At 42.3% G+C, this 71,674-nt stretch overlaps 1 protein-coding gene across 3 annotated transcripts; it reads right to left on the minus strand.

Moving 5' to 3' along the window:
* Positions 1–28,911: 28,911 nt before the first annotated feature.
* On the minus strand, positions 28,912–35,444 carry LOC102458217 (uncharacterized). Of its 3 annotated transcripts, XM_025187742.2 has the most exons (3): positions 35,314–35,332; positions 33,997–34,038; positions 28,912–29,945 (listed from the first exon to the last, which is right to left on the minus strand). In XM_025187742.2, exon 3 carries the CDS (start codon positions 29,829–29,831, stop codon positions 29,169–29,171), a length of 663 nt encoding a protein of 220 aa, XP_025043527.1. In that variant the 5' UTR covers positions 29,832–29,945; positions 33,997–34,038; positions 35,314–35,332; the 3' UTR covers positions 28,912–29,168. The 3 variants fall into 3 exon arrangements, with proteins under 3 accessions (XP_025043527.1, XP_025043528.1, XP_025043526.1); XM_025187743.2 differs by lacking the exon at positions 33,997–34,038 and having other exon boundaries at positions 35,314–35,444; XM_025187741.2 differs by lacking the exons at positions 33,997–34,038; positions 35,314–35,332 and adding an exon at positions 30,827–30,989.
* Between the last annotated feature and the right edge of the window lie 36,230 nt (positions 35,445–71,674).

Raw genomic sequence — 71,674 nt, forward strand, 5'->3', positions numbered from 1 at the left:
TCATGGGCTGTGATGCTGCGGGTTTTCCAGGAGCAGCTTGCTGTGCTTCACCGCCAGGCATGGGGCAGTGTGCCGTTCTGTGTGCTGCACCCTTGCAGAGGTGCAAGCTCTGGCCTGAGCCCCTGGGGCCCTGGCTGGTTCCAGCTGGCATCCACCCTTCCCCCCAGTCCCGCCAGATGTGTGTGAGCAGCATGGTCACAGGTGTGCCCTGGAGCTGCCTGCTGCGGCCACATGGTTGCACGTGCTGCACACTGCCTAATGCTACACAGCCCGTGCAGCTCACATGGCCTGAGTGATGTGCTCTTCCCCTTCCCCCTCTGGGCGCCTGGCTCCCTCCCCCTCCCCACACCATTTTGAGTGCAAAGTGCAACACTCACTGATGGATCCTTCCCTGGCCTCTGAGGACGCATGGGAAACATTGGGGCTGACAGAGGGGGCCTGCAAGGTGGCGGTGCTGGCCTTGTCCTCCGACCCGCTGCTGGTGTCTCCTTCCCCCACCTCGGTGGTCCTGGTGATGGGGGGGCACATGCAGGTGTCCATGCGGACGTCCGGTCCCTGCGGTGCTGGCTGGCCCAGGATGGCATGGAGCCGTCGGTAGTGGGGGCAAGTGTCATCTCCTGCCCCCTAGGCCTCGCAGGTCCGGTTGTAGCCCAGGCACAGCTCTTTTACTTTAGCCCGGACTTGCTCCAGGATGGCCCTCGTGGGCGAGCATCTGGGCCATGCGGGCAAAAATGTCCGCATTCCAGCACCGGGAGCGGGTCTCGTGCAGGGCCTCCTCCTCCTTCCAGAGGTCCAGGAGCGCTTCGAGCTCCCTCGACGACCAGGACGGGGCCCTTCTTTTTCTGGCCCTGGGGGCCTCCTGTGCTGGGGGTGCGGGTGGCTGATCCCCCCTGGAGCTGCCATCATGGTCTGGGGTGGCATTGGGGACAGCAGGGGCCACGTGGCAGACCTCTGGCCAGAGGTCCGAGAAGGGCTCCTGCCTCGTTACCTCAGTAGCCTGCGTCTGCTTTAAGGAGGCTCGGGTTACCAGGAAGTCCAGGAGCTGACTGTGGCTACAGAGTCTCCAAACGGCCACTAGGGGTTTTTTTCCGTTTAGCCTGCTTTTCCGCAAAACGTCTTAGCTGCCTGTCTACACTGGCTGTCTTGCACAAAATCATTTCTGCAAGAGGGTTTTTTTCTGAACGGGAGCTTCAAAGCATTTGCGCAAGAAGCACTGATTTCGGACAGTAGAACGTCAGTGCTCTTGTGCAAAATCAATCGGCCAGTGTAGACAGCTGGCAAGTTTTTGCGCAAAAGCAGCTGCTTTTGTGCAAAATCTTGCCAGTCTAGATGCACCCATTGTGTCAAGCTGGCTCTGCATATGCTTACTAATGCGTTAAATTCTTACAAAAATTTAGGTGAAAAAACTGGCACGTATGTGCAGTAAAGCTTTCTAATTTCCTGTCTGAAAACCTATTACCGACTAATAGCTTGCCAAATTTCATTTTAAACCATGATGTACATGGAAGTTATTGGAATTCCAAAAAGCATCTTGTGGCCTGATTTGCTCTTTACTCTATTTAGGTATTAGATTGGTGTAGCTCTATTGACTTCAGTGGAATTTCTCCTGATTTATACCATTCTACATTTTCCCAGACTCTGTGTTTTCTTTGTCCTGCACTTTTTGTAGTCATCTGCACCAGTTCAAAGGTTGCATAAAGAGCTATCAAATGCAGCAAATTGGCACTGCTCAACTACCATGCGATGTGAAGCAATTTGGAATCAAAGCCCTTTATTTTTAAAAATCTCTAATTCAGAAAGGCCAAAGAATGTCTTACTCTGATTTGTATTTTCAGGCTGTTCATTTTAGCAGTAGCAGTAGTTGCATACTGACATTTGGTACTTCAATAGTATACTAAGAATAGAGGAGATTTGTACATGCAACATACTTTAGAACTTTTAAGCCATTTTGCAAGCAAGCACTGACATCTGGTGGATAGCTATAAAAGCAACCATACTGACATCTAAGGATAAGCGACATGCTTTATTTACCTATAGCTAGATCCTGCTGTCTGGAGAGGAAGACAATTAGGGTAGGTTTCCTTACACAGGTTTTTTGTTGTGTTGGGGGTCCAGAATCAGGGGTTTTGGAGCTCCAGACCTGAGATCTTCTCAATTGTGGAATCAATTTGATGCTGTTGCTGGCTGCTGCCCCTGAAGAGCTCCTTTGAATGTGCAGAATAAGGAGACCCTTAATGGAGTTCTAATGCCACCATTTTCATTTTAATTATTCCCATCAGCCTCATTTTTTCTCTTGTTCCATTTCATTTTGTTTCTCTCATTTTCATGTTTGAATCTGTAATTTTCTTTTTATTTAAAAAATGGGGAGTACGGGGTCTTTCAAAATGGGGCATTTCTATTGAAAATGTCCCATCTAAACTGCCATTTTTTTCAAAAAAAAACCTTTTCGAAAAAAAGCGGTGGCCATCATTATGCAAATGAAGTACGAGATAGTGAAATCCCCACTTCATTTTCACTTTCAATATATCTAATTTACATCCTTCTGCTGACAGAGAGGAGTTGTTTAGACGTACCGTCAGTGTGGATATTATCTTTCGAAAAAGCAGATTGCTTTTTCGATGCGCTTTGGAAGTGTGGACGCACTCTTTTGGAAGAAGTTTTTTTCAGAAGATCTTTTCCAGAAAAGCTTATTCCAAAAGAAACCTGCAGTCTAGCTGTAGCCTGGCTTATCCAGTTTTGCATGTGTTTAACCTTCTATATATTGTATGGACTGTGTTGTATTCCAGGCAAGAAAGGTAGGCAATGGATGGAAAAAGTCACCACTGGTTTCTATTTCTCAGCTCAGTGAAATCAAAGGTTGGCATCAGTTGCTGTTTGTTTTATCTAAACTTTACATCATTTGGAAGAAACACAGTAGATATTAAAAATAATTGCTTATTGAATACTTTGTAGAAAATAGCTTGTTAGCACAATGTGGAAGGAAATGTATGCTAAGATGGTGTAGGAAATTTTTCGATATAGTATAAGCATCTGTGACGTAGTGTGGGTACCTGGCTGGTTTCTATGCTGCTGGCTCTGGGGTAACCCCCACTGGCTGCCGTGGGTACCACGACCCAGCGAAACAGGATGAGTCACTATGCAAACCAGTATGGCCAGATACCCCCCATGGAGAAGAACAAAGGAAGGTGGAATGCTGCCCTGGCTGGGGGGCAGGGCGGGAAGAAGGTTGGTTGCTTGCTGTCTGAGAGCATGGAGGAGACAGCCTAGGGAAAGGGGCTGGAGTTTAGGGGCCCAGTTTCCCCCAGCTCAAGGGGGCCTGAGGCATCCTAGCCCAGCTCTGTGACCAGATTACATCTGTGCTGGGCTGTATCCTGGAGAGGTAATAAACTTCTGCACCGGCTGGTGCAGTCTGTTTGTGCCATTTCGGGGTGCAGGAGACGGGGGACCCCCAACGCGCCATCACAGCATCTTGGATTTGTCTTCTGACAATTTCTCTTCTTTTAACAAAGACTCCTGAAAGCTCTAAAAGCTGAGAGAATTTCAAAGTCATGTGAGATTGGCATGATTTTTTTTTATTGAAGTAATCTGAAAGAAGATGGGAACCTGTGTATTCTTTTATTTTTCTAGGTTTAAGAAACACAATTTTGAAAATTATTTTGACATGTCAGAAGAAATTCCTGAAGAGATTAGAAAATGTGATACAGGCCATTTCCCTGCTTTAGTGAAAAAAAGAAGGACTTTATAGGACTTAGGGAACACACAAAGGGTATGTCTACACTTGGCCCCTAGTTCGAACTAGGGAGGAAAATGAAGCATACCGAAGTTGCTAATGAAGTGCGGGAGTAACAGGTAATTTGAGGGAAGGGTTTTGGATAGGACTACCGCGTCTACATGCGGCGAGTTAATTCGGGCTACTGGCTTTTTAAAATGGAGACCGGCTGCGAATATGTTAATCAAGTGCAGGCTATTTAAATCCCACACTTCATTAGCAACTTTGGTATGCTTCATTTGCCTCCCTAGTTCAAACTAGGGGGCAAGTGTAGACATACCCAAAAAGATTAAGCTAAGCTGGTACCTTACTCGTTAAAATAATCTGCTCATTCATGGTGATATTTGGGAGATTCTTGATGAACAAATGACAGTTAGGTTCTTAACTCTCATTGAGTTTCAAATTGAAAATCTCTCCTTCTAGTTACAATTCTTGTATTTCCATTTTATACATGTAAGTGAAGACTTTGAGGGGAATGAATACCCCAGACAGCTTCATCATGATACCCCCATTGATGAAAGTGAGCATATATCTCAATTTGCCAGGGACAGTTAGTCTCCTTTTTTACACCCTGTCTCAGTTACCCATAGTGTTTTGGCAAAAATGGTTATTTGTCCTGTTTGCTTTTTCTGACTTGATCAGTTGTCAAAAACAAATGGGACAAATGACCACTTTTGTCAAAACAGAGGAACATTCAAAGGGTAAATAGAGATGCCAGCCCCACACAAAGTGGAAGTTAGGGCCAGTGGAGAAAGGCAGCATTCCAGTATACAGGGGTAGCCAGTGTTCCAGTGACCAGCAACAGCTTTGTGGAAGGGCGGGAAAGCAGAAGTGTTCCAGTCAGTGGATGTAGCCAGCTTGTGGGTGAGGATTTTGGGATAGTGAAAGGGGCTTGGGCAAGTAACTGCTTGTATCTTATTTTCCTTTTGGGAAATATGGTTACCCTACAATCAGCTGAGGCTCACATTTGATGGGTCATTCTAGACCTCTTTTGCTGAAAGCATGGTGGCCATGATATGCCAGGTTTGAGCTAACACTGAGGAGAAAAACGTAGCTTATTTACTTTCTTTAGATAACAGGAAAAACATAAACATGAGGTTATAGCTAGGACTAGTTGAAACTTTGAAATTCTGTTCCATGGGACTGTCTGACATTTTGAAATTTCCATTCTTGCCAAAATGGAATGAAATTCTCAAATTTCCAGCAAATTATTGATGCACTTTGTTTCTATTCTATTCTATTCTATTCTATTCTATTCTATTCTATTCTATTCTATTCATTGCTTCAACCTTATCAAAATGAAACCTTTTTTTAACATCTTAACAAATTTTCCCCCAAAATATTTAATTGAATCAGCATTTTCTAATGGAAAACTTCCGATCAGAAAGTTTTCAACAAGCTAAATTATATATCCTTCACTTCAGAGCTAAGTTTAGAGTGCATTGTGGTGATGTTTCACTCTTGAGAGGCATCATCATGTTAATGAATTAAACAGCTGAGTTGCAACTATATTTGCCAGAAAAATGAATCATTATGTAGCATTTATTCAAGGTTGAAATGAGGAGGGAAAATGGTAAGATTCTTAAAAGAAGTGTCAGTTGCCAAGTTGTCATGTTACACAATTGCCAGCACTCCTATACTGGGCTCACTTTTCCCATTTTGCTTTTCTGTAGAAACAACAAAGTAAAGTCACAGTAAACAAAACATCAGTGATATCTTGATTAAAATTTTATGTGTTACACAAACTGATTAGATTCATCCACCTCATGGAATGTCACACTACTAGTGATACTCAACATTACTGTCCACTCCAGAAGAAGAAATAAAAATGAATTCAATTGAGGTTAAAATTATTTTCCCTTATGGCTGTATACAATAAAGGTAAAGTTATTAAAGAGGGAATTACATATTGATTTCAGCTTCTATATTATTTTTATTTTGGTTCCTAAAATCAGTGTTTCTCAAAATTTTCTTTAAACCCACCATGTCACAACTGTGTTTCTACATATCAAAGTCAGGGCCAGTGTTAAGGGGTAGCAAATAGAGCCATTGCCACTCCACACTGGGGAGCCAAAGAGCTAAGGAACTTATGCTTCAGCCCCGGTAAAGTTCCTGTGTCATGGTGAAAGCCCCGAGCAGTCTAATTCCTGCCTTGTTTGGTGGACCCTCTGAAACCTACTTGTGACTCCCAGAGGGTCACAAGTCCCTGGTTGAGAACTACTGATGTAAAGGGTCAATTGTGTGACAAGTATGAAAAACAGATATTTCTGTATTGTGCTGAATATGCATGTACTGCTATAATATAGGATTTTATAGCAACTATGAGTATATTTTGAATGAAGTGCAACTTTGACAAAACATTTGAGAGATTTGACCAAAATTGGTTTCTGAATGCAAAACTTTTTTTGTTTGAGTTCGACAAAAACTGTTGGCTTTGTTTTCTTGAGATGAGATGCTTTGGTTACCTGAGGGTCAACTGGTATGGCCACTTGCAGCTCCCAAAGGTCACAGTATGCTATTCTTAGCCAATGGGAGTTGTGAGAAATGACATGTACCCGGCAACCATTTCCTGCAGCACCTATTGGCCGGGAGCGGTGGACTGCGGCCACTGAGAACTACAGGGATCCAAAGAACACCGAGGTAAAAAAAAATCTTGTGGACGGCCAGTGGCTAACTTGACTAACTGTTTGTGGCCTGCTGGAAGTTTCTCACCCCCTGTTTTATAATATTGATTGATTGGTATTACCGAATTTTACCTTAAACCACAGGCGTATGTACAGCAACATTATTAGAATTAGTGGGAGAGAAACTCTCTAACAGCTATATTAGAACTGCTCTTAGAAATTCTAAGAGCACAGGAAGAACAATAGCAATGGTCATGACATTCATAAGATATAAGTCATCCTTGTATTAACAATTTCATTAAGCAGATAAAAAAGTTGAAACTATTGAGACATATGGAGAAAGACAGAAACTATAAGTTGTCTAGTATCAAAGATTATATATTCCCAACCCAAGGAGATGGGTGTATCTTCCAAAAAAAGGTAATTTGTGGAGAACCTTCTGATGGAGTCTTCTTTATTCACGCTGGAGAACCCTTTTTAACCTGTGTTACACTAACATCTATTGCCTTTCTAGATATGCATAAGGGGTTCAAGCCCTTTTTTTCCTTGTCTGGACTTTCACAGTTATGGAAAAAATGCTCTGGGTTCCTGGATTTTCATTAGCTATCTTCTTTGTTTCCCTTAGATTCATTAACATTTACATCAACAAAACCTCATTGTAGCTTATGCTCATTGCAAAATTTCCCATGATATTAAAAGAAAGGGTCTCCCAGTAGAAATGGGCATACTATTACATATTTTCTCAAACTTCACCAAATAGCATGTATCTTACAATATATTTTATAAATGTGTATTTTTGTCTGTCTGTGAGTCCATTTGTTCAAGAGTTCCTCCTAAACAGTTAGAACTAGGATCACCAAATTTTAGTATGCAGCATACTCATATTATAACTTAAAGCAAGAACAGGGTTTGGTTGTTCCCAGATAATGGGAAGTGCCCGGATTTCATTTGTTTCTCAGAAATGGAAAGGGAGAGGTCTGATTGCAAGATGTTATACTGTTGAATGATTACGAAGGTGTGTCTACACAGCAGAGCTAAAATCAAAAGAAGCTATGCAACTTGAGCTATGCTAAAGTCGTAGCTTGAGTAGCTTAAGTCGAAATAGCTTATTTCAAATTTAGGCATGTCTACACAACACTTATTTCAAAATAGAGCACTCTTTCTCACTCTTCCCTTAATCCTCGTAAAGTGAGGATTACAGGAGTCGGAGTAAGAAATCCTTCGGCTAGATATTACTTCAACATTATGTCAAAATAACTGCTTGATGTGCACTTTGTAATTTCAAAATAATGTCAGCTATTCTGAAATAATGGTGCTGTGTAGATGTCTATAGACGTCTGTACCCCAAGAGAGCAACAAAGGGCCAGAGTTGGGGACCAGGACAGTTATAACCCCATTGGGCCAGCAGGAGGCAGGTGTAGAGAAAGGGACAGATATCTACTATATAATTCAGAGTGTTTGTCTGTTTGTGTAAATGTCTGCGTGTCTGTCTGTCTCCTAGCTTCTCACCTGGCCCCAAGCAATGAGAGAAGGCTGGAGTTGTCTTCTATCCCTGGAGTGGCCTGAATAATGAACCCTTTATTCTCAACCTCAACCAAGAACAATGATTGAAGTGAAGAAAAACAAAACATATTTGAGTTAAGGACCTAAACAATGTTGGGCAAATCTTCTGATTTCATAATAATTTTTCAATTTTACAGATCATGGCTACGTCTAGACTGGCATGATTTTCCGCAAATACTTTTAACGGAAAAGTTTTTCCATTAAAAGTATTTCCGCAAAAGCGCGTCTAGATTGGTCCCGGAGTTATCGTTATAATGATGGGCTTTTGAGCAAAATGGCATCTAAATTGGTGGGACGCTTTTGCGCAAAAGCAGAAGCCCGGAACCATTTTGCAGAGGGCAAAAGGGCACCAGCCCTTTCCAGGGGTGGGAGCTGGAGCTCCTTTGAGACACGTGCTTAAAGGGATCTCTCTGGACAGCCATTTCTCTCCTGCTGTGTGCTATAGGACCTCTTGCAGGGATTGATAGCAGTAGCAGTTTTGGTGGTTGCCCTCTGCCTTTTGGACACTACTGCCTTTTGCCCTTTAGTGCCTTTGCCTGTTTTTTTTCCATCTGCCTTGTTTTTTCTGCCATGGAGCCAGGGGTGACCATATGCCTGTTCTGGCCCCTGCCGGCCATTTTGGAGCTCCTGCAGCTGGTGCTCCAGGCTGGTGCCCTACTGTTCCAGGACCAGGAGGCACAGACCGCTTTGGACTCCCTCACCAGGGAGGTCATGGCATCCCTGTGGCATCCTCACCCCAGGGTGCAGAGGCCACTGTGGAGATTGGACATCAGTACGGACTGGTGGGACCGGCTGGTTCTGGGGCAATGGGACAACCAGCAATGGCTCCAGAACTTCTGCATGTGAAAGCGGATGTTCCAGGAGCTGTGCCTAGCTCGCCCCTGCGCTCCAGAGAGCCACCACCTGGCTGCGGGCACCCATCCCCGTTAAGAAGAGGGTCGCCATCGCACTATGGAAGCAGTCCACTCCGAACAGCTACCGATCGGTGGCACACCAGTTTGAGGTGGGCAGATCCACCGTCGGTGTTATCGTGATGGAGGTAAGTCCCAGGGGGAGTGGGGAGTGGGGTGGGGGGAGGGTGTTGCACTCTATGCCCAGGGGAGCCAAGATTCCAGTCTGGGTAACCCAGGGGTTTGGGCTGTCCTTCCCTTGACCAGGCCTGCCGGTGGGGGGGTGGGGCGTGGAGGCCCTGGTGTGTGTGTGTGTGTGTGTGTGTGTGTGTGTGTGTGTGTGTGTGTGTGTGTGTATTTGAGCACAGAGGGCATCACGGAGGATGGGCCAAAGGGAGAGCACAGTCACCTGCCTTAGGTGATGTGTTCCTGTCAGCCGACGGTCAGGGCAGGGTGTGGTGTGTGTGTGTGTGTTATTCACCTGAGACTTCAACTGCTGAGACCGGGGTCCCTTGCAGCGGGCAACCTGGAGGAGGTTGACGGGTGCCCCAATAAGTTTACAGGGAGAGCTTATAACACCTCAGGGTATGTCTACACTACAGAGTTAGTTCGAACTAACTTAGTTCGAATTAGTTAATTCGAACTAAGCTAATTCGAACTAACGTGTCTAGAACTAAAAACTAGTTCGAATTAGCGTTTTGCTAATTCGAACTAGAATGTCCACATGAAGTGGACCCTGAACAGGGCTTAAGGATGGCCGGAAGCAGTGCCGGCAGGGCATCAGAGGAGGACTTAGAGCGTGGAGATGCTGTCTCAGGCTAGCCGAGGGCTGCGCTTAAAGGGACCCGACCCCCACCCCGGACAGACAGTTCTCAGGGGTGCCCCGCTTGAAAACCAGTCCTGGCTTGGAGTGCCCGGAGTGCCCACACTGGGCACATCACACCACTCGGCCAGGACCACACCACTAACGTCCGTTAGTTCGAACTAACATTGTAGTGTAGACATACCCTCAGATTTTAGCTGCTAGAATGCATGATCTCTTCGCAGCAGGCAGTCTGGGAAAGACTGAGATATGCCCCAATGGATCTGTCACCTGGGAGTGACACAAATCCAAACGCCCAAGCTCTCCCTATACCTGTCCCTTATGACCGGCTGAAGTTCTTTTAAATTTTGCTTGGTTCTGTTACAGCAGCTGAAGGAGTCAGGTTAAAACTTAAACAGTTACAGGTTTATTAAAGAAGCTTATAAATCATATGGTTACAATGGCTATTGCTCTTTTCTTAATTGCTAGCAAATATAGATCTTAAAAATGGTTTCAAAGAAGATAAAGATAGAAGAATAGAAATAATGGTACCAAGTAACAGCTTAATCTTTAAAGAGCTCTAAGTCTATGTGTATACTTAAGACAGAGGACCACATCCAGGTACAATTTTTACCCCCTTCTGTGCCTCTCGACTCCAGCGTGTCAGGCCAGGGCCAGTCCCTCAATTCCTAGGAAAGACGAAAATACAAGGTGGGTGTCCCCATGGAACCTCAGGAGGCCAAAACACCTAACCCGACCAGCAGGTAGAGGGTAGATTGACACTCAAAGTGAGTGTGCTGCTGGGCCCATCTTTATACCCATGGGGTCACGTATTTCTCTTTCTTATCTGTGATGCCAAATAGTGCTGGTCTGCCTTTTGTGAGACCAGTTCTTACAAGGGAGTTGTGAACTTAATTTACACTTGTAAGAGAGAGTTGAGAGGATTAAATTGGAAGTACTGGAGATTCTTTTCTCAGTGGGGGATTCCTCTCCCAGGGACGGCTGTGTGTGTTCGTATCAACATGGGTGCCAGCCGGGCACTTCTTGCAGCCTCGAGCTCAGCTTATTGCCTTAATCGTTCTCTCCTCATATCTATGTTTTCAGCTTACTCAGAGTCAGAGAAACTCGCATATCCTGATCTCGCATCAAAGCAGATCAAAGCTTAATGGCTATGCTGATTTTTCTTATTGTTCCTTCTCTGCCCTGTATACAGGCATCTCAGAGGGCAAGCAAGATGGATGAGATGGGGGGGGGGGGTCTGTCTGGCTACAGTTCCCCTGTGTTTCTCTGCACCCTTCTGCAGGTCGTCCACATCATCAATGACGTCCTGCTCCCAAGAGTCATCCGCCAGCGTGACGTGGATGCTACCGTAGCTGGCTTCGCTGCCCTTGGGTTCCCCAACTGTGGGGGAGCCCTGGATGCAACCCATATCCCCGTGCGGGCCCAGGAGCATTGAGCGGCCCATTTTATGAACAGGAAGGGGTACTGCTTGATCGTACTCCAGGCCCTCATGGACCACCGTGGCTGCTTCCTAGACGTGTATGCACATGGGTCTGGCAGGGCACATGACGCTCCCATACTATGGAACTCCGGCCTGTTTTGCAGGCTGGAGGCAGGCACCCACTTCCCCCGGCGGGAGTTTACTCTCGGGGATATGCCTATGCCCATATGTATCATCGGGGACGCGGCCTACCCCCTACTGCCCGGGCTAATGCGGCCCTACACGGGGCGGCCGGACCAGAACCAGGCCCGGTTCAACAACCACCTCAACCAGGCCTGCAATCACGTGGAGTGCACCTTCAGCTGCTTAAAAGCCCGCTTCCAGTGTTTTCTCACCTGTCTTGAGATGCCACGGAGGTAGTGGCCACGTTCTGCATGCTCCACAGTGTTGTGAAGCGGAGTGGGGAGACCTTCCTCCTGGCATGGATGGCAGCCGAGGGCCAGGCATATGAACAGCTCCGCACAGCTGCTATCCACCAGGCACACCAGGATGGGGTGCGCTTCTGGGAGGCCCTGACGGAAATGTTCGCCCAAGCCCCATAGTAGGGTCGCCTCGGTCTCCCTTTACAACTTCCTCCAATCCCCTACCCTTCTTCCTCCCATCCCCTCCCCTTACCTGCTAATAAACATCAAACACAGTTTTGTTTTGAACTTGTATTTATTTATTTACAAGGGGGAGAGGGAGAGGAGACCTTGAACTGGGAGTGGGAGGAGACCCTGAACTGGGAGGGGGAGGAGCTACTCCTGAGAGGGGTGGTCCTTGCGACTGCTCCTGCGGGGCCGGACCTGGACATATGGGGCAGGCTGCATCAGGGCAGGCTGCACAGGGAGGTGGGCAGGAGGAACAGGAGCAGGAGGGACAGGAGCAGAAGCAGGAGCAGGAAGGACAGGAGCAGGAGCAGGAGCAGGAGCAGGAGCAGGAGCAGGAGGGGCAGGGACAGGAGCAGGAGGGGCCACTGCAGGAGGGATGAGGGGAAGTGCTAGGGGAGGAATGGCGGGGGCAAGGGGCAATGCCATGCGATAGAGGATGGCATGGCCTATGTGTGCGGTGAGGGTGGCAATGGAATCAGCCATGTGGATGCACTGGGCCTGGAAGGCGGCCCAGGCCTTCTGGCGCCACTGCAGGTCCACCTCCACATGCCGAGTGATGGCTGCCTCAACGCGCTCGACAGCCTGCACGTGGAGCCTAAGGAGCTGGTCCCGGTGGTGGAGCCGCTACCTCGGTGGTTGAGTGGTTGGGGTTGCTGCTGCTGTCACTGCTGCCGGACTGGAGGGTCCCCGGCTTGTGCTTGGTCCCACTGCAGGGAACAGAAGAAAGGATGGGTCAGTTAGGCAGCCCAGCCACTGTCCCCACACCTCATGCCCTCCACCCCACCCCTGAGCCATGTGACACCACAGTAGTGTGGCTTCTCCCTCCCGTCTCCTCCCCTAACCTCCTACCCGGTTACCCTCCCTCCCCCCATGTTGTATGTTTGCATAGAGGACTGCCCCTGAAGTAGGGTCCTCCTCCATGTATTGGAACCACCGGTCTGTGTCCTGGCCCCGTGGAGGGTGGGAGGGCACTTGTGTTGTGTTGACCTGTGGAACTCCTTGCCGGTGAAGGCTATGAGGCTTTGGGCTAATTAGTAGTGTTTGACAGGGAGCGAGATGAATCCCCACACAGTGACTGGGAGCACATCTGGCAGATGTGATCAGGGCTCTCAGATCCCCATCATGTGGGATGTCTCCTGGACGGAACCAGGAGAGAGTGACTGGGGAGTGTACCATCCTTGCAGCAAAACTCAGGCAGCCCTAGGGCCAGCCCAAGCGCTTCCCTCCTCCCCCTCCCACTAGCCCTCACATATGTAGCCCAGGGATATGTGTGACTGCAGTGGGGACTTCCCTCGGGGGGCCAGCCAAGACACCAGGAGCAGGCAAGGGGCTCAGTGGAGGCCACGCTCACAGGGCTGTGATGCTGTGGTTTTCCCAGGAGCAGCTGACTGTGCCTCACAGCCAGGCATGGGACAGTGTGCACGTGCTGTTTACTGCCTAATGCTACACAGAGTGCAGCTCACGTGGCCTGAGTGACGCACTCTCCCCCTCCCCCCTCTGGGCACCTAGCTCTCTCCCCTCCCCCCGCCCTTGTGAGTGCAAACTGCAACACTCACCGGTGGATCCTTCCCCGGCCTTCGAGGATGTGCGGGAGACATCGGGACTGCCGGAGGGGGCCTGCAGGGTGGCAGTGCTGGCCTTGTCCTCCAATGCACTGCTGGAGATGTCTCCTTCCCCCGTCTCAGTGGTCCTGGTGACAGGGGGGGCGGGGCACATGCTGCTGTCCACTGGGATATCCAGGGCCTGTGGTGCTGGCTGGCCCAAGATGGCATGGAGCCGTTGGTGATGGGGGCAGGTGTTGGCTCCTACCCCCTAGCCCTCACTGGCCCAGACGTAGCCCAAGCGCAGCTCCTTCACTTTCACCCAGACTTGTTCCAGGGTCCGGGCTGGATGGCCCTGGTGGGCGAGTGCCTGGGCCATGTGGGCAAAAATGTCCGCATTCCAGCGCCGGGAGCGGGTCTCGTGCAGGGCCTCCTCCTCCTGCCACAGGTCCAGCAGTGCCTCCAGCTCCCCTGAGGACCAGGATGGGGCCCTTCTTTTTCTGGCCCTGGGGGCCTCCTGCGCTGGGGGTGCGGGTGGCTGATCCCCCCTGGAGCTGCCCTCCTGCTTGGGGATGTCTGCTGGACGGCAGGGGCCACGTGGCAGACCTCTGGCCAGAGGTCTGAAAATGGCTTCTGCCGCTCAAGCTCAGCAGCCTGCATCTGCTTTAAGGGGGCTCGGGTTACCAGGAAGTAAAGGGAGCTGATTGTGGCTACGGAGTCTCCAAGCGCCCATAGGGCTTTTTTCCGTTTCGCCTGCTTTTGTGCAAAACGTCTTAGCTGGCTGTCTACACTGGCCCTTTTGCGCAAAAACATTTGCACAAGAGGGCTTTTTCCCGAGCAGGAGCGTGAAAGTATTTGCACAAGAAGCATTGATTTTGTACATTACAAAGTCAGTACTCTTGCGCAAATTCAAGCGGCCAGTATAGACATCTGGCAAGTTTTTGCGCAAAAGCAATTGCTTTTGTGCAAAATCTTGCCAGTCTAGATGCAGCCATAGGGTTAACCCTGGGCCACCTAGCCTTAACTTTTGTCAGACCTAAGGCTCATTATGACTATGCTGAAATTTGACAAGCCTCAGTCCCATGGACCCTGTTTTACAAATTGATCTTACTAATATACTGAACACATTCTTACCAATATACGAATAGTGTTGCAGCACCTTAAAGACTAACAAAACACGTATATGGTATCATGAGCTTTCATGGGTACAACACACTTCAAAAGTTCATGATATATATACATGTTTTGTTAGTCTTTAAGATGCCGCTAGACTGTATGTTAAACACACATTGATTACATATGAATTAACCATAACAATAGGTACCATAGTTAACTGATTATGCAAAATAATTACACTGGGTTAGGTTGCTTTGGGTATGAGTGGATTCCATTCTTATGTACCTACTGCTCCCTATTCATTGCAGAGAGCTTTTGTGCCTAACGCAGGCTATCACTGGTATTTCAATGATTTTCTAGGCACCCAAAAATTAAACACTGCAACATTTAATATTATAATGCCTTAGCCCTTTGTGGTACTGGGCCCTTGGTGCTGCACTAAAGGTGAGGAATTTGATTCCTAGTGATAATCAAGGGCATTTGAAGGTGGGTTGGGAAGAAATTTTCTAAAGGTGAAAGGTTACAAATTAGTTCCCCTGTGGTCAATTGCACCAGATGGGTTAAGTATTGTTTGAGCTATAGTCTCATCTGACCAATTGTATCACAATATAAGAGTGAAACATGGATCAGCGTGTACAGAATAAACTTCTGTATGTACACCAAAGCATGTGCAATGTGCACCATCACTAGAAACAACAAATCTAGCTATGGATGCTCTGCCAATTAGCTGGGTGGCATTTGATTGTCTCCTGAGTGGCCATATAAATGCAGAGCTTACAGGGAACACTGGTTTTCAGTCCTCACAAATCTTTGTCCAAGAATTCCATTAATTTTATTAGCTGATTTCCTGTCTTCAAAAAACCCTAGTTATTCCCTAGTTCATTTCATCTTTTTCAAGGATTCCACTTATAGCAGTGTCTTGTGTTCCTTCATTAACAAACAAATTGGTAGATAATTCACATTGGTGATATTATTAACTGCTGCCTATTTGGACTGTGTATGATTATTATTTTTCTCTGCATTAGCATGAGTTAAATTGCAGTTAAAACTTATTTTAACAACCCTGTGAATGCTATACCTGGTGAGAATGCAGAAACTTTTATGTCCACAAGAGTGAGCTCTTGTAAAAATATATAGTGTAGGTTTTAAAAGGAGCACAATTTGCATGCAGATAATGAAAAAATAAGTTTCAGTAACCGGTGTTTAGTTTAATTATAGTATTTCACTTTTACAATGCTCTATGCAGAATTAATACATTACATTTTTCATTAAATTCAGTAACAAGTACATAACTTGAACACATCTAAGTTCTTAAACACTGACAGACTTTTGTCATCCAATTTGATTTCTATTCAATAGTTTCTAATTAATCCATAGCCATAAAGTGGAAAAAACCTGCAAATACTATGGTCCAATTTGAGATGGCACGAACTGGTACCCATCAGTCTCCATAAACTATATCAACCTTGTAAAGGACTGTGGTATTTGTCTTGAAGGCTCCTCCAGATGCCCTTTTATGCATTTCATCATGCCTATTAGTTACAGACTTGTTTGGGGGTTAGGGATGAAGTAGGTTATTACATAGGTACATTAGGAACAAAGGAATGGGGGCAGCTCTTCTGAAACATTTTTTTCTTTAAAGGGTGTAGCATATATTGTTTATCATGGCTGGGCAACTCTGCTACACAACACAGAGGGTTCCCTTCTCCCCACCCTCCTATGATTCTATCTCCTGCCCTCTCCAAACCTTTCAGACCAGCTAGAATGTTTCATAGACAAGTAGGGTGCATTCATGGATTTCAAGTGAATAAAATGACTTGTATTTTTGGTAAGCACCACACTCCCTGTGCCATCCCAATTGCACACTGAGGTGAAGGCCAGCCACACTCTCTGTGAAAGCAATTCAGAAATAAGTTTTAAAGCTATTTTTTAAAAATATTGCTAGAGTATTTATAGCTGGATGAGTTAGGCACTTAGGCCATGTCTACATTAAAAGGGCACATCAAAGAAAGATAAGCAATTCCAGCTATGTTAATTACGGGTGTGTCTAGACTACATGCCTCCTTCGACGGAGGCATGTAGATTAGCCAGATCGGAAGAGGGAAATGAAGCCGCGATTAAAATAATCGCGGCTTCATTTAAATTTAAATGGCTGCCCCGATCTGCCGATCAGCTGTTTGTCGGCAGATCGGGGCAGTCTGGACGCGATGCGCCGACAAAGAAGCCTTTCTTCATCGGCACAGGTAAACCTGGTTTCACGAGGCTTACCTGTGTCGATGAAGAAAGGCTTCTTTGTCGGGGCATCGCGTCCAGGCTCCCCCGATCTGCCGACAAACAGCTGATCGGCAGATCGGGGCAGCCATTTAAATTTAAATGAAGCCGCGATTATTTTAATCGCGGCTTCATTTCCCTCTTCCGATCTGGCTAATCTACATGCCTCCGTCGAAGGAGGCATGTAGTCTAGACACACCCTACGTAGCTGGAGTTAATGTACCTTAGAGGCCGACAGGAGCAAACACTCCCGTTGATTTCCCTTGCTCCTTGAATAAGCATGAGTACCATCAGCCAGAATGGGCACCCTCTGGCTACGTCTAGACTGGCATGATTTTCCACAAATGCTTTTAATGGAAAAGTTTTTCCATTAAAAGCATTTGTGGAAAAGAACGCCTAGATTGGCATGGATGCTTTAGTGCAAAAGCACTTTTTGCGGAAAAGCGTCCGTACCAATCTAGACGCGGTTTTGCACAAGAAAGCCCCGATAGCCATTTTCGCCATCGGGGCTTTTCTGCACAAAATGGTTCTCAGCTGTCTACACTGGCCCTCTTACACAAAAGCATTTGCACAAGAGGGCTTTTTCCCGAACGGGAGAGTCATTGTATTTGCGAAAGAACACTGACAATCTTACATTAGATCGTCTGTGTTCTTGTGCAAATTCAAAGCGGCCAGTGTAGACAGCTGGCAAGTTCTTCCGCAAAAGCAGCTGCTTTTGCGGAAAAACTTGCCATTCTAGATGCAGCCTCTGAGTTTCGTTTAACAAGTCTTAACTACACTTGCTAAATGAAACTCTGAAAGATTGATTGTAGCAGCGTTCATCTTCTGCAGGGTGGAGACGTGGTCTTAGTGCAGAGATGGGCTAGAGACTGCCAGTGGGCAAGATCCTGCCAAGCCACTGGATCCAGACTGCAGCCACCTCCTCAGAACCCCTAGGCAGAGAACAGCTTACACTTTAAAAAGCTAGCTGTTCTCCATTACAGATGGCTGGGGTGGAAGGAGGGAGACTTCTCATGCTGTACCCACCACCCAACAAAGTCTCTCAGCTCCCATTGGCCGATCTCTCCATTTCCAGCCAATAAGAGCTGAGAATTGCTGGGTGCAGGGGTAGTGTAGGAAGTCTTCTCCATTCCTCCTCCAACTCCTCCCCTCATGCATGGAGTAGAGCCAGGTGGAACAGTCTACTGGTAAGCTCCTTCCAGATAGAGCCTGCCTCTGGCACCCTAATCCCTCTCTTCCCCAAACCTCTGCCCCCCGGTCCACATACCCAAACTCTTTGCCCCCTCCTGCACCCATACCCCTCCCAGGTCTGGTACCCCAGTCTCCTGACCCAGATCAGAATCCTCTCCTACCCTAGATCACATCCCAAAATCCTGCACTCTAGTTCCCTGCCCTAGGTCATAACTGTCTCCTTCACCCAAACTCCCTCCCAGACCCCATTCTCACTCCTGCACCCCAATCCCTTACTCCAAGCTTCCTTCTGCACTCATCTTCCATCCCAGCCACACACCTCCTCTATTAATATTTTGGAAGAGTGCGGCCCTCAACCAATTTCCAAAATCTTGGAGTGGTTCCCCATCAAAAATTATTGCCCACCCCTGCCTTAGTGTGAGAGTGAGCATGTCCGGTATTAGGGTGTGGGCTTGTAAATTCCCTTCAAAGGTCTTGGTCTTTAGCTCCTCAATGGCTAGCTCCAGTGACTATAAAAGGGTATGTGTACACTACCCCCCTAGTTCGAACTAGGGGGGGTAATGTAGTCATACGGAGTTGCAAATGAAGCCTGGGATTTGAATTTCCCGGGCTTCATTTGCATAAAGCCGGCCGGCGCCATTTTTAAATGCCGGCTAGGTCGGACCCCGTGCCGTGCGATTACACGCGGCAAGGACTAGCTAGTTCGGATTAGGCTTCCTATCCGAATTAGCTGTACGCCTCAAGGCATACAGCTAATTTGGATAGGAAGCCTAATCTGAACTAGCTAGTCCGTGCTGCGTGCAGCCATATGGCACGGGGTCCGACCTAGCTGGCATTTAAAAATGGCGCCGGCCGGCTTTTTGCAAATGAAGCCCGGGAAATTCAAATCCCAGGCATCATTTGCAACTCTGTCTGACTACATTACCCCCCCTAGTTCGAACTAGAGGGGTTATGTAGACGTACCCAAAAGGAATATCATTTGTACTCACGTGCACTAATGTAGGGGTGGAGAATCTCGGGCCCGGGGCCTAGATGCAGCCCCCAGCTTGCCTGGAACCGGCCCTCAAGGCTCAGGGTTCCTCTTCATGCTTTGGAGAGCCCATGCCTACTGAGAGATTAGAGCACACAAACTATACTAGCTTCATTGGGCTCTGGTGTGCAAAGGGAATGTGGGGAGTGTCTTTCTCCATCTCAGACAGGGGCCACATCAGTGGAAGCTTGGGGAGAGGGGTTTGTTGGCTTCTCACTTGATTTTTCCATAGGTCTGCAGCCCCCAGACTAAAAAATGTCCTTTTTCCCCCCCTCACCCCGTACTAATGCTTTTGTAACTAGGCTTTGGGAGCATAACCATTGGATTTCCCTGCAGAATTTCCACAGCTGTTGGCAAGCACCCAAAAATATTTCTGAACTAGGAAACACTTTCCAACAGGTTCCCCAAATCAATTGCAGCAGAACATAAGGAAGCTAATACTGTTCTCTTCAGGAATCCCGTAGTTGTTCAGCAGCTTCCTCAGTAACTTCTTTATGGAAGAGGGGAAACACCAACAGGAATTTCTCTCTGTAAACATTTCGTATTAAGGTGGGACAAACTATATCTGAAGGTTAGAGCAAAAGTTTTAACTTATGCCAGTGGAGAAGTGGGGGTAGTAGAGATGTACTGCACCACACTATGCCCTCATAAAACTCTCATATGCCACATACAACAGAGCACTGTCTGTCTGAACAGGGGGAATTCTTCAGTGAACATATTCTGTCATTTTAAGGCCAATTTATGTTTACAGTGCTCAAAACAACCTTATGGAATGAGATAATTAGGCCTTTTGGAGTTTTGCTTCTGATGCATGTGCTATATTCATTTCAATTTTGCTCCCACTGAAGTCAAAGACAAAACTCTAGGCCTCCATGCATGGTCACTGTTGATCTCCCAGCACTCCAGAACGATGTGGTTCCACCAATCGCTGCTGGTTTCCAGATGCCAGATGTGGTGGGGCACGCTGGCATCTGGGCACGGCTCCTCCACGGCCCCCACAGGAGGCAGGGGGAGTGCCTGGGGCTAGCCTGCGCCAGATGGTGCCAGGTAGCCTCCAGGAATTGCTGTCAGGCTTGCAGCAAGACATTCAACATGAGCACCAGAGTGCCCTGGGGCAGGTCTGGCTCCATGGTGGCAAGTGCTGTGGTGTCCCAAATGAGAGCAACCAAAGCAGAGAGAGAGAAAAATGCTTTGCTGTCCCTTGGCAAGGTAGGCAAGCAAGCAGGAAAAGCTGAGAACCGGCTGTCCAGGAGGGTCCCTTTAAGCACAAGCCTCAGATAGCCTCAGACAGCAGCCACACAAAGCAACTACTGATCTGATGTCCTGCTGAAACTGGTTTCAGCTGCCCTTAAATGCGATCTAGCATCCAATCAGTGTGGATGCGCTATTTCAAAATAGCAAAATGCTATTTCGAATTAGATTTTGTGTCTAGATGCGTTATTCCAAATTAGCTTAATCCAAATTAACTATTTCTAATTAAGTTAATTCGAAATAGTGCTGTAGTGTAGACATACCCTAGTGATTTAAAGGGGCGTAGGATTCTGATAATTTCTAGTCATGAAAATTGTAATGCCTGCTTTGTTTTGAACTGATTTAAGGAAAAAAAGTGTTTTAATAAACATTTTCATTTCTTAAATTTCATTACTTTCCCTATGTACTTGTCTTGAACTGAACTTGCCAGATGGTACTTAAGATCTAAGCATATTTTCTTTAAATTCCTCCTTTTCAAGTTGTTGCAGTATGATAAATATTGAATTAAAATAACAACCATTCATAGTGACAAAAATAGATCACCTTTTTGATCTCATTATTTCCCCCTATTCTTCCACAATCTAATTGCTTTCCATCTTTGAGTTGCATTTCTTAAAATACCCATGATTCATTAATTTGAAAAAAAGCCTTCCCCTATTTTGAAGTGGTGTCTTTCATCAAATGCAGCCCACGACAAATTAGATAAAAAGCATTCCTTCTACTTCTTTGGGTAATGCTGTCATCTGGGGTACTGGTATGACTCTCTTGTTTGTGGTCAAATTCAGTTCACATTTGATATAATAGAGAGAATAATATTGCATTTTTATGCTGTAGATTCAGTTCTGCAGATCAACATACATCTTTAGCCACCAGAGCCCCAATTCACCAAGGTACTTAATTGGATTCCTTACTTTAAGTGCATGAGCAATCCTATTGAGTTCAGTGTGACTACTCATGTACTTAGAATTATGCATGTGTTGAATTGAGGCCTAGACTCTTGGAACATATACAAGTAGAACAAAGTCTTTACCTCTGTTTTGTTCTTGGAAATGAAATTTCACCAGGCATATTCTCTACAACAAAGGACAAAACACTAGATATAGAACACTAAATCCCAAGAGTAGATATTATATTCCCCCAGCTTATAATGAACATGATTCTTTCAGTACCTCAGACACATAATTCAAAACTTTCAGTCTCAGTTTAGGTGACTCCTGTAATGCTAATTAGCTGGCAAAGGGAATTTGATAAAAAGGAAATTAAGATGAATCTATAATTATTAAGAAGAGGAAAAGATCGAATACAAAATCTAGTTAGGCCAAAAATGACAAATATTTGTACATACATTTAGGACCAAATCCTTATTTACACAATTAAATAAAAGCTGCTTTTCAAAGATGCTCATCACCCTGCAGTTCTTAATGAAGTGAAGGGCAGCTCTGTGTGCCTAACATCTCTGTAAAAAAGGTTTCTTTTTAAACTACTTAGCTACTGTTTTAGGTTCCACAGTTTTGCACTCCAGTTTGGCTATTTTGAATGCATAGCCTTGTCTTGATCCTCTTGATTTCACTGCTAAAAGCCCCAACCTGCCTTCCAAGCTTGTTCTTCATGATGATATAAATAATTTCTTTTAATTTACTCTCCAAATTCAGCAAAATACTTACCCATGTGCTTAAATCCATCCCTATTGAGCAAAGCACACACTTAAATCCTACTAAGATAAGCTCTCTCATGAAAATAAGGTCCCTTTAAGAGGACTCAGGTTGGATACTCAAAATCGTTATTCATGTTTGAATATTTTGGCCAAGATGTTCAGATACAAGAATTTCAGTTAGATTAGCCCACTGTTCCAAGATAGCATTTGAATTTTGCCACCATTTCAGGTTGCTTATAAGGCTGGCATGGCTAGTATATTTAGGTGTCCACCAGATGGAACAATTTTGAAATATTACTCTTCTCTAAAATTTTAACATCGAATATTCCCACTTCATTATTGCTGCAGGAAACAGTAAAGGCACATTTGTTAATGCACCTGGTTAATGATGCATCAGTACCATATATTTCAATGTGTATAAATGTTGTTTGATATGCATTTCATTTACATTTTAAAGTAGCTCCAAGCCATGAGTCTTTCCAGTGTTTTTAATATCCTGCTTACTATTTAATATGCTGCCTGCTGTTGCTCCTACTTTTTGAGGCTCCAACCCCAAAGCCACTGGTAGGGCTGCAAAGGTGTTTCAGCCCTAAAAGCCCAGAAGCTCATTATGAGGAAGACACTCTGAGGGTGAGGACCTGTATTTTCATAACCTGATTTTCTATTTTCATTTTGCCCTGTTAGTTTTCCTCTCATCCCCACTGTTCACATTCAATCCTAACGCTGTCCTGTGACCTGCACCTCGTCTTTATTCTACCTTGCCTCTTGCCCATTCATTTTCTACAGCCAGGATACTTTGCAATTGCAAATCTCCTTCTAGTGTACTGAGTGTGTCTGTATGCATGTAGCTCTCATGGGCATATACAAATGAATCATTTGCATAAGTAGAAAAAGATTAGAAATATAGTCATAGGCACCAGAGGTATTTGCATATCTAGTGTTCAAAATTACATATATTATTGAACAACTTCCCTCCATTAAGCCACGTGTTGAACTGCATGGCCAAGACATGGTAGCACTGACAGAGTACGTGCAATATTAATTGTGATCTGGTCACTTTGATCTCTGCAGTTTGTTATTGGCTGAGACCTGAGGAACAATTGTATATTGGCCTTCCAAGACTATCATGCAGATTTCTGACAAGGTAGATGTGTGCAGTTCCTGTGATGTGAGTAACACATACCTTCTTTTCGACCCTAGAGGGAGAAAGACAAAGAAATTGAGACTATGTGATGTTATTGCCCAGTGGACTGACTGAATCTTTAGAGGTAAATGGGAGCCCTCATGCATATGACAGTGAATAATTTGTGTTGGATTTCTAGTTCCCATGGACATTATTCCCTCCCTCACCCCCTCCAAAGCAAGGATTCTATTTTGGTCTTATTCCTCCTATTATTCATATAATCTCAGCACTTGAGCAATGTCCCCAACCATCCCTTTAGAGGTATCTGGCAGACAGCATATTTGTAAAACAACCAAGTCTTCTGATAATTCACATTTCTATGTGGTCATAACTGGATTTTCAGCAAAGTCCCTTGTCCATTCTGGCTGTTTACAGGTGGGTATTTGACAGCACTGGACTAGAGGGCAAGTTGGCAACTGGCAAATATCTCAAAGAATTAATCATTTCTCCACTTAATTTTAGCTCAGTTCTTTTTGGTCAGGTACACAACTTTTTTTGATATTGCCAGAGGGGCTTTCTTTCTTTTGACCTAAGAAAGCGAGTGCTCCATTTGATTTCTGACATGATATAAATTAGCACAATAATTTTAAACAAATCCAGGTCATAGAATTGAGCAGAGGAATGTGGAGGAGAGATCTCTGCCACTGTCATGCCTGTACCTCCGAAAATCCAAGTATGTAAGTCTGCCTAGATCCTCTTTAGTTTTGCTTACCTGATTTTAGAAGTACACACTAAGTACTCCAGTCTCTGCGTTTTCATCCCTGGAGGTCTTTGGCTTTTAAAGACCTTTCCATGCTGAGCATTCTACTTACCTCCTGTTACCTGTTTCATCTTAGACAATTCACAAGATTTTGCATTTTTTTCTCTCCCATTTTAGAAGACCAGTTAGGTGAGAAGGGTGGCATGTAAATGATTGAACACTCAGAAAAAAAGATGGTATTTTCTAACATTAATCAAGGAATTTAATTAGAATGAAGACAAGAAAGCAACAACAGTATTTTCCCTAAAGCCAGCCAGTCTTTTCCTCTCCCTCCTGCCCAACTCCCTACTACAGATTTAATAAATAAATAAATAAATAAATAACCCTACAGATCTAATTAAAATGAGAGCCTAATGTGAGTTTGGGAGCATAAGGTGCTCAGTACTCACCAGGCAATCCTCGGTGTCTGGCAGGGTCAACCCTTTCTATCAGTGATACATTTTGTTCAAATATACAGCTGTTGGTATACATTAAGTTGAAGCTTCATCACCACCAGTAGTGCCACAATGGTATTTAATTTTTCACAAGAAATAAACAGCGTACTTAAAATACTTTTAAATGCTGTTAATCATACTTGAAGTCTCCAATTACGCATGATAATTTACTAATGTTTTAAACATAATGTATTTAAGAAGATAATTAATTTCTCTGCATGTAATAAATTTAATCTTATTAATATTATAAAGACAAATTAGAGTGCCATATTTCTTCATTATTTAAACACACAACCTCAAAATGGAAATAACCCTTCAAGCAATTATGAAGCAAAGGCTGTGTTTTTGAAATACAAAAGCATCAGCATTGGTGCACTGTCTTGTGGAGTTATTGTCTTGCTCCTTCATCCTGATTAAAAGTGAATATTAATCCTGCAAAGGCTAGTTGCTGACCCCTCTGTTCTGAGTAACCCTCGCTAACTGCCATTTTTCTCCATTCCATTATCTGTTTTCCTTTAAAAGTAATTATGACAATTTTGATAATATGACCAATCTGTTGCCACTTCAGTCTTTGTGTATGTCTACACTACAGAGTTTTGTTGGAAAAAAGGGCTGGTTTTTGGACAAAACTCAAGGAACATGCACACTGACAATTGTGTTCCGCAAGAAAATCGAAAGAACAGAGGAGTTTTTCTGGCATTGATAATCCTCATTCTATGAGGAAGAAGCTTTTTTGTGAAAGAGCTCTTTCACAAAAAGGCATGTGTGGACAGGGAAGACTGAGTTCTTTCGAAAGAAGAGGAAAGAGGAAAAAGCACAGGTGCCCTGGTGGCCATTCCATCCATAGTAATCACAGCTTACATGTGAGAGAGCATCCATTCAGTGTGGACACTATGGCTACGTCTACACTGGCATGATTTTCCGAAAATGCTTTTAATGGAAAACTTTTCCGTTAAAAGCATTTTTGGAAAAGCACATCTACATTGGCAGGATGCTTTTCCGCAGAAGCACTTTTTGCGGAAAAGCGTCCATGGCCAATCTAGACGTGGTTTTCCTCAAAAAAGCCCCGATCGCCATTTTCGCGATTGGGGCATTTTTGCGGAAAACAGTACTGTGCTGTCTACACTGGCCCTTTTGCGCATAAGTCTTTCGGAAAAAGACTTTTGCCCGAACGGGAGCAGCATAGTATTTCTGGAAAAGTACTGACGATCTTACATAAGATAGTCAGTGCTTTTCTGGAAATTCAAGCGGCCAGTGTAGACAGCTGGCAAGTTTTTCCGCAAAAGCAGATGATTTTGCGGAAAAACTTGCCAGTCTAGACACAGCCTAGCTTTCTGGACACTTTTGCAGTGTGGACAATCTCTTTCAGAAGAAGTTTATTCAGAAGATCTCTTCTGAAAATAGCTTCTTCTGAAAGAAGCCTGTAGTCTAGATGTAGCCTTTGAGAGGACTTTCACCTCATTTCCCCATCTTACTCATATGTGTTTGCTTTTTGTGCCTCTCTATGGGATATCAACCACAAAGTAGTGAAATGAGTGCTGACAGCCCTGGTCTACACTAAGGAGTTATTTCGAAATAACTCTCCTTCTTTCCAAATAACAAGTGGAGCATCCATACAACGAAACCTGCTATTTCAAAATAAGGGGCTGGTTATTTGAATCTTCTGCTTTCCTCAAGGAATAATGCTTATTCTGAAATAGTTATTTCAGGAGTTATTTCAAAATAAGTTATTTTGAAGTAATTTCCTAGTGTGGCCATGCCCTCGCTGTGCTATGACACAATGACATTAACAAGTTTGACTGCAATTTCTCATGACTCTGTACCACTGTTGCATCTCTATGTAAACAATACTGAATAGGCTATGGGACCACCGGAAATATGGGAAATATGGGAAGACAACTTGAACGATAACACCTTGGCTGGAAATGATCACAAGTCACTGTCTTTATCTTTTGGGCTGTGTCTACACTGCACCCCTTTTCCGGAAAAGGGATGCAGATGAGACAAGTCGGAATTGCAAATGCAGCGGGGATTTACATTTTCCCTGCTGCATTTGCATGAACATGGCTGCCGCTTTTTTCCAGCTCGGGGCTTTGCCAGAGAAAAGCGCCAGTCTAGACAGGGATCTTTCAGAAAATAAAGCCTTTTCTGAAAGATCCCTTATTCCTGATTTTCAGAGGAATAAGGAACCTTTCGGAAAAGGCTTTATTTTCTGAAAGATCCCTGTCTAGACTGGCGTTTTTCTCTGGCAAAGCCCTGAGCTGGAAAAAAGCGGCAGCCATGTTCATGCAAATGCAGCAGGGAAAATGTAAATCCCCGCTGCATTTGCAATTCCGACTTGTCGCATCTGCATCCCTTTTCCGGAAAAGGGGGGTAGTGTAGACACAGCCTTGGTGTTTCATATTATCACATGTGTTCTAATCCCTGAGGAAAGGGATTTGGAAATTTTAAAAGGAATATAAGGAGACAAGCCAAAACCTAACTGTGGAAATCATGAAGAAATTTCTCAAACAGGCAAGTTCTGGAGACATTGTCACTACAGGGTTCCTTTCCTTTCTTATAAAGTATCTGGTTTTGACTTTTCTCAGAAACAGATTTCTTTACTAAATGGCTGTGTCTACATTGACGCGATCGTGCATAAAAGCAGCCGCTTTTGCGCCAAAACTTGCTGCCTGTCTACACTGGTTGCGAGTTCTTGCACAAGAACACTGATGTTCTAATGTATGAAATCAGGGCTTCTTGCTCAAGAACTCTGTTGCTCCCGCTCAGGAATAAGCCCTCTTGCGCAACTGTTCTTGCGCAAGAGGCCAGTGTAGACAGGCACCATGAATTTCTTGCACAAGAAAACCCTATGGTTAAAATGGCCATCAGAGCTTTCTTGTGCAAGAGAGCATCTATACTAGCATGGATGCTCTTTCGCAAAAGCACATCTCTTGCGCAAAGGCACATGCCAGTGTAGACGCTCTCTTCTGGAAGAGTTTTGCACAAGAACTCTTCCGCAAAAGAGTTCTTGCGCAAAATCATGCCAGTGTAGACATAGCCATAGTATCTGCACTGAAAGAATGGAAGTACGGCAGAGTGACCTGTGCCCATCCTTCATCCAAAAACTCAGTAGTCACAAAATCAAAGAATCTTTTTTCCAGGACCATTTACTATCTTCTCACTAAAAAACACTGTTTTGGCCATCAATGCTAGAGTATATTTTTGGAAAGCAAGTGTAAGCAGGATCTGAATCAATGCTTCCAATGCAGCCGGCTGGAATGGGAAAGGAATCCTGGGCGTGGTTATGTTTAGCCCTGCAAGGTATTCAACAGCTTTTATGTAAATACAGTTCATGGTGGAATGAGAAAGAAATCCTGGGTGTACTTATGTAAATCTAATTCAGTCAGTGCTATGGGCCTGATGGATGGTCAGTTGTTAGAATGGTATTTTGCCTATTGTAACTAATTTGGCTGTTGTGGGGTCACAAACCATGTTAACCCTAAATGTAGGAATTGTAAAATATGACCACCAATGCTTGCAGGAGAGACACTGTCATTGTAAAGAATCTCTGATGGACAAGCCTTTCCCGTCCAGAGTCAAGTGAATTGAAAGGGGGGCGGGGGAGAACAGAGCTGAGCTCTAAATCAGCACCCCAGGCATGAGCTTTACGACTGGTTCACCCTGTTTCTCTCTCCCCTCTTCCCCTGTACTAATGATAGAACTAACACAGGCTCTCTATGGAACCTCTTTATTTTCTGCTGGCCTGTGCTGTGGGTCAAGAGCTGAAATCACCGAGAAGCGGGAATCACAGAGAGCTAAAATCACTAGATTTTGCCCAGATCCAAACTCATAAGCAGCAGGTGGACAGCAGAGTGTCTGGTAGGAGGAAATGACCAGCAGGAGCAGCTGGTAGGAGCAGTGGCCAGTGTCCCATGGAGTGGGTGAGATCCCTCCTACCACCCCCTCCGGGATGGGAAGTGAGCTCTGCAAAGCACCTCTGAGCTCAGGTCTGCCCTGACCAAGGCAGCAACAGTGGGTGGGGTACAGGGAAAGGTTGGGCATGTGAATGGGACACTTACATTGCTGTTCTTGTGAGCCTGAAAGGCAAAGGACATTGCTCAATCCACTCGAGCTGGGACATTTACTCATGGTTTGGTTATGAGCTACGGCTGATCCCCGAGTTGTGAATGGTCGAGTTACAACCATTTGCATTTAAGACCAAAGCTCCCATGAAGCGGTTGTAAAGGCAGTTCCCGAGTTATGTATGCGACCCACGCTTATGAAAAGCGTGGTCATTATGTAACTCAATGGGGTCCGAGTTACGAACAAATTGAGTTATGGCCAAGTGTTTGGTCCGTAACTCATTCGTAACTCGGGGAGAGGTTATGTCTGTGGTGTTTTCCCAAGTTAATGCCATGTTACTTCATTCCCTTTTTCATTAAAAAGTTTCTTTTTAATGCACAAACTCTGTGCTTGCGAGTGGGGAAGCATTTCCTCTCAGCAGCACCCAAGGGTGTGTGTGAATTTCCCAGGTTACTGGGTGGGGGTTTGAGCCAATTCTGTGTGGGATGGATGAAAAGGAACCCCTAGATATTGAACCCAGTCCTGACTGCAGCTGGCACTGCCTAGCAGAGGGGCTACACAAGTATCAACAGAATATAAACCCACTAACAGCACATTCACCTCAATACTCAAATAGTATTCTTCCAATTGTAAATAAAATTGAACTAATTTATAAATAAAACAGCAGTCTCATGCATCACATTCCACACCTCCAGCAGGACTTTATTAGTTTCTGGGATCAAGAATGCAGAAACCTAATTTCTTTCAGCATGTGTGTACTTTCTAGGTCTTAGTACAGAGCCCAACTTACTTATCTACAAACAGTTATCTCCCTTTGTTCATGATGTTCTTCTAGTAGGCAAACTGGACCATTATCTGGTTGCAGTTTTAAGTCACCATCCTGCATACAGTTCTTATTTCTCCTGCTGGAGATACTTCTATTCCCAGATGTACTTATTCCTCCCCATGAAGTACCTTCTTCAGTTCTTGGAGGGCTTTCTTCTCCTCATTGAGGGCTTCCTTTTCCTTTTGAAGGGCCTTATTTGCCTCAAGGAGAGCCTTGTTCTCTTCATGAAGGGCATTTTTTTCCCCTTGGAGGGCTTTTCTTTCATTCTGAAGAGCCTCTTCTTCTTCCTCAAGAACTAGGGCTATATCATCCTTCCCATGAGCCTTAATCAGCTCTTGAAAGGCCTTGTTCTCCTCCCACAAGGCCAAAATTTCCTCCTGAAGTGCTTTTTCCTCCATTTTGAAGGCTATATCCTGTTCCTGGAGAGCCTTGATTTCTTCCCAAAGAGCTTTGTTCTGTTTTCGAAGGGCCTTTTCTTGCTTCTCAAGAACCTTTTGCTCTTCAAAGGAACCCATTTTCCTCTCCTGGAGGATCTTGTTTTCCTCTGAAAGAGCTGTGTTCTCTTCTTGAAGTTCTTGATTCTCTTTGTGGAGGACCTTATTCTCCACACGGAAAGCCTTGTTCTCTTCCCGGAGGACTTGATTCTCTTCTCGAAGAAATTGATTCTCCTTTCTGAGATCTTGATTATGCTGCACTTTGTTCGAGGAAGGGGGAAGTGGATGGAAAGAGCTGCCGTTGTTTAACCACTTGCCATCCTTGAAGTCAAGCATTTTGTCACTTTGCTGCACCCTCTGAGGGTGGTGTGGGGGAGGCTGTATTCTGAGATTTGTTTGGCCTGTTATATCATCAGATTGAAAATGGAAGTGAAGTCTCTTTAAGCACCTCTGAAGCAGAAGGCCATGGAACACAGAATTAAACATATACCATTTAGTTATGAGTTCAAAGTACAGTAATGGTAAACATTATTTTTATACCTAGCAAACATAGTAAATCTTTCAGTAAATCTATATGGGTAAAATTATTTTAGAAACCTAAATTAGTAAATTATCCATTTATTTGGAGTAAGGTAACTGCCGCTGCTTGTATAATTTTGATTTATTAATACAGATTTTGCTATCAGTGACACCAGTATAAATCCAGATTAATGCAACGGAAGTGACTGATTTACACTTATCAAGCTGTAAGAAGAATCTGGTCCTCCTGTTAATTGCTAAAATTTACAGAAACTGATTTTATATTAAATTAATATTTTTTCATTTTATGTTCATCTATCAGTTTTTGAATGACACATACATTTTGTTCATTAGAATAACACTTATACAATATTTAATTTAATAAACTTCATGTCCTGTTGCTTAAATACTTCTGCATTATGCATTTTAAATACAGTTGTTTGCAATTCAGTAATAAATGGCGTTATCTTTAAGCAAAGGCAAAACAGAATGTTAAATATAATTAAATATATTCTAATTCAATATATGGTGCCTGAATCCAAACTCACTTTAGTTTTAAAATGGTAAAAGATAAGTTGGGGATACTTTCAGTTTACTCTGGCACATGTAAATTACAGACCACAGAATCATAGACTAGTAACATAGAATTAGAAGGTATGATAATGTGCTCCCATATTTGGTATGGAAATATATTTTAAATATGAATACACATAACTTGAGTATGCTTTACGCAAAACAGGGCAAGTTACCTATTATTCAAGAGCTTTTAGCCTCCTGAATATGGATATTATATTTGTATGGATGTATCTTACCTGCATGTGAAGTTAGAAATATAAAGTGCAAACCTGTTTATTAATCTAGGTCTTGTAATAAAAGTCATTAGTGGTACTTAAGGGACGTAATGGCCTGGTGCTCTAGACCTGAAGAGAGTTCTTCCCCAGGAAATTCTGTTTAAGGGATGGGAAGCAAACAATGACTGTCTTCATGTAGCTCCACAGACTCTGAAAGGATATATGAAAGCACCGGGAAACAAATAAATCTAACATTAAGGGTGGAGATGAGTTATTTGACCCAGGGCAGGAAAAAAATCAGTTCTGGCCTGAAGAACTTTACCTGAAATAAGGACTAGTGTGATAAATTATGATTTGAAACAATTTTTCTTAGTAATTCAGGCTTAGCTGGTGGGGTTTTTTAACTTAATAACTTACTTTGATCTGTCTGTCATAATTTGCAACCACTTTAATCCTACCTTTTTTACTTAATACAATCACTTTTGTTTATTATCAAATGCAGTGTAAATAATTGTTACCTAGCCGGGGGAAGGAGGTCGGAGGGGGAAGGGAGAATGAACAACTGGCTAACTCTCTTTTTTATGAGCAAACAATTTATGAGCTTTCTCTGTGTTAAACTTTTATACAGAGTAAGATGGATTTATTTGGGTTGTTGGTCTCATTAGGGCTGTTCTCCTGTATGCTGTCAAGTCCCTGTAAATGATCCCTCCCAAAATTGAGCTATTATCAGTGTCTGCATTACCCAAATGCTGTGCCTTTTCTGGGGGAGACCAGAGCTTCTGGCTTAGTGGAACAGGATGGTAAGGTGCCACATATGGCAGGTAGGTGGGCTCAGCAGTATGATCAGCCCATCAAGTGACAGTCTTGTGGGGGTCTCTGTGATCCAACCCATCAGAAAATGGAACTCTAGAAGTCATTTAGTCCAGTCCCCTGAACTCACTGCTGGACAAAGTATTATCTAGACCAAGTGTTCCCAACCTGGGAAAACTCATACCCCTAGGGGGTATGAGAAGCTTGTCAAGGGGGTACGGGGAATATTTGGTAAATAGCTAGATTATCCTAACTGAAATATTCCAAATGTTGGGGTATGTCTACACTACCACCCTAGTTTGAACTAGGGTGGTAATGTAGGCATACCGCACTTACAAATGAAGTCCGGGATTTGAATTTCCCGGGCTTCATTTGCATAAGCCGGCCGGCGCCATTTTTAAATGCCGGCTTGTTCGAACCCCGTGCCGCGCGCCTACACGCGGCATGGGCTAGATAGTTCGAACTAGCAAGCCATTCCGAACTATCTGTACGCCTCGTGAAACAAATTGTTTTCTTTGTTTGCAAATTGATTTCTTCATTATTTTCTCCATTAATGTTCCAGATTGAAGTAACACTGCCTGGTATGTAATTCCCAGGTGTTCTCATTTCCCTTTTTTATGGATAGGCACTAAATTTGCCCTCTTTTAGTCTTCTGGAATCTTTTACATAGCTAATAGCTAATACCTCAGATATTTTCTCAATTAGTTCCTTAACTATTCTAGGATTCGATTAATCAGGCTGTGGTGGCTGTAAGACATCTTTTTCGTCTAAGCACATTTTCACACATTCTTTTCCTCTTTTATCTTCTGATCCTACCTCATTTTCACTGGCATTCACTATTTTGGATGTCTAATAGCCACCACCCTTTCTGGTGAAAACCAAAACAGTCATTAAGCGCCTCTGCCATTTCCACATAGCATTCTATTATTACTCCTCCACCCTGCCCTGCCCCATCTTTGGTCTTTCCCTTGCTTCCAATATATTTGTAGAATGTTTTCTTGTTACCCGTTAGGTCTCCAGCTAGTATGAACTTGTTTTGTGCTCTGGTTTCTCTTATTTTATTCCTACATACTTATGTTATTTGTTTAAATTAACCCTTTGTAATATGACCTAGTTTCCACTTTTTGTAGGACTCTTTTTTATATTTAGACCATTCAAGATCTCCTGCTTAGGCTAGGATGGTCTCTTGCCATACTGCCTATCTTTTCTGTGCAGTGGGATAGTTTCCCTTATGCCTCTAATATTTTCATTTTGAAAAATTCCCAACTCTCTTGAAATCTTTTCACTTAGACTTGCTTCCCATAGATTTCTACCAACTAGCTCTCTGAGTTTGCCAGTCTGCCTTCTTGAAAGGCCATGTTTTAAACATCAGTGATAAAATATTGTGTTGCTAATAATAAGAGTGCCTAATTTGCAGCAGCGCTTGTCAGAGCTGAATCCCAGCACCTGTAGGCTTGGTCGTTCATAGGCCTCCTGCATCAATTACAAATGTAAAAAAAATAGCTTGAGCCCCAGCCCCTAATTCCTTGAGCTTTGGCACTTCATTACAAATTAAGCACTGACAAATAACTTCTGATAATAGCAATGGCAACAATAAGATGGGTTATTTAAACATAAAGAATAATCATGTGAACTCATTTAGACATTCAGACTAATTTGAGTTTTATCCATCTAAAGAATCCCAAATTTTAATAAACTTGTTTTGTTTCTGAATTTCTAGTGATTGCCAGGTCAATTAGCCATGGAAACTTAAGAGAACCAAAGGAAATATATATCTAATCTCTGCTAGAGATTGGTTTGTGATGTTTGGATTGGAATCCAAATGTCCCCACTATTCAAGGCTATTCTGAGAGATTTGTTTCAGGACCTCTAATCTTGATCATGTGTCAGGTAGGATTAAAAATTGTAGTTTCGAAGAGACAAACAGTAGGGCCTTTTCCATCCGGATCCCAGAACCATGTCATGTTCTCCCTATGTGCATATTACTGTATCACTGTGGCACAGTTTCAAGTGAGATTCAAGATTGTTTCCATACTAGATGTACTTTTTTGAAAGAATTGCATATGTTTGTTTCATCTATGTCTGCTAATATATGTTTAATGAACTTCCTGTAACTTTTCCCTGGTTACTATCAGGCCATATTGGTTTTTTCTTGATATTACTGTGTTTAGGTATTATATCATGTTGACCATTTTGGATATGGAACACCTAACAAATATATAACGACTAATCATTTCCAATTATTATTATTTGATTTGTAAAGGTACCTCTAAAACCAAAAATAACAGATTCTTAGCTGGTAAATTAAATCAATGGGTCCATACCAGCTGAATAGCTGGCCCAAAATTTTTAACAAAGTTTAGAGAGCAAACATTACCTACCAAAGTGCTGGTCTTGATTCAATGGCCATCTGGTGTCAAGCACTGAAGCAGTCATGATGGGTTATCAGTAATGATGTCATTTAATAAAGGATAACTTCAGTGACACAATAATAAGAGACACTGGTAATCACTGACATTGGTGGTCTTCAGAGGGGACATGAAAATTGCTATGGCCCAGGAATTTGAAAGAGGGAGCTACATAGCTTGTATTCCTGAGCAATTGCTGGTGTTATTTTTTTTTAAATATAGCTATAGATCCCAAGTGTTTGGGCTGGTTAACTGTGAGTCTGCAGAGCCAAAATATAGAGTGATATGACAACAGTTCTTGCCAAGACCCTGAAAACGTGATTTTTCTTTATATTCATGTTTAAATCTGGAATAATTACATTGATACCTACGGAGTTATTCCAGATTTATACTAGTGTAACAAAATATTTTAGCTATATATACCTTTATACTTTAATTATTAGACTAGTATTAATATTTTCTGATTTACAGATATGGATAAAATAAAGCAAATACCTTTGTCGAGCAAAGGATTGAAAAATAAAAGCTGAGGTTGTAGTTTACTGTTCATTGCCTACACTACAACCTGCTAGCTTTTCCTGATCATCACGTGCACTCTCAGCAATTCATGATAGTCAGTCTTATCCTATTTGCATATTGCTATGAACTTCAATTGCCTTAATGGAGCTTTATTAGTTTCATTCTAGTATTAGCTGAGAGCAGAATCCTGCAATGCCTGCAAATTTTTGGTGTCAAATGAATATTATGCAGAAGAAAACAGCTCCTAATATCTACCATCTGACTGAAGCAATCAGTATTTTTACACTCATGATACATTTGCTGAGAATCTGTCCACAGTTATATAGATATATATCCCCAGCAACTGCATCATGACTGAAAAAATACAAGTATCTGTGTATATCTATATCTACATCTAGCTGAATAGAGGGATAGTATGAAACTTTCAAGACCAATGAGTTTAAAATAAGATCTGAGGTTTTGGTTTCAATCAGTAACAAATCATCTCCTTGTACTGTCGCTAAGCTTAATTTTTCATATTACTAGGTGGAGGACTGAAATATGCCACATAAAGTGACAAATAATCTCTGGAAATTCAGATACACAATGCTCACTGAAGTTTTCCAGGATGATCAGCCCTTTGAGTCCCTGAATCCCCTGTCTGATCATGTAAAGGAAACAAGTAGATAGAGCCGAAAGGCAATGTATAATCTCAAAATATCAAAGAATCTTAACTTTATGGGTCAGTTTTCTCCTCCAACCTTTTCCCTTAGCTTTCTTTCTCTAACTCACCAGGCATAATTTAATCTTCCATTGTGATCTGAAAAATAATTCAGAATATTGGCAGCCCAACTAATTTGCTTCTTCTTTCAATTGCTGTTGGCTTCTTTATTAAAGATGCAGCTCCCACAGCAAAGCTATATTCTAAAGGTATAACAATGAACAGTTCTAAATATTCTATTTCAGAATGTATTGCTTAAAGAAATATTTGTCTATTTTGAAATGCAGGCTACCTCCTTCTATAACCCCAGGGCTTATACAGCAGGAAGAGGCTGGCTTCTTCCATGTAGGACAAAAGAAAAAGCGCTCCACAATCTTTATTTTTCCAGGGGACAATGAGAGAAGAATTAGTAAGGGTCTTTTGCTGGTATAAAGTGGTCTAGCACTACTGAATTCCATACCACTTTCTAGAGAGCATTATGTTCCTAAGCCCCATCAAAGAAGTATGGAGATGGCTAAACTAATCTTCAGAAAGAAAAAAATTGGGAGTTAGATTTGATATAATTCATAAGATAAATTTACAGCTGAAATCAGTCAGAAGTTCCCCTTAAACACTGATTGTGTGATGTGGGTCACTCCAATGTTCACTCTCAAGCACGTTAGAATTGGGGGTGAGACAAAAGATATCTGAAGAAGAAAAGAACTAAAGCCCCAAACCTGAAAACATGCTGAGGTGTTTTTCCCACCACAGGGATGTTAAATTTTATTATATTATGGTCACTATTTCCAAGCGGTCCAGATATATTTTACCTCTTGATTTGTAAGTGGAGCACAGGATTTCAATTATCTTGTGCTCCACTTAGGACTAAATCAAGAATAGCCTTTCCTCTTGTGGGTTCCAGATCCAGCTGCTCCAAAAAGCAGTGATTTAAGGTATCAAGAAATGTTATCTCTGCAGCCCATCCTGAGGTGACATGTACCCAGTCAATATGGGGATAATTGAAATCCCCATTATCGAGTTTTTTAAATTTGATAGTCTCTCTAATCTTCCTTAGCATTTCATAGTCACTATCATTGTCCTGATCAGGTGGCTGATAATATATCCTTACTGCTGTATTCTTATTAGTGGAGCATGCAATTACTATCTATAGAGATTCTATGGAACATTTTGGCTCATTTAAGATTTTTACTTCATCTGATTCTACATTTTCTTTCACGCATAGTGCCACTCCCCCATCAGCAGGACATGTTCTGTCCTTCTGATATATTTTATACTCTGGTATGACTTTTACAAAATTGAGGCTTTAGGATTATAGTTCTTATTGCCAGTTGTGTGGAATGTTATGCCTGGGTCTGATTCACTGAGATCTAGGAATCTGGTGGGGCATATATGTAAAGTTAATTTTATTGTGAACAAATTGTTATAATAAGTAATTCTAGGCTCCTAATATAACTTACATATTTGGAAAAGAAGGATAGAAAATAGTTAATTTGGTCAGTAAAGGGGAGCTAAGCATGCTTACAATAATGTACCATATTACTAAAGAGTGTTTTGCTAAGTTTGGAATTGTACAAGTTCCAGAACTTCTTTATGCACATTGACTGATTTTTAGGTAAATCCGAGTTCAGCCTTAAACCTAAAATCCTCACTAGCATATTTGGCCCATCTGGTGTTTTTACTATTTTCATGATTTTCTGCTGATGTGGCCTGTTTTCAGTTCAGTCAAACACACCATATTTTCTTCCGAGCGGTTAAGAAATTTATGTTATTGCTTCCAAGAGACTAAAAACCTGGACTAAGACAGATCTTTTGCTCTACCTGCCATAGATTAGCTGGGTACCACAGAGAGCAAAAGTTGATGGTTCTGTACATCTGTGCATTCAATGTTTAGTGGCACTCAGCCACAAGTCTTTTTTCTGCATGACCAACTGACTAATTACCGTACTTGGCCTTTTACAGTCTCTTCAATTAATGCAAAGCACAATTGCACATAGGAGCAGAGTCACCCATACAGAACGGAATCTGGGCCAAAATTAGGCTCTGAGTCCCAAAAGCACCTGTTACAAATACAAAGAGTCCAGATGGTCTGGTCTTTGTGGGGGAAGTGTCAAGAATTGACTTATCTGTCTTTCTTACTTTGAGTTTAAGGTCATAAACATGATAGATTTGAATCAGAAAGCCAAACAAATCCAGATTAAAAAAACCAACAGCTAGGATTCATGGGGGAAACCCCCAATTTGTTTTTCTAAACCTTTGTAGTCCAGGGGAGCTCACTGTTATCATTTTGTAAGCGTGCAAAAGGGATCAGTCTATGATTATAAGGGAGGTTTTAGTAAAATTAGATGGATTTATTTAAATACAGTTGTAAATCATAAAAATATGAACCATTTAGTGATTGCAAAATCACCATTTTATAAATTAAAACTTAAGGCTCGAAGAAATGCTTTCATTCTGGTTTTCTTAGAAACACTAGAAAATACAAAAACAATACTATGCTTTCAATCTGCTTTTTACGATTATCATTTATTTGAAGTTATAACAGAGGTATTGTTGAATGTTGATTTCCTATTCAGCAAAGCAGTGCTGTGTGTTATTTTGTTTTCTGTAAAAAAAAAAAAACAGAAAAAATACATATAGCAAGAAAATAGTGTATTCATATTAAATATCATTTTCAATAATATCACTTCATATTAATTGAGGCTGTGCATTTCTTATTATCTACATATCAGTTGGAGGAAAATATACAGGACCTAATGATGTGGAGCAAGCCCACAAAAGCCATTGTGACACCTCCTACATCAGACAATAGCAGTAACACAGGCTGATTTGCATTCTGGGAGTATGGACATAATCCCCATACAATGGAAGGCTTTAACTGATAGGGGAGAAGCATGGAAACAAGAAAACAATTGATTCCAGAGTAGAAAGAATGAGAATACATTGACAGGAGCAAGGGTCATAGTTTCAAAATAGGGGGATTATATGGGTCTTTACCCCAAAACCTATATCTGTTTTGTGTCTCTCTAGAATATAAGCTGTTTCAGAGACCAGAGTTTGTCTCTCTGTGTTCAGTGTCTAGCACTATGCAGCTCTCATCCTGCTTAGTGCCTTTGGGTCCTAACATAATGCAAATAAATAGGATTCATGCCTCAGCTACACAGTGTCTGTAGATGTATGTCAACGTAACATTTGCTACTGTAAAATACTTGACTGTTAAGAACATTTTTGAAGTATTATGAACATTCACTTAGTTACTGAGTTATTTCTAACATCCCTAATTATAACACATACTGTATGATTTATCCAGCATTGCTTAGGTCCTTAAATCACATACATTTTGTTTTTCTTCATTTAAATCATATTTCTGGGATGGGCTGGGATTGGAGATGAGAGGATTAGTATGAGGGCTGCCCCAGGGAGAGAGGACAACCCTAGCTCTCTTACTGCAGCAGTTTGGAGCCAGGGGAGAAGCACCTGTCCCCTGAATAGCCTGGGGAAGGAGTATATTTTCCCCAGCTGAAGGACAGACAGCCACACAGGCAAATAGACAAACAAACAGACAAACTGTTTGAAATACATAGGAGATAGCTGTTCCTTTTCTCCACCCGTGCTCTTTGCTATCCCAATTGCATTCCAGTCCTCTTGCTGCCCCCCTCTGTTCATTCTGCAGTATAGCTATCCCCTTAACATAAAAACATAAGAATGGCCATACTGGGTCAGACCTAAGATCCATATAGCCCCTTATCCTGTCTCCCCAAATTGCCAATGCCAGGTGCCCAAGGGGGAATGAAAAGAACAGGTAATCCGAGCTTCTAACAAACAGAAGCTAGGGACACCATTCCTACCCATTCTGGCTAATAGCCATGGATATACCTATCTCACCACAGGGATGTTTAATTTAATTATATGGTGGTCACTATTTCCAAGTGATTCAGCTATAGTTATCTCTTGGACCAGGTTCGATGTTCCACTTGGGACTAAATAATATTTTTTTTCTGTTTTATGAGAAATAATCAAATTCTACACATATCCTATTGTCGTGGCACAGCCAATTATCTTGCTTTAAGTATTAATAAACAGAAGCTACATATCAAATTAGGTGGTCCTATCTCTTACCATTTAGTAGGTGTTCTTGAACAAATGGACTCATAGTGAATGCTTCATATTGTTTGTGATGGGGGTCAGCCAGAATGAATAAATGTTTGAAATTGTTTAAGTTACAGGCAGTCCCCGGGTTACGTACAAGATAGGGACTGTAGGTTTGTTCTTAAGTTGAATCTGTATGTAAGTCGGAACTGGCGTCCAGATTCAGAACTCAGCAGTTTTGTCGACGCTGGTATACCTCATTTTAAGAGGCATAACACCTTCTGTCGACAGAACTCTGTCGACAGAAGGTGTTATTGCCTGTAACATTGCGTCCAGACTACGGAGTTCTGTCGACAAAGCAGCTTGCTTTGTCGATAGAACTCAATGTGTCTGGACGCTCTTTGTCGATGGAAGTTTTGTCGACAGTATCTGTCGACAAAACTTCCGTCGACAAAACGCGGTAGTCTAGACATACCCTAACATTGTAGTGTAGACATACCCTTAGTGAGGTAATCCCTACCTTGTCTGTAGGACCAAGGTGGTAAGCATGCATGGAGTATACCTTATTCCATGCAAAATGGCTTGGTTGGTGGGGAGGAGACAATGGTGGCCTTCCTTCAAATTTTTATCCTAGTGTTTAGGGTATTCCCATGATATGTGGGAGATCCTAGTTCAGATCTATGGAAGGGGTCACATAATATTCAATTATGGGTCTTTTTCAGTATCTCCCTTTCAGCTGAATAATAAGGGGCCTGGTAAAAGACTTGGAAAGACTCTAGAATGCAATAGTGAGAGTGCTCATCTGGAAAGTGAGGAACTTCTGTTCAACTTCCTTCTCCTCAAAGTGGGGAGAAGGGAGTTGAATTGGTGCCTTCCACATTCCATGCCAGTTCCCTAGCCTCTGAGCTAAAGATTCTAAGTGCTGTCTTTCTATTCTTGTATTCCATTGAATATTCCAGGGTAAGAATAAAGGGTGATTTGAAACTGAGAGTGGAACTCAGCTATCCTTGAATACTTTCTCAGCTGAACTACTGGAAGTGTTCTCTTACTATATCTTGCCACAGGAGCATTAGTAATAGAATGGGGCCCCTTGTTCAAAGAGACTCTTGAAATACTGCTTTGTTGAAAATACATATAGCACTCCCAGGAATAAATCATGAGATTATTACACTTAAAGCAGATGGAAGCTCCTTGAATTGGTTCCTACTCTGCCAAATCAACATAACCTGTCATGAATATTTTCCTCTACATTGGCAAAAGTCAATGGGACCAGCATAAGGACAAGTGTATATGCAGATTTCTGCATACTTTGTGAATAAATCTCCAGATAATATTTAGTCTTTAGATCTGCTGCATACAGATTTGGCTGTATAACTGTACAATAAGTCTTTAACCTTCTTGACTGAGGAATTTTCATAAAAGATAGTTTATCATTTTTTTAAAGTGAGGTTTCACATTTTGATAAGATCAAGAAGCTCTTTTAGTGATCTTTCTAGGCAGCATTTTAATGAAACATAATGCTGGCTTGTTTTGTGAAAGGAATTATATATTCTAAAGTTGTAGCTCTCCATTTCCTGTTCCATGTTGATTGTATGTAAAGAACTGTTTTCACATACTGACTCTATTAACTGCATTTCTCTCTCCTTGCCCCAGTTACAATTTCTCCATTTTATTTTCTTCTGTATCTAACTATTGGCAATACTTGGAAAACTTTATATAGCATTATCCATGTGTTAGATGTAAATTCCTGAATCTATTATTATCTTATTCAATGTTTTCCCTTATGTAACTTTAGAAACACTTAATAGCACCACTTCCAGTATTACAGAAGCATATGTGATCAGTTGTCAATAACAGTCACTGGATAAAATTTTCAAGTGTCTAACAAGTCTAATTCCTATTGACTTTCAAAGAAATTTAGGCACTTAAAATGTTATTCATTAGTATTTAATTGTCTCTCTTTTGTTTCCTACTTCATAGAATACAATATGGTACAGAAAATGCTCTTTTCCTTCTTCCTTAATGATTTCCTAGGTTCTCATAAGTAAGTACTGTGAAGGGCTAACCTTTTATAGGAACTTTCTTTCCAACATGCATTTGTGGGACTTGCCCTTGAAATTCAGAAGAGTCAAACAACTGTAGCCTTTGTATGGTTATTTTGTACCTGAGTATTGAATCTATATCTCTTCTTGGAGGTAAATACTTGATGTATTTTTCAAAAGTGTTCACCTTCTTGGTACTGAGAAGATGATAAATGTTAAGTGTGGTGTTAATTACATTTATTTAACTGTCTTAGCATGTTAGGAGCTGTAGGATCAAATCTCTGGGCAATTAGGAATATATCATATACATTACTTTGTTCATAGCAAATGTTATGTAATCTAGTGGCTGATTTCTAATGGATGTTTGTGAACACTCAGTAATACAAGATCCTTTTTTTTTTTGCAATGGAATCCATAGGCTGAAATGTCAATTTTAGAATTATATGGACACAGTAAGTAAAATTAAAGTTGTTGCAGTGTGGTGGGACATTACTACAAGTCAGCATCCCAGTGCATTGATCTGAGTACATTCAGAGACACAGGAAAAAATGCCTGCAGGTTTGTTTGGATAGATAATGTTCCAGAATTTAAAGTGTTGAAGATGGTATGAATAAGACTATGAAGCTTTATTAAAGTAATAAAATTACATTCATACTGTCTGTTTTCTTGCTGGGCCCAGATTTTGCAATGGCACTATGTATGAGTAAATAACTGCACTCCTGAGGAGCCTTATTAAAAATCAGTGGGTGGGGTATGGACACAGGGGTAAGACTAACACTGTGAGGAGCTCATTGAAGACCAGGCTTTGGTCATATTTTATTTATAAAATGACTTATAAATTGTGAGTCATAAATGACTGTGTACTGTATGAATTATGCATCACACTGGAGTATACTAATTAATTAAACATAGGTTCTTTTCACCTTATAGTTGGGTTGAAGTGCTTTGCCTAGGTGTATTATTTAATTTGCAATATTAATCGCTTTATCTGATATCTTTGGCAGTTTTTGAAGTTGCTTTCCCCTGAGGTGTAGCAGAATCTGTAATTTTGACAGTGAGATGAGCCTTTGAGGGGTGTCTTTGTTTACTGTAGAGCTACCTATATGTAGCAACAGACACAGGGAGTCAACTGTAAGAAAACTGAGTTTTGAAGAGGTAAGCAAGAGTGGCAATCCCGGAGGTGAAATTTGTCTTCTCTGAGTTGCAGAGCACCAGTACATAACAATTACTTAGCTGCTAATTTGAGCCACTGTGTGTCCTTTTTTCTTGTATAGCAAGGTTCAGTACCACCTGCAGATTAATACTCCAGGATTGTAATAATAGTTCATCATGCCCCTGAGGAGCTGTTTAAAATACATTTCTATCAGACCATTATTTTTACAGGGGCATTATATAAGCAGACTTATTTGTGAAAGAGTCTCATGAAGATTGATATCAATTACTATACATTACAGGCAATAATTTGCAGTCTAGCCAGGACATCCTAAAGTAGAGAAAGCAAGTAAGCTATGTATCAGAGCAAGAAGTTATGAAATATATTCTATGAGACAGTACAAATCTTTTAGTCATTTGTATCTTTAGTACACCTCCTAACTAAATGGCTTATATTTAGAGCAGATCAGATGAGGGGTTCTGGTCAGGATATGCTATGTTGTAGTGTTTTTTGCACATGTGTCCACTATGGGTATATCTCCTTTCTCCAGTTCCTTTTTCACCATGTACAGCTTCGGCCTCCTCAGAATATTTACATCATGTTCTTATTTATATAATCTCTATTGCATTTAGCTTTTGAGACTGGAAACCTTCCTGAAAATACTGCCGTACCCCTTTTTTGCTATCTATGCATCAAGTTTATTAGGTCATAATTCAAAATGATCTGGACAAATTTGAAAAATGGCCTGAGTTAAACAGGATGAAGTTTAATAAAGACAAATGCAAAGTGCTCCACTTAGGAAGGAACAATCAGTTTCACAGATACAGAATGGGAAGCGACTGTCTAGGAAGTAGTATGGCAGAAAGGGATCTAGGGGTTATAGTGGACCACAAGCTAAATATGAGTCAACAGTGTGACGCTGTTGCAAAAAAAGCAAACATGATTCTGGGATGCATTAACAGGTGTGTTGTAAGTAAGACATGAGGAGTCATTCTTCCACTCTACTCTGCACTGGTTAGGCCTCAGCTGGAGTATTGTGTCCAGTTCTGGGCACCACATTTCAAGAAAGATGTGGAGAAATTGGAGAGGGTCCAGAGAAGAGCAAGAAGAATGATTAAAGGTCTAGAGAACATGACCTATGAAGGAAGCTGAAAGAATTGGGTTTGTTTAGTTTAGAAAAGAGAAGATTGAGGGGGGACATGATAGCAGTTTTCAGGTATCTAAAAGGGTGTCATGAGGAGGAGGAAGAAAACTTGTTCATCTTGGCCTCTGGGGAAAGAACAAGAAGCAATGGGCTTAAACTGCAGCAAAGCAGGTTTAGGTTGGACATTAGGAAAAAGTTCCTAACTGTCAGGGTAGTCAAACACTGGAATAAATTGCCCAGGGAGGTTGTGGAATCTCCATTTCTGGTGATATTTAAGAGTAAGTTAGATAAATGTCTATCAGGGATGTGCGAGTCAGTACTTGGTCCTGCCATGAAGGCAGGGGACTGGACTCAATGATGTCTCAAGGTCCCTTTCAGTCCTAGTATTTTATGATTCTATGCTGCTGTTCAGATTTTTTTTAATCCCTTTTCATTTTTTGTTCAATTTCATTACACTGTAATTTAAAATGTCATGGTCCCATTGACATTTTCTGGAGGTGATTAAAATTTCTGACAGTTTTGGACTCTTTCTGTTCTGGAGTTAGTCCTCATGGCTTTTGCTTTATTTTCCCTGGTGTAATTGCTGCTAAAACTGACTTGGAGTAGAATTTTCAAAAGCACTTAAGTGACTTCATAACCTAAATTCTAGATGTTACATAGGCACTTAACATAAAGAGCAAAAGTCTTGAGCTCTCAAGTGTCTAAATTGCTTTTTCTAAAAACATTCAGGGTATGTCTACACTACAAAGTTAATTCGAACTAACAGCCATTAGTTTGAATTAACTTTAAAAGTGGCTACACATGCAAACCGCTATTTCGAATTTAATTCTAAATAGCGGAGCGCTTAATTCAAACTAGTTAAACCTCATTCTACGAGGAGTAACCCCTAGTTCTAATTATGTAGTTTGAATTAAGGGTTGTGTAGCCACTTAATTTGAACTAGTTGGAGGCTAGCCCTTCCCAGATTGCCCTGGTGGCCACTCTGGGCCAAACCAGTGAAGCTCTTCTGCTCCCCTCCCGGCCCCAGAGCCCTTAAAGGTCTGCCCACGGTGCCCATGCCAGTTTCAAACTTGCCAGCAACCAGCCAGAAGACTCTGCACCTGGCATGAGATGTGCCAGCCACCCGTTGCCACCCAGCTCTCCACCTCTTCCCAGGACCAGGCTGGCAGCTCACAGGAGCCTGCCCGGGGCCGCAAAACACAGGTGCCCGCCTGGTCTAGTGCAGAGATCGTGGACCTCATTGAGGTTTTGCGGGAGGCCTCCAACATCCATGATCTCCACACTAGGCACAGGAACGCGGCCATCTACAGCCGCATGGCTGCCGGCCTGGCCACCAGAGGCCACATGTGGACCCAGAAGCAGGTCTGCTGCAAGATTAAAGATCTGTGGCAATCCTACTCCAGGGCCTCCCAGCCAGGGGCCGACCCAGACACATGCCCTCATTATGAGGCCCTGGACTGCATCCTGGGGGCTCACATTAGGAAAGGGGGTTAGGGAGGAGAAAGGGGAAGGAGGGGAGGGTGCAAGAAGTCCCCAGTGGGGCATGCAGGGAGAGTTCAGTCCTCCTCCACCTGGAAGCTCTCCCACAGAGCTTCCCGGATCTGGACGGCCCCCCGCTGGGGCTCCTGGATGGCGGCGGTGCGGGGCTGCATGTACTGGCCAGCCATGCGGTCAGCCTCAGCCATCCTGGCTAGCAGGAAAGCCTCCCCTTCTTTTCTCATACATTGTGCAGCACACAACATGCTGCCACCATGGGATGGATATTGTGCTCAGCGAGGTCAAGGCTGGTGAGAAGGCATCTAAATTGGGCTTTCAGGCATCCGAAGGCCCCCTTGACCACAATGTGGGCCCTCGTGAGCCTGGCATTGAAGGCCTGTCCAGATCCAGGAAGCTCTGTGGGAGAGCTTCCAGGTGGAGGAGGACTGAACTCTCCCTGCATGCCCCACTGGGGAGGGGTTGAGGAGCCCCATGTCCAGCTTCATGAGCCAGGACTGTAGAGGGTAGGCTGCATCCCCCACCTGGCAGATGTGCATGTCCATATCCCCGACCCTGATGTGGCAGTCTGGGAAGAAAGTCTCAGCCTGCAGCATCTGGCACACAGAGGAGTTCTGGAACATACTGGCGTCATGTGCAACCCCCGCTTCGATCCTGGCCTCCGTGGGTGGCGTGTAGTATGACTGGGACAGTCCAAACCCTCCCGTGTGGGGCACTTTTGATTCCCCCCCGCTGTTTTCCCTGGGGCGGTCCATCCCCTCCTTGCAGCCCCTTCCCCCCATTCCAGTGGCCGGTGAGTGCCATACCTGCATGAGCACTGCTCGACAGTGGATTTCCCCAGGCAGAACTGGTTCCCGATGGATTGGTAGCTGTCCAGTGTGGAGAACTTCCACAGGGCGGTGGCCACACATTTCTGGAGGGGGATGGTGGGCCTCATGCGAGTGTCCTGTCACCGCAGAGCAGGGGCGAGCCACTCGCAGAGCACCAGGAAGGTGTCCTTCTTCATCCTGAAGTTCTGGGTCCACTGTTGGTCTCCCCAGTGCTCCAGGATGATGCGGTACCACGCTGGCATACGGGCGCTGCTGCGGCTCCTCCACAGCCCCCAAGGAGGCCAGAGGGAGAGGCGGGGAGCTGACATGCACCAGATGGTGCCAGGCAGCCTCCAGCCATTGCTGGCAGTCTTGCAGCAGCAAGTCCAAAAACTGGAGCAGAATGCCCAGGGTGAGCTCTGGCTCCATGGTGCCAACTGTGGCAGCGTCCCCAATGGGAGCCACCGACACAGGCAGGTGGTGAGTAAAATGCTTTGCTGTCCCTCAGCGATGTAGGCAAGCAAGTGGAAATCTGAGAACTGGCTGTCCAGGGGGGTCCCTTTAAGTGCGAGCCTCAGATAGCCTCAGACAGCAGCCACACAAAGCAACTACTGACCTGATGCCCTGCCGGAACCGGTTTCAGCTGCCCTTAAATGCAACCCAGTGTCCAATCAGTGTGGACACACTATTTCGAACTAGCAAAACGCTAATTCGAATTAGTTTTGGGGTCTAAATGCGTTATTTCAAATTAGCATTTTTCAAATTAACTGATTTGAAATAAGTTAGTTTGAATTAGCACTGTAGTGTAGATATACCCTCAGACATTGGCTCCCAAGTCATTGAAGTATTTTGAAAATCCCCTCTTGCTATTCACTCTTACTGAAAATTGTAAAAGTGATATAAAACTCCCCCAAATGGTCTATCCATTTTGGCTGTGCTGATTATTTTTATAAACATTTTTTCTTGATCTTTTATGTCACTTTTCATATGAAACTCCATGTTTGATTTCCAGGTAATAAAAAAATCACATGTTTTTATTTTGTTTAGTTTCTTATAAAAATGGAACAGTTTTGTGCATATTTTGAAGACTTTTTTTTATTTTTGAAGTCCCCCGAATTTTTAAATTTTTCATATTTCCCAACAATACTTGTGAGTGTTCATCTATACCGAGCATCTAAGGAATGAAATATTTAACATGTGTCATCTTATTGCGAATCAATCCAATTTTCAAAGTTATGTACATGGGCTACCACTTGTCCTTTCTTCGGCAGGAAACCATTAATTATATGCTGTAGTTGCACGTGTGTGTAAGGTTATGGGTGTTAGGTTTCATTTAAACTTTCTCAAAGTTATATTCAAATACACAAGGCTTTGTTAACAAGACCATTACTCCAATTTTACCCTGCTGTAACTCTGCTGAAGAATGGAGACTTCACAGATAAAAAGAAAAGTTGTGTACATACTGAGTTATAGCAAGTCAAGGATGGGAAATGTATGTAAGGGGAAAAGTACCCCAATGAGGATTTCTACTTATCTTACTGAGAACAATCAGGTCTAACTCTCATGATATTATTCCTAGGAGTTATTATAGGGAAATTAGGTAATTTGGGGCCTGATGCTAAACAGCTGCTCAATACCTTTGAAAAGACAGCAACTAATCTGTACACTGCAGAGAAACGGGATGGGGGAGCTGCACTTTATTTATATTTCTACTTAAAACTCCAAAAGAATATTATCATCATTAACATCAACACCTCTAACCTCTTACCAAGGACTGTTGGAAAACATGTTGGCATAGCCAGTAAGTTTCAGGACTTTTACTATTCTATGATGTATTTTCCAATCAACTTCAGTCTCCAAAGGCATTACTTTCTCTTTCCTTGGAAATCTAGTGTTTTAAAAGGAGATATATTGATGGCATTAACAGTAGGTTGAGAATAGGCTACATCTGCTTATCAAGATTGATTGATAATATTATCTAGATGTCCTAAAGTGATTAGAGCAAAAAATAGATCTATTACCTGTTGAAAATTGTATGCATTTTGCTGATATGTTGTTATATTTTTCAGGCAGAGTATTAATCAGCAGGATGACACCATATATGGCTAATTAGCTATTTGGGGGTCATTTTTCCTCCTTATGCATAACCTACTTAATATAGCTCCGGCCATGAAAAATAGGTTATCTAGTAATACATTCATTATCTCTTTTGTTATGGGACTACTTGAGAATGCATCCTAAAATCTTATAGAAATCTTTAACAGCATATACTTTTTTGAGAGATTATTTAAATTACTTGAATTAGGAAGAAGGACAACCGTAGTCCACAATAAATCTTTATTTTACTTGTTAGGCCTGATTTTTCCTCCTTACACCAATAATTTCAGCAAAGTTATTCTTGATTCTCACTAGAATGGGATCAGCATCAGGCCTGTAAAATCCAACAGCAGGAAATTCTTGTCTCACTTATTCCTGTGTAAATATAAAGAGTTGTCCTTTGCAGACAACAGAACAGCAACACTGTACCTGAGGCCAGAATCTGGTTCTTAAACATGCATAACTGAGAGTGGAATTTGTCTCATTTATATTATTGCACCTATTTTCACCACTAAAGAGAGTGAAGTGGAAAATACAGTGGAAAAATTGAATTGATCCACAGGAGGAAGATAATAAAAACAGTGTGTGGTCCTCTAAAATTTTTCAGGGTCTGCTAATTTGAATATGGATGCACAAATTTGAACATGTTGCCAATCTCAGTCCCTAGCATCAATGATAACATCTGGGGACAGGATCCTCTGGTTTAAATCTTTGATTAACAACCCAAATCAGGCTCAGACTCCAGACTTCCCTTTGCTATAGACTTCTCAAAGCCTGAAGGTTCATTGTACCTTTCCCAGGGGATGGATGATCTAATAAGTATCTTGAGCTGTGCGATACCATAAGATATTAAGTGTATATATACAAATCAGGATACGTTAATTATAAATATTACAAAGCCATATTTTGCCTTAATTAGAAGAGAACTAAATATGGCACAACTGTGTGATCACGAGAAAACAAAGGCGCCTCTTGGCTTCAGTTTTTCAATTGCTCAGCCTGCCAGGCATCTTGACAGTCTGTCAAGAATCATTCAGCTCAGCATATGAAACCCAGCCCATGAATTTCTATCCTCAATGTGTCAATTTTCCCCCTTTTGTACTCTGGAAAGTATTTGATGTAAGATGTATGACTTTACTCATTATCATATCAGCCAGGAAAGCAGTCAAGACATTTGCATCTTCAACAGAAAGTTGCTCAGGTATATACAATATATTGGTATGGCTCACTAGCTCTATCCCAACCTAGTCTGGAAAGATACTGCAACACAATATATATATCTGTTTGCCTAATCAAACCATTGTAGTTCTTGTTTCCTACAACTTCGACAGTTGTAGCATTTCAAAAGTTTATTTAATATTGTACAGGTGTCAACTGATACTGTATACCCTCTTTGTTTTTAGTAATAGTTCTCCCCTTGTTGTTCTTCATTTCCTCTCTTAAAAAATCAACAAAAGTCAGTTTCTCTCTTTGTAGTGATTTTAAAATGATTTCAATATGATGTGGTATCTCTCCATAACTTGCAGTAAAACAAGAAAGAATTCTTGACCACTGGAGCTCACTCTAATGCATGGATGTGGTTGATGCCACAGTAATGATCCACATATCTACAGAGATCTGGCTACTTCATCAGTATTTTTATTCCTGGTATATGCCAAATAGATAAACTCTTATAAAAACTCTATAACATGGAGCTGTCCTTGATTAATTACACTTCAGATATTACTCGAGCAATAACCAATAATTAAAAATAGCTCTTATTGCATAATGAGCTCTTATAGCTCATATTGAATAATGAGTTGAAACATATTTAGCTGTCTTTGAATTGATAACATTAATATGTACTAAAATGTACACTGTAAGTGTACAGAAAAAGATGATCTCGCTGACTTTGTTTTCTGAAACAGCCCACAACATTCTCTTTATACTTTTATTTCATTGAGTGCCTCTAGACAGCGGCATTATTTTGGGATACTTTCAGTATTCCAAAATAGCTATTCCACAACTTTTAAACAAGCCCATTATTTCAAAATACCTTTTGAAATAATGGGCTCACTATTCCGATGTCCCTGTAAACCTCGTTCCATGAGGATTGAGGGATGTTTCGGAATAGCACTCTATTTCAAAATACACTTGAAATAAGCTATGCAATTTGCATAATTCAAATGGCGTTCCTTATTTTGAGGTACGGATGCAGTGTAGATGCACCCTTTTTTGCATCAGTATAAGGATGATTATTGTGTAGTTCTGTATGTAGTGAGCTGATTATCCTTGAACAAATTCCTTATTTTCCAGAAATACAATGAAAAAATTTCGAGTCCTCAGAATAACGATGAAAAGCAATAATTACAGAGTTATGTAAATCCTGGGGATGCTTTAATACTTAACAAAAGGGTTTTTTTCCACCTTTACATTAGCACACTATACATGAAGTGGGCTAATGTAAAGAGAATATAATGCGGAGAATATAAATATTACTACCATTACAGAAGGTCATTTATATACAAGGATTCAGATTATTTATCTTAGGCCTTTGCAGCAGACATAAAATCCTGTTGCAAAATTATGTATAAATGGTAACAAGACACCCATGAAATGATAGAAATTTCTATGCACTAATATCTTTGCATCATCTAATGTATTTATTTTACTACTCTGAGGCTATGTCTAGACTGTCAAGAAAAGTCAGAAAAAGATATGTGAATAATGTGAATTATTCCCATGAAACTTGGTGGAATACAGAGCCAAATTATATGTACAATTATTTTATATGTACAAAGATATGTATCTTTTTCTGCTTTTTTTTCCCAAAAAAGGCTTTTCCAAAATTTGGCCCATCTACACGGGGCCAAATATCATAAAAAGAGTCCTCTTTTGGAACATCTCTTAATCCTCTCTCTGAGAGGACTACAGGGATGCTGAAAGAATGCTTCTGCTTTTTTGGAAACTGTTCCGAAAAAGTGGACGTGTTCCTTGGATACCTCTGGTATCCTGTAAAAGCATACATATCCTAGACATATCCTAAGTGAATGAGTTATGCATAAGAACTTTGGCTGTGGTTTCAAAAGTGACTTTTCAAAGTGATTTTAGGTACCTCGATTTTCAGCTACTAAACTTGAGATACCTTACAAGGGACAGCATGTTAAAACACTCTAAAAATCAAATTTTAAAAATTATCTTATGTTGGACTCCCAAATTTTGGCCTTTGCTTTTTAAGTTCCAGTAAACTAAACTAAATTAAAATTCTAGGCTCTAATTTTCATAGTGCTTTGCACATTGGATATTAATTTACCCCTTTGCAAAGTGCATGTAAGTAGTTAGCAGATCAGAATGGTAGAATTTTACAATCAACGACTACTATTGTGCTAGGCAGTAGAGAATCATGACATAAAATTCCATTGAAATAAATTAGAGATCTAGTGGTTCGGTGTCTCTGAAGCTAGGGTCACTTGCATTTTAGGAGTTATTAAGAGAGTCTCTTATATCACGTAAGTAAACATTGTTATCAGTGACCTGTCATGTGAAGCAAAGTTTATTCCAGAGAGGAAGGAGAAAGGGAATGAGGAACAAAGTGATTACTTCTTTCTGAACAATACAGGGAGCTCAAGTGGAATAGTTCCCTCTTCCTAGCTCAGAGAAATTGGATAAGACTTACCAGCCCCCGTAGTATTATGGTTGAATTTTCCCCAAGTGATATAATTTTTAAAAGCTTTTTAACTAGCCAGTGTGTCTGTCTCACACCTGGTAGTACTCAGTATGATATATTACTACTTATAAATGAGCATTTTGCACTAACTAAGCAGCATGAAAATACTTGATTTCTTTGTGTGCTGACATGAATACGTAGCTGAAGATATTTGATTTTTGGTTAAGTTTAAGAATAATGATCTAAGAAAAATGAGATACAGAAGAGAGCATGCTAAAAGGTTATCAATACTTTTTTACCCTCTTCTAGTTCTAAATATTACATAAAGAAAAGTGGAAATTACTAGTACACACGTTAATGGGAAACAAAAAGAAGTCATAATGCCAAAAAGTTCAGGTAGAAATAACATCTTGGAGGCTAATAATTTCTCAAAGAAGAAATGCAAATGCATAAAATGTGAATTATTCCCATGAAACTTGGTGGAATACAGAGCCAAATTATATGTACAATTATTTTATATGGACAATTGAGCAAGTTTTAAAAGCCCACTAGCAATTGCTTGTTCAATGAGGCATGGAACTCTGGACACTCACAAAAAATTCCCTACAGCTAATGCCCACTTGCACTAGTAACTTGAATTGTTTGTATGAATGTATTTCCATTTATTTGCATTTATGCAATTACACCCTAGTGCAAAATCCATTATCTGAAAATATAGCTCAGTATGACCACAAGCCAGGACTCAGCCAAGAAGACAAGATAGCCAAATAATTTTCTGTTAAAGAGTGGAAAGAGAATTCAAGAGGAAATATAGCAACTGATGCTAAATAGCACATGTAAACTAAAATAAAAATCTGATCCATAAGTCTAGGCAACTTAGGGTATATCTACACTACAGTGTTATTTCTAAATATCTTATTTCGAAATAACGTGTCTAGACACAACATGCACTTTGAAATAGCATTTTGCTATTTTGAAATAGTGCGTCCACACTGATAGGATGCTGAATCACATTTAAGGCCAGCTGGAACCGGTTCTGGCAGGGTATCAGGTCAGGAGTTAACTTGTGTGGCTGCTGCCTGAGGCTATCTGAGACCTGTGCTTAAAGGCACCCCTCTGGACAGCTGGTTCTCAGATTTCCCTACTTGCTTGCCTACCTCGCTGAGGGACACCAAATCATTTTCTCTGCTTGCTCTGGTTGCCCTCACTCAGGACACCACAGCTTTCTGCAGCATGGAGCTGCAGACACCCCTGGGCACTCTAGTGCTTCTCCTGGACATGTTGCTGTGAGGCTGGCAGCACGTTCTGCAGGCAGTAACTGTCTCACTGGTCTGCCCTACTAGGAGCTTGTGCCTCATTCCTCCCTCACATCCTTCCACTTACCCCTCCCTAATCCCTTTCCTGCTGTACAATAAAAGACACATGTGTTCATTATATCAGAGCCTCTTTATTGAACACAACTGGGGTGTGGGGAGGGAATGAAACTGAGGTGAGACTGGGGAAAGAAGGTGGGAGAGGGGAGGAGGGAGGATGGGAGAGGAGAGGGGGAAACCTGGGAGGAGGGAGCTGGCCAGGGGAGGCAAGGGGAGAAAAGGGAAGGATAAGCTCAGGGCTCAGGGTTGGGGGTCTTGCTGGTCCAACTCTCTCCCAACACTGTTACCAGATTTGCCCAATACTCTGGGGTATGCTCATTTATCAGGGTTACCCTTATGGGACTGGGGGAAGGTTAACAGTTCTATCAGTGTGCTGTTGGTGCTTACTTGGGCTCTCATATGGAGCTGAATTCTCCCTGCTGCCAATTCCCCCTCCCACTGGAGCTCTCCTGCAGGAACTAGGTTCCTCAGGATGGGGTTCTTCCCACCTTAGCAACACACACAGACACTCACACCCACTAATCAGAGCACGTCTGAGAGGACTGGGTACTCAGCACTCACAAGCTGACCCCCTCATATGTCCCTGGACTCAGCTGGCTGGGTTTCACAGCAATGCCATACTGCACCCTCATGTGCCTTTGGACTCCGTGGGCTGGATTAAACAGCACTTTAAGCTGCCATCCTCATAAGCCCCCAGGTTCAGCACCCCTTATCTCCACTTTCACACCACAGTCATTCACAGGTAAACCACACGATGAGCAAACCCCACAGGATTTTGGGCACTACAGGGATCTTTTGCTTGGGTACAAGAAGCGTTGTTGCAGAGCGAATGGGGAAGCCAAAACAACACCCCTTAAGGAAGAGTGAGCAAAAGAGAAAGAAAGAGAGAGAAGCAACCAGTTTAACAATGAAAGTGATTTATTTCTGAGTAGTGAATAGATATCAAACAGTTACAATATTAAATCTAACAATTACAATATTAAATCTAAATTGAAGCTGATTACACATGTTAGGTAACCATATAACAGTTTACACAGGGTAGGGTCAGGAGGCTATGCTTAGAGAGATAGTTGAGAGAGAGAGAGAAAGAGAGAGAGAGAGAGAGACCTCACCACTCCATGGAGCTTGCACTGATCGGGGTTCCCAGATGATGATGGTAGCCGGGGGTCCAGAGGGCAGGAGAAAAGCAGGACAGAGCCCCCAGCATGATCAGACAGGAGATGAAGAAGTCTCAATGGAACTGATGCAGTTTAAGTCCAGGTATCAGAACAGTTTTCTTGGGACAAGGATAGGAGTTTTTATAAGGATAGTTCAAAGAGAAAGAGGAGAGACAATAGAGACTGATCACACCTGGTTATGGGTGATGTTCCTTGAACGAGCTCACAATGCAACTTGGCAGTTTCAGTATTTTAGATGTCAATAGGATCGTTACTAGAATTGGTCTGATAATGACTAATTTGGGTGTGAGCAGGCCTAGGTTCATTAGCATCTGGAGCAGGGATTTCCCATCAGGCAGTGCTTCTCTGCTTTCGGTGTCCCATACTTCACTGCGGTTCCTGCCTTGGAAGAGCTGCTCTCCATTCTGTATGCTAATGAGATGTCCCTCTGTTCCATCTTTAATGCAAATGAGGCTGGGGTGTTTCCTTAATTGTATCACCCTTGTCTGAAGCAGTTTAGGTGTGTCTTCCCCGGCCTTTTCTTTGCTTTGTCTTTGATTCTAGCAGAGGCCTGAGGGAAGGGAATGGTTTTCCATGAATGTCACTCCCTGACTCCCCAAGAGCACAAGGCTGACAGGTGACCATGTTCTGGTTCCCCAATAATCACAGAGCTGGTGGGTAACAACACCACAGGGGCAGGGGCCTCAGCGTCTCTGGGGGTGTGGGCAAGGTGGGGATGAAGAAGCAGGAGGGGGAGAAGGAGTGGGAAGAGGAGCGGTAGCTGGGGAGGCAGTAGGGGCTAGAACAGCAGGAGGCAGCAAGCTCTGCCCCAGGGTCAATGACCACCTGGGGGGCATGGACCGTCCTGCCCCACAGGATGCAGTCCATGGCATCAAAATAAGGGTAGGAGTCTTGGTCTGCCCCTGGTTGGGAGCTTCCCCCTGTGGCCCTGGCATACTCCTGATGCAGCTCCTTTATTTTCATGCGAACCTGCCCCTGGGTTCGCATGTGGCCTTTGGTGGCCAGACTGGCAGCCATCCGCCTGTAGACGGTTGCATTCCTCCATTTAGTGCAGAGATCATGGACGTTGTAGGCATCCCCCCAAACCTCAATTAGGTCCCTGGTCTCCACCCTGGACCAGGAAGTCACCCACCTTTTCTGGTTTCCTGGCAGGCTCCTGGGGGCTGACAGACTGGTCCTGGGGAGCAGTGAAGGGCTGGCTGGCACTGGCTGCCAGGCTCATGCTGGGGCCACTGGGTCAGGTGCAGCGACTGCTGGCTCTGGGCTGGCAGGCTTGGAGCTGGCACAGGCACTGTGGCCAGAGTCTACCCCTTTAAGGTCTCCAGGGAGAGGGGGGAGGAGAGGGCTCCGGAGGGGAACGGGGAGGGAGGAGGAGGAGAGGAGTTTTCTTGGTTGTGCCCAGAGTGGCCACCAGGGCACCCTGGGAATAGCTGGAGGCCCCCTATTTCGAAATAAGCGTCTACACAACTCTTATTTCGAAATAGCAATTTCAAAATTGGTACTATTGCTTGTGGAATGAGGTTTACCAATTTCAGAATAATCCCTCCGCTATTTCAATTTAATTTTGAAATAGTGGTTTGGCTGTGTAGACGTTGGTAAAGTTATTTCGAAATAATGGCTGTTATTTTGAAGACATACCCTGAATCTCTTTAGAACATACTCCTTTAGCTTACCATCATCTCTACAGTATCTTTCATTACTAGGAAGTGCATTTCTGTCTGTCAGCTACTTGTATTCCTCTACCTTGGCCAATTATCACTGTCTCCTTCCTCTTTAGCCAGTGATCACTGCTGCCACTGCTTTCTACTTTTGTGCCTGTTGCCTATGTCCCTAGAGACACTAGATGTTTCAAGATCAAATGGGAACAGAATCCTGTCTGCCAAATATGTTTATATCAGAAACATGTCTGTTTCCCTGTCAACTTACCTGCCAGACCACATGAGAACCTACTTTCCCATGGCTTAGGCCATATTCCTGCCATGTGGACTACACCAGAACCAAGAAAGTCCTTCAGTGCCAGGATTTTCATGCTTCCTCTATGTAGCTGAGACCCTGAAAGACCTGAGAGCATTAGGTGTAACCAGGGCTTGGCTCCTTCCTTTGCAGAAAGGAACCTGGAAGACCTGGGAATTTCAAAATAAAAATGTATTGATTTTTCCATTTCACAAGACACTCAGAAAAAGAAATGTTTTGTTTTGTTCCAACTTAAAATGAAGCCATATTTCAAAATATTATGTCATCTTTCCATTTTGGCCAATCAAACTCATAAGAGTAGCCCATGACATATATGAATGGATGGTGGTGGTTAGATATATAACTACTTCTGTAAAATTCATGTTTTCAGGCTTAAATCTCAGAAACATAAGCAGCTGGAGATCCCACTAATTTCTTAAGAGGCTCCATACATACTTTAGTCCAAACTTCCACCCCTTCTTAAAGTTCGGCTTTATTGGCAACTCAAATTGCAATAAGATTACCTAGATATCAACATATGATTTCTCTCTCAGCATCCTTGTCCACTGTTTCCTTTTGCAAAGACCTCTATACCAGACACCCAGAGTACTCTGTCTACAATAACATACTTATTTCTAGTCTGTAGTCATTGAACTAAACCTGCAACAAAGAAAGGTATCAATTATTATGTCTAAGCAAGGTTTCAGCATCCACTAACAGTCAGCATCCCATATTCACCTCTTTTTACAAGCCTGTGATAACTTTTGTACAAAGTCTGCATTGTGCAGTATTGTCTAAAAACTCATAGTTTGCTCATCATTATTGTCCTGATAAAATGTGTGTGGCAACATTGCATGTAAAACTATATGCTTTCTCTGTATGGCATCACTAGACATGTTCTAAATAGGTGTGTGTGTTGGGGAGGGCAGAGTAGCTACAAACCAGCTTCCTAGAGATAAATATCCAAGCCAGATGTCAGCAAAGTCAAATGGACCATCACCATCACCTGGTTAAGTGGCCAGAAAAGAGGACATAGGTGAAAATCTACATTTAAAACAGACTGAAGGCAGGGAGAGGAAGGAGACAGTTGGAAACAGTTAAAGGATACAGTATACATACAAATAAAGATAAAGCCCTTAGGTCAGTGTCATGGTTGAGATGGTGAGGATGCATATTTGTAAATTTCTTTCTGAAATCAACTTAAAAAAGCATTAGGCAAGCTATGTGGGGGGGCTCTTTGGGTACGTCTAAACTACATGGCTCCGTCGACGGAGCCATGTAGATTTGTTTTTTTGGCAAAGGCAAATGAAGCCGCAATTTAAATGATCGCGGCTTCATTTAAATTTACACGGCTGCCGCGCTGAGCTGACAAACAGCTGATCAGCTGTTTGTCTGCTCAGCGCGCTAGTCTGGACGCTCCCCTGCCGACATCAAAGCCCTTTGTCGGCAACCCCGGTAAACCTTATCCCACGAGGAATAACGGGGCTGCCGACAAAGGGCTTTGATGTCAGCAGGGAAGCATTCAGACTAGTGCACTGAGCGGACAAACAGCTTATCAGCTGTTTGTCGGCTCAGCGCGGCAGCCATGTAAATTTAAATGAAGCCGCGAACATTTAAATCGCGGCTTCATTTGCCTTTGCCTATCTGTCTAATCTACATGGCTCCATTGATGGAGCCATGTAGTCTAGACACAGCCTTTAAGTCCTTCCTTAACTTTTCCACAGTGTTATAAAGATTTATTTGGAACATCTTCATCTTACAACTTACATATTCCCTATATAAAATTTAAGAAGGCTAGAAATGTAAGGACCAGGCCTCAGGCTTTCTTTATAATTGAAGGACTCTGGATGTTGACAAGCAACTCCACCACCTGCGTTTTGATTAAAGGAAGCCAACACTTTGTTATTTGTATTCAGTGGGTCCTTTCTCAGAAAATGCTATTAGCCATTCAAACTATGAAGACAGTTCATAGGTCACTTACTATGTGGAATTACAGGTTTCAAAGAGAATTGAGGGCAGTAATATTGCACTACAAGTATGTTTTAAATGAAGATAATAACTCCCTTTTGATCTTTGAGTCCACAAAATACAGTAATGAAGCATTATGAGACTTGAACACGATTTAGCATCTAATTAAATAACATTGTTAGATTTATAATGGGATGCAGGTAAGCAGATACATGTAGCTTTTACTCTTTGATTCTGTAACAAAACAGACACACAGGTTAAAGATTCTCGTCTACTTTACATAGCTTTGATACCTATCTACAAAAAATGACACTGTTTACCACTGCAATACACTTTTGATTTCTTGAAAGGGTTGCTTGCTAGTAACCCAGCTTGCTGATTGTTTAACCTTTGCTGGCCTAGCTTTACAATTACTGAAAGGGAAGATAAGAAAAATGTAAAATATACTGTTTGTACACAGATTTTTCAAACTGCATATGAAAAAAAATGTTCTTTTTCTGGTAGCACTTTACAAGGCCTTGTCTATACCACAAGGTTGCACCAACAAATCCTTCCAGCATAGTTATAACTTCTGCCAGGAGTAGAGTACTTTGACCCATATAAACTATTCCAGTTTTCCACATTAAATAAGCTGTACAGTCAAAAGCATTTTTTACTGATATAAGTAGATCTACAGCAAGGCATATGGGGATGTAAAAGTTTCATTAAAAATCATACCATTTAATGGCATTACTGGCAAAAGTTTCTCTTGTATACTGGCCTAATTTATAGAGTGAGCGGGGAAACTGGTTTACAGTACTTGGATTGAAAACACCAAGAAAGGTCTTTCATAAAAACTTTTTCAGTTCTAGACAAAATTAAGAGAACCAGCTGGAGCAAAATTATTCTATAACAATGTACGTTATAAACAATTTTGATTGTGATATTAAAAGAAAGATTCAAAACTACCAGTTATATACTTTTAGAGGTAAACAGAGATGTAATTCAATCAGTTAATTTTAGTATCTCATAAATGGAAAATGCATTTCTGCATTCAGAAGTAGAAAGTTACAAAGACTAAAGATACCTTATTTCAGGTTCCTCAAACAAAGTCACTGCCAGAGGGAGAGAGAGAGGGAGAGGGAGGGAAGGAAGAAGAGGGTACAGCGGAGGATATTAGAGGGAGGTACTGGAGGGTGTGCTGAAGTCACGAGTGTGTTCATGTGTACTTGAGGGTACTGGAGTGGGTATTTAAGAGGTTCTGGAGAGCGCATCTACAGCTCCATTTTTGAGGTGTGAGAAGTGTCTTTTCCTGTCATGGAATCAGTACAGACCTGGGAAGTAGTGTCATCCCTTCAGCCTCCCTATTAACTCTGCCATTACCTGGTGGACTTTTGCCAAACTAAGCACACTACAGGGATAGAATATTTCCAGCAACTGTGGCATGGATAATTCATCTCTGTTCCTCAACCCTCCAAATCACAGCTGTAGCTGCAAATTAATTTAAAGTAAGTCTATATTTGGCTCCTTTTAGTAGTTGATAGAACAATATTCAACTTGCACAGTACATCAAAACAAGTTCCATGTTTCAATAACGTTTATTATTTTCTTTAATTCTATAAATAAGTAGCAAAGTGTTAACTATTAAAAAAATTCTCACTTAGTCATCCATTAATTGCAATTGTTAATTTATTAGCTGAGGGGATAATCAAACCTAATTTGGATTGCAATTATACACTGCAATAACTCAGACTATATATTAATTTTCAAAGAGGTTATATTGAGAAATAATTTTTCATAATATACTATGGGGTTACACCACATAATAATTGGCACTCACGTTATTTTGTACTATCATTTCTATACAAAATTGATGCCAAGTATCTGACTCTCTGTGAAGGAGGACCTGTTTTATACATACAAGACAAAGGAGAGCCTGAGATTCTGGACTGAGAATCTGGAGACTTTGCTTCTGACCTGCTATGTGACCTCAGGTATGTTACTTCATTTTTCTGTGATTACGTCTCAACTGCACAACACTGGCAGCATGTATGTTATGAGTAACTACAGGCTTCAGTGAAAAGCAGGCTTTGTCCACACTTGCGTATGTATGCATGTCAATGAAAGGCTCTGGCCAAAGTGAGGTGGTGGGAAAAGACTCTAACAGCAGGGAGCTTCCAGAAGTTTTCCCAGCATCCCCCCATTTCTGGAGCATTTCTCTGCTGTGGGGAAAGACTCCAGCAACTGGAAAGCAACTGGTCAGTACATAGCTAAATACAATAGTGTAGATGTGGGAGGCACTGCTTGAGCATGTAGGCAGACATGTAAAGTATATACCCACAGGCTGCGTTTAGACTGGCATGATTTTGCGGAAATAATTTTAATGGAAAAGTTTTTCCATTAAAAGTATTTCCACAAAAGAGCATCTAGATTGGCACGGATGCTTTTGCGCAAAAAGTGCTTTTGCGCAAAAGCATCCATGCCCAGTATAGACGCGCTTTTGCGCAAGAAAGCTCTGATGGCCATTTTAGCCATCCGGCTTTCTTGCACAAAAAAGTAAGGTGCCTGTCTAAACTGGTCCTCTTGAGCAAGTATTCTTGCACAAGAGGGCTTATCCCTGAGTGGGAGCATCAAAGTATTTGCGCAAGAAGCACTGAATTCTTACATTAGAATGTCAGTGCTCTTTTGCAAATTCAAGTGGCCAGTGTAGACAGCAGGCAAGTTTTTTGCAAGTCTAGATGCACCCACAGTTTTCTACAATGCCTTTACTCCATGCACCTCATCAGTCCCCCATTGTGTACTGTGGTATTTATAAGTAAGATAAGGGAGAATGCAGTATATGTCCAGTGTATGCTATCCATAAGGAATATGAAGTATAGACGTATCCAGTGTCTATTTTCCCTTCTGTAATGGGGATAAAATGAAAAATTACTTGAACAAAGAAGGTTAAGAATTTTGGATATAAAACACTACATAGCTTCAAAGAAAATCTCAGTGTTGTTTTTAGTGAAATATAGCTCAAACTGTACGTTTAACTGATGTTTCTGAAAGCTCATTCTTGCATTGGATTTTGAGTATTTCTTGAGTTCTTTGTAGGAATACGGTTATAATGGTAATTATTTTTCTGATGTTAGCATGTGAATTCATCTAACTGGGCATGTCAGAATATTTGAAAGAAGTGGCTCTCATTAATGCTAAACACATCAGTTGTGATTATACAGAGATTCAGCACAAGTAAAATTCCACAAAACAAATGTTTTCAACATACTTTATATAAGGTTTTTTCTATTCTCTTTTTTCTTTTAATGCATTGGGGTTTTTTTTGAACTGTAGAGGAAAAACACATTCAAAAGATGATTTCCATTTAGTTTTAGATGTGTTTTTTGAGTAAATGGTGTTATATGTTTGTATTTCAACAGATGTGATGAGATTGACACACATTGCTAAAAAACATTTTAAAGACGCATAAGTGCCTTCACAATCTTTCACTCATAGGAACTTTCATACTCTCTAATTGTGTGTGTGTGTTGAATAAATCAAATGTTCAAGCTGTTTTCACAGAGATGTAATGCTTACAGAATGTATTAATTGATGAACAACAATGTTATTGCATCAATGCATGAACAATTCATGCAACATTGGGACTAATAAAAGGAGACAATGGTCAGTACCTCTCCCTTCTCACTACCCTATCTGCCTAGCATGCATATTCAAAGGGCACACAGGGTATGTCTATGTAGCAGTGTTATTTTGGAATAACTGACATTATTCTGAAATATCATAGTGTGTATCTACACTACAAGCTTTCATTTTGAAATAATGTCAAGCTGGAGAACTTCTTACTCTGACTCATGGTAACCCTCATTTCACAAAGAGTAAGGAAAGTCGAAGGAAGAACACTCTTCCTTCGACTTCCTGCCATGTAGACAGTTCCAAAAGCCGAATTAAACTATTTTGACTTCACAAAAACTGTGCAGACACCCCAAACTGGTAGCATATTCTATAACTAGATTTCACCAACCCAATAACTAATGGAACTCCTAGGCTACGTCTACATTGTGCTTTCTTGTGCAAGAACATATGCAAATGAAGCATGGTGATATTCAAATATGCCCCGTTTGCATACTCAATGAGCTGTCATTTATGCTCGAGGGGCTTTTGCACAAGAAGGAGCAGTCTGTACTGCTCCTTCTTGTGCAAAACCCCCCTCTTGCACAAGAGCTATTCTGCCTGAAAAGAAGTGGCAGAACAGCTCTTGCACAAGAGGGGGGGTTTTGTGCAAGAAGGAGCCGTGGAGACTGCTCTTTCTTGAACAAAAGCCCCTTGCGCAAAAATGGTGGTTCATTAAGTATGAAAAAGAGACAATCTTGAATATCATCATGCTTCATTTGCATATGTTCTTGCACAAGAAAGTGCAATCTAGACATAGTCCAGAAGTACAATAACAGGCTAACCACAGAGTTATAGACAAGGTTCCCTTTATGCTGTGTGGCAGCACAACCCCACAGCTGCTTAATGAGCTCCACCCATCCAGAGACTCAGGAACTCCCTCATGGAGCTTCCTGGCTGAGGGAGGGACACTTATCCCTCAGCAACAGCAGCAGCTCCCTACTGAAAACAGAAGAGTGAGTCTCTTCCAGTCTGTAGGGACACGTCCCTTCCCTACAGTTGCACTTCCTCAGACCTGCTGAGGAACAAACCCAGACAAAGGGTGGGCTGGAACAATATTTCTTTTGAGGTTGTTTATTGGCACAGATTCTTAAGAGTAAAGTGATACTCACACACACAAATCATATTCATGCTGGTAGTTTGGAGACAGGCTGCAAGTGCTGTCTAGATTACTTTTGATTTCGCAGGTGGCTGGAGTGCTGGCCCGGTGTCAGCTTCCCAGATACTCAAATATGATGTTCCTTGGGAGATCCCTTCGGATCTGCAGGAGGCTTTACTTTCCCTGGGCCAGATCCAGGTTTGGTCTATGATGTTACATTTTGTCCAGGAGAGAGAGAGCTTTTCTGGCCACTTCTCAGATAATTTATCTGCGTGCAGGGGTCTTTGTCTGCCTGAAAAGGTCAGAGATCCTAAACTGCCTTTGACTGGGTATTCCTCATTCACACCTCACACATATTCCACATCTTACATATATATTCATAAGCAACATGATTTCTAAGCAAAATTGGGCCTCATGGCCTTGAGTACAAGAAATTGTATTGTACTAAAGATAACATATCAAAAGCTTAATAAAAAGCTTAATATAAATTATAACTAAGAAAGCCCAGGTCAGGGAAGATGGGAAAAGCAGAGGAGTACATCCAGTTAGCTAGATGCCAGTGGAGAGGAAGGGAAGAAGGGGTCATGTCTGACTGGTTCCACCTTCCAGCTGGGATACTCACCAGAAATCTTCAAAGATTCTTTTAATTTCTTTAGGAGCTTGATTTTCTGCATTCAGTAGAGTCAAATTAAATATGATAGAAGCAGAAAAGTTTATCTTTTTGATCATCTTGATCTTTCCATAAAATCCCAAAGCTAGTTATCACTGTCTCTTGTGCTGGAGTTGCACTTTTTGATTTCTTTGATGGCAGTATGTCAGCCGACAGTCAGGGCAGTGAGTCCCTTATGACCGGCTGAAGTTCTTTTTAAATTGTGCTTGGTTCTGTTACAGCAACTGAAGGAGTCAGGTTAAAGCTTAAACAGTTACTATTTATTGTTACAGGGTAAACTTAGTTGTTAAATGTTACTGCTGTGTTACAGATAACACAGCCACTACAAAGGACAGGACAGAAATTACACTAATAAGTCACTTACAGGTACCATGAAACCTTTTTGGTTCTCTGAGCTCTTATTAAATGCATGCAAAATACACATAGCAGGTATATATTCTCACCCCTGCGTTCCAGACTTGGCGTGGCCAGCGTCTTTCTCTCAATCCCTCGGGAAGAAGTAGGGCGAGGTTGGGCGTCCCACAGACCTCGGGAGACAATCAATACCTGCCAGCAGGTATAGATGATTGGAGCTCAAATGGGGTGGGCGGCTGAACCTCTTTTTATACCCCTTGGGTCATGTAGGCTTCTTCCTGGGCTCAAGTGGCCATTAAGGAAAAATGGCTTTGAATGCCAAGTTTCCCACGAAGGGTGCAAAGCATAATTTACACCTGGGAAAATGCAGACAATGGGCACCTCTGGTATGTGATGGGCGAAGATTCCTCTCTGGGACAGTGCAGGCGTGTCAATTACTGGTACTAGCCATCAGGGCAACGGGAGGCCCCGGGTCGTCAGCTAGCCCATTTACTGTCTGGTTTCTGTTTATGGTAGAGTCAGGGACAGGCAGCAAACCTGTGTTCCCAGGGCATCAAAGGCTGACTGCCTTTCTCTTGCTCTCTGGGGGGGGGGGGGAAACAAGATGGGGCTCGTGGAAAAACAAGATGGGGTTTTGTGTCTGGCTACATTCCACCCCCTTGACACGCCTCACTATGTTCCAGAACGCAAGATGGCGGTGATGCCAGCACCCTTTGCCCTCCTTGGAGGAAGCTAAAATCGCCCTATCAGCAGGGTCTGATCAGATAATTTGGATCAAGGGATTGATTAGGATCGCTTCCCAATGCCATATACCAGATTTGTGCAGAGGAGGTAGCAGTGTACACAAAATGCCTAACAATACATAGAAGCATGCAGCAAGCAATTACAACAAGTAAAATGGTTAATATAGTATTTACAATAGAGTGAAGGAAGGGAGTTAACGAAAGTCCAAGGTGTTGGGCTAGACAATCTAGCCATGAGGCTTTACATTTTTAGTTACAGCATGTCTTATCCCATACCGTTTGTTGCCACTTCCCTTGCCTCCCCTCTTGACCTCCCCCCAGAGTTATTTAGAGTCGCTGTCATTGAACCATACCGGTCCCCATCGGAAGATGTCACTTTGTTTCACCAGTCATTTGGGCTGAGAGGGACAAACTTGATTCCCAGTCCAGTAGAGGAGTCAAGTAAGGTGTTCTGGTACAGCAATAGCAGTTGGGATGAGGAAGAAGACCATGGCGAGTTGGAGTACCATGTCTTATTTCAATAGTCTGTAACTAACAACAGTGGTTGCAAGCACAACAGCAAGAGGTATATATATACATATACAAAAAGTTCATGGTGGTTTCCCGGATCCACACCAGCATTGGGAGGGATCCGTCCCACTGGAGCACTGTTTAGGGCTATTGCCTCAGTTTCCTGTAATAAAACATAAGGTTTGCCGGTCTTGGATACAATCCAAGCCTCAGTAATGGTTATTGGTGTTAGCCCAGCATCTGCAGTTGTCCAGACTCCTTTTCCCTTATAGGAGTGCAGTACATGGGTTTGTGTTCCCAAACTGGGGTGTTGGGACAAGGGCTATTAAGTGGTTTAGTCCCATGATCGTAGACAACCCTGTTGTCCATCGGGTTGGGTAAGCAAAACCAATTTTTGAAACAATTTTTACTCCAGTTAAAACATACTTCCACCCTTGCTTACTGGTGGGTAGTGTACCAATATAATTTACTTGCCAGGTTGCCCATAGTATTTTTCCATCTCTTAGCCTGGCAAATCATTGCCTTTTTGTTATATGTTTTCTGAGTTCAGCACATAGGGTGCAAGCTTGTACCAGATTTCTGGCTTGTTTGTGGGTGATAGGCCACCCCCTGGCATGTGCCTGCCGCACCAGCTTATCACTTTCTGTGTATCCCAAGGTTTCATGTAGCCAAATGTACAGGCGTTCCCAATCAACCTGGGCAGCAAAAATTTGTACTGCCGCATCTGCTAGGTTATTTAACTGTGCAGCTAGAGTATTATTTCTTTTGGACACATGACTTATGCTTAAGGCATGTGGGGTTGCATGCTGGTATATCCATTTCCAATATTCCAATCTCCAAACAGGTTTTCCTATTTCCCAGTTATTATTCTTCCAATTAGTTATCCACTGGGTGGCTCCAGCCCATACAGCATAGGAGTTAATGTAGATGGTACTGGCCCCTGCCTCACAAGCTAATTGATTGCTGCCAGCTCTGCAAGCTGAGCTGTTCCTTCTATGTTTGTGGTCAGGGGTGCAATGGATGTGTCTGCTGAAACAGCAACAGCCTTCCCTGTCCACTTTCCTTTGAAATAACCAGGCAGCCTGTATTTACATATAATGTTGAATTTAAAAGCAAGCCAAAAGTGTTATTAACTCAGCCTTGAAAGAGACAGTTAAGTTTCAAAGCTTGAGTTTTTAAACTAATAATTTGGTTTCTAGAAAGTTAAATGTCCTTAAGAGTTGAATGCCCAACAGAAGCACTAACCAATTTGTGCCTTGTCTGTTTGCAATTTTAAGCAAGAGGACATTATCCAAAACAAATAAAACTAGTTAATTTGAAACCCACAAAATAGAGTTACAATATATAGAGCTCATTCCTTTGCAGATTTAACAAAGGTGCCCATAGACAAAATGTTTACATTTGATTGTTTCTTTGCATAGATGGTTTGCACAGTGCTTAAGGAAGAGGCTGCAAAGAAACAAGGTGTCATTTTTAAAACAAGATTTCCCTTCACATATTACTACCATTGCTTAATTCCTTCCATTCTCCCATGGAGTCCACCTTTTATCTTCACATTTCCTTAAATCACTTGCTTTGTCCTTTCAAAGAAAATGTCTCATTCCTAGTAACTTTCCAATGTCTGCTTTACTTTCCTTATTCCTTCAACCATGCCCATATAGGGCTCCAAACTTTCTGCCTTCCCCTTCTTTTGGTCCATCCTAATTCCTGCTAAATAATTTAAACTTTTCCTAGTATACCCAACCTCCTATTGGGACTAAAATAGCAATACCAGTACCTCCTTTTTCTTTTTTTTTCTGGAGGGCTACAATTTGAACTTTTGATTTCAGGTAGTTTGCTAATCAAACTTAGCTATTACCTGCAAAGCTTCTTTGTGCTGCCAGCTAGGGCATTTGCACCACAAAGGAAATCACAACCTGGTGTGGCTCCTGGAGCTTTCACAGCATTTTAGTCTGTTTGCAGTTTTTACTCATTCTGTAGTTTACAGGAAAATGTGCAATCTTTGTTTACAACACTACTTAGCCACATTAAACTTTGCATATAGTGTAACCCTTTCTTTATGCTTACAGTTTTCCTGTACCTTCATTAAACAACTTGGACTAAAATGGTCTTACCAAACCAATTTGTTTTAAACCTACAAACAAACGAGATTACTGGACCTTAAAACTTCATATTATTTACACTATACATATATATATCTACACACAGATACACATACATTCTCTCTGAACCTTTCTTACACTACTTCTACATAGCTGTACAACAATTACATTCCCTTTTTAATTCAATGGGGTAGTTCAGTTCCAATAGAACCCCCCTCCCTTTAGAGTTCTTTTAGCAGTCTCTCTAATCAAATGTTCAGATTTGAGTCAAATTTGCCTGGATTATTTACAGACATTCCTTTGGAAAAAGGGCCCATTTTTCCTTCAGAATGACTGTAAAGAAACCACAATTTTCTATCTACACCATTTTACCATTTGCACAACTGCTCAATTCTCTCCATTCTCTGCAGAGTTTAAATTCTCTGTTTTCCTTTTCTTAAAACACTTTCTTATCTCTAAAATAAAAAAACCTGGCCTTGTTTCAGATATTACTCTTGTAAGTATGCTTAAGGATTGAGATTTCCAGTACTTACTGCCTTTTTCTCAGTTCTACCACAAGGCTTTCAATCTTATCTGTTACCTGCCTGCTTGTCTGGGCCTGATCCTGTTTTTCATTTCTGCCTTCTTGTCTGGGCCTGATCCTGTTTTCCTTGCTAAATGGAAAGTGGCTCCTTTCCACAGACTCAGGCTTTGTCCCATTCTTTAGCTTGCAGGCAGTTCTATACTTACAGAACTGCACCCACAACTCCTCAGGATTTCCCCAATCCTCTTCTAACATTTCTCTATCCAATTTTGGGTTGCCCCAACCTTCCTGGGCAAACCCTTTCTCTATACCACTAAAATCCATGTCTATCATGACAGGCTTCATGTTGCTGTATGTGAACCAGTAGCACAATCCTGCCGACTACGCCAATTCTGTCAGCCGACAGTCAGGGCAGTGAGTCCCTTATGACCGGCTGAAGTTCTTTTTAAATTGTGCTTGGTTCTGTTACAGCAACTGAAGGAGTCAGGTTAAAGCTTAAACAGTTACTATTTATTGTTACAGGGTAAACTTAGTTGTTAAATGTTACTGCTGTGTTACAGATAACACAGCCACTACAAAGGACAGGACAGAAATTACACTAATAAGTCACTTACAGGTACCATGAAACCTTTTTGGTTCTCTGAGCTCTTATTAAATGCATGCAAAATACACATAGCAGGTATATATTCTCACCCCTGCGTTCCAGACTTGGCGTGGCCAGCGTCTTTCTCTCAATCCCTCGGGAAGAAGTAGGGCGAGGTTGGGCGTCCCACAGACCTCGGGAGACAATCAATACCTGCCAGCAGGTATAGATGATTGGAGCTCAAATGGGGTGGGCGGCTGAACCTCTTTTTATACCCCTTGGGTCATGTAGGCTTCTTCCTGGGCTCAAGTGGCCATTAAGGAAAAATGGCTTTGAATGCCAAGTTTCCCACGAAGGGTGCAAAGCATAATTTACACCTGGGAAAATGCAGACAATGGGCACCTCTGGTATGTGATGGGCGAAGATTCCTCTCTGGGACAGTGCAGGCGTGTCAATTACTGGTACTAGCCATCAGGGCGACGGGAGGCCCCGGGTCGTCAGCTAGCCCATTTACTGTCTGGTTTCTGTTTATGGTAGAGTCAGGGACAGGCAGCAAACCTGTGTTCCCAGGGCATCAAAGGCTGACTGCCTTTCTCTTGCTCTCTGGGGGGGGGGGGGAAACAAGATGGGGCTCGTGGAAAAACAAGATGGGGTTTTGTGTCTGGCTACACAGTACCACTTTCAAATGCCACTCTGGTATCAATGAGCATAATTCCATCGAAGTCAAAGGAATTGCACCCACTTAAACCCAACCTGTAGGTTGGCCAGCTTGTATGCTGCCCAATGAGTGTGGGGATAGTTAATACCGGTGCAAGCTGTCTTACCTAATCCTCAGTTGATATTGGCCCTTTGTAGTAGGAGAAAGGTGTTCTTTATAGAGGCCTTTATTATCTTTTAATCCTTCACTTTAATTTATTAATCAGTTCTAATTCATGGAGCTTCCGAGGATAAGAAAGAAGCAGCATCTTCAACAGTAGATAGCAATCATTATGGTATAGCACAGAGGAAGATGTCCAGTACTTGCATCCAAATGTTGTAATGCCTTCATTTTAACACATTCATCAAGTAAGCTGAAAAGAAAATCTATATCATTAATAGAGAATGCTATATTCAGAGAGTTCCTAAAAGAGCAGCCATATAATATATGTAGAAAATATCCCCTTGGGAACCATAATTTCAGCAAACCACTTGAAAAATAATTATGTAAAGTATAGCTAAAGCATCTGTGTAACACACAACAGATTATATTCACAGAGTATCCTAATAACCGATCTATTCATAGGTGAAATAGGTAAAGTTCAATGACTAACTCAGGTTTTTCCTGTTCAATTCTATAATACTTTTCTTTTTTCCTGTCCCCAACCCACACTCCTATCCTTTCTGAGTTTTTCCCCCACTCACAATGACATGCACGACATCATCTGCTGGTATGAAAATTGGACCAAATAGACTCTGATGGAAGAACCATAGCATAAGTGAAAGTTTTTGTAATCTTTTAGGCTATTCTTCACTTTTTACATTTCTGTCATGACAGCTTCATTTAAACCTTATGCAATCTTTGGGGAAAATGGAAATGGGTTATCTTTATTTTTTAAATGATGTGACAGGACTAAAATCAAGGGAATGCATTCCCTGACTGCAAAATCATATTTTTTCAAGAAAAAAATTATTAGAGAAATACCAGACATACATTAAAAAGTTGGAGATGTCATTTCAATTAGATAATGAAAAATTAAATAAAAGACATTACTTAGCTGTCAGTATTTACTTGAAATTCATCTTTCCCTTCAGCCTTTCTGCATATTCAACTTTCTATTTTTAAATGTACAGAAGAGTTATAATATTTTAATCCAATGAATGAACAATGGCATAGAAATAATTGAATTAAACCTATGGGAATGATAGAAAATATGAGAAGATAAATTAATTCTCTCATTTTCCATATTAATGATTTTCATGGGGTAGCTCAAGATGTGTAATTCACCATGCTGGTGGTCAAATAAAATGTACATATTCCCAACTAGCAAATTTCCAGGAAAGAAAATAGTGCACATTAATTTCATTTAATTTAAATTTCAGAATACTCTTGACAATTGGTGTAAATTCAGGGTGGAATATTTCTGACAAATTAAGGTTTTTGGAATTTAAATAAATTTGAGGTTATTCAACATGAGATACTGGATCTTTGGTATTTCTTTAGGAAGTGTGTAACAGGACGCTCTGACCCCGCACTGTAGGTCAGCCTGTGGATGGGGCCCAGCTGGTTGAGAGCGTCCTTCCCCCACAGCCTTGCTGGGCATGCTTCCTGGTGAGCATCACTATAAAAGGCCCTGAGACAACTCACTCAGAACGGACTGCTGAAGGAGAAGGACCTGCAGAGCCATCTGAAGAGTCAGAGGAGCCCACGCAGACTGAACCGATACTGCAGCCCCTAAAACTCCAGCAGCAACAGCCCTGGCCCCGGCCCTGGCCCGAGCCCTGGCCCCAGACTCGGAGACAGGGAAGAAGTACGGCAGCAAAGAACCGCAGGAAGGTAGGAAGCAGCCCAGAGCAGGGAATGGCGATCCCCGAGTGCTTGGCAGCATGAGCGGCCTGACACAAGCTGCCAGCAACTGGCACCCTAGGTGAAATGCGTGATCGGCACGCAATTGGCACCCCCACCTACATAGCCCTCACCGGCAGTTTATCTTGGCGTCCTAGGTGACCTCCTAGGTCACCTGTATTGATGGGCTGCCACTGCTCGGCAGGTTAAGAGGAAAAACCCCTTGCTGAGCAAGCAGTGGACTGAGCCACTGCCAATAGGGCCCTCGGCTGGAACCTGGTGGAGTGGGAGGGCCTGGGTCCCCCATCCTCCCTCTCTGCAGAACTCTGGAGCAGAGGAAGGCCCAAAAGCCTAAGGACTAGGATGCAGGGCCATATTTACCCCAAGAGGGAAGCCTTATAAGGACTGAGCCGCAGGGCCAGATTGATGGAGACAGAGGGGCGGCGGTTACGCAGATGTTGGCCATTGGGTTGTGTGGACCCTGAGAGGTGTACTCGCAGGGGACTTTGACGGGAAGACCACGATGAGGGGCAGCACCCCTCGACAAAGTGGAAATGTGCGATATGGGGAGGGAGGATAGGAAATTCCGTCTGCATTATGAATTAGAAGTCTGCCTATGAGAAGGATTTCTTTTTGGATAATGAGGGAAGCTATTTTTTATGTTTAACACACAAATAGGATATCTTTATTTAAAAGTGAATTCATAAAGTGGAAA

This window comes from Pelodiscus sinensis, chromosome 1 (assembly GCF_049634645.1).
Source record: "Pelodiscus sinensis isolate JC-2024 chromosome 1, ASM4963464v1, whole genome shotgun sequence".
Taxonomy (NCBI): domain Eukaryota; kingdom Metazoa; phylum Chordata; order Testudines; family Trionychidae; genus Pelodiscus; species Pelodiscus sinensis.